Source organism: Ranitomeya variabilis, chromosome 4 (assembly GCF_051348905.1).
Source record: "Ranitomeya variabilis isolate aRanVar5 chromosome 4, aRanVar5.hap1, whole genome shotgun sequence".
Lineage (NCBI taxonomy): Eukaryota > Metazoa > Chordata > Amphibia > Anura > Dendrobatidae > Ranitomeya > Ranitomeya variabilis.
In genome coordinates, this window is record NC_135235.1 from 152,224,788 (window position 1) to 152,296,876 (window position 72,089).

Genomic DNA, 72,089 nt, shown 5'->3' on the forward strand with positions numbered 1-72,089 from the left:
AATTCGTGTCTAGATTTTGGCGAGCATTCTGTGCTAGGATGGGCATAGATTTGTCTTTCTCGTCTGCTTTCCATCCTCAGACTAATGGCCAGACCGAGCGGACGAATCAGACCTTGGAGACATATTTGAGGTGTTTTGTGTCTGCAGATCAGGATGATTGGGTTGCTTTTTTGCCTTTAGCGGAGTTTGCCCTCAATAATCGGGCCAGCTCTGCCACCTTGGTGTCTCCCTTTTTCTGTAATTCGGGGTTTCATCCTCGATTTTCTTCTGGTCAGGTGGAATCTTCGGATTGTCCTGGAGTGGATGCTGTGGTGGAGAGGTTGCATCAGATTTGGGGGCAGGTAGTGGACAATTTGAAGTTGTCCCAGGAGAAGACTCAGCTTTTTGCCAACCGCCGGCGTCGGGTTGGTCCTCGGCTTGGTGTTGGGGACTTGGTGTGGTTGTCTTCTCGTTTTGTCCCTATGAGGGTTTCTTCTCCCAAGTTTAAGCCTCGGTTCATCGGCCCGTACAAGATATTGGAGATTCTTAACCCTGTGTCCTTCCGTTTGGACCTCCCTGCATCTTTTTCTATTCATAATGTTTTTCATCGGTCATTATTGCGCAGGTATGAGGTACCGGTTGTGCCTTCCGTTGAGCCTCCTGCTCCGGTGTTGGTTGAGGGCGAGTTGGAGTACGTTGTGGAAAAAATCTTGGACTCCCGTGTTTCCAGACGGAAACTCCAGTATCTGGTCAAATGGAAGGGATACGGTCAGGAGGATAATTCTTGGGTGACTGCCTCTGATGTTCATGCCTCCGATTTGGTCCGTGCCTTTCATAGGGCTCATCCTGATCGCCCTGGTGGTTCTAGTGAGGGTTCGGTGCCCCCTCCTTGAGGGGGGGGTACTGTTGTGAAATTGGATTTTGGGCTCCCCCGGTGGCCACTGGTGGAATTGAACTGGTGTGCATCATCCTCTCTGTTCACCTGTTTCCATCAGGATGTGGGAGTCGCTATTTAGCCTTGCTCCTCTGTCACTTCCATGCCGGTCAACATTGTAATCAGAAGCCTTTCTGTGCATGTTCCTGCTGCTAGACAACTCCCAGCTAAGTTGGACTTTAGTCCTTGTTTGTTTTTGCATTTTGTTCCAGTTCACAGCTGTAGTTTCGTTTCTGTGTCTGGAAAGCTCTTGTGATCTGAAATTGCCACTCTGATGTTATGAGTTAATACTAGAGTCTTAAAGTAATTTCAGGATGGTGTTTTGATAGGGTTTTCAGCTGACCATGAAAGTGCCCTTTCTGTCTTCCTGCTATCTAGTAAGCGGACCTCAATTTTGCTAAACCTATTTTCATACTACGTTTGTCATTTCATCTAAAATCACCGCCAATATTTGTGGGGGCCTCTGTCTGCCTTTCGGGGAAATTTCTCTAGAGGTGAGCCAGGACTATATTTTCCTCTGCCAGGATTAGTTAGTCCTCCGGCCGGCGCTGGGCGTCTAGGGATAAAACGCAGGCTACGCTACCCGGCTACTGTTAGTTGTGCGGCAGGTTTAGTTCATGGTCAGTTTAGTTTCCATCCTTCCAAGAGCTAGTTCTTATGTTTGCTGGGCTATGTTCTCTTGCCATTGAGAACCATAACAAGGCACTGAGGCAGATTGCTGGAGACAATGGGGCAGATTGCTAGTCGGACACACTGGGGGCAATGCTGGAGACACTGGGGCAGATTGTTGGACACACTGGGGGCAATGCTGGAGACACTGGGGCAGAATGCTGGACACGCTGGGGCAGATTGCTGCACACACTGGGGCAGATTGCTGGTGGACACACTGTCTGGGGGCAATGCTGGAGACACTGGGGCAGACTGCTGGACACACTGTCTGGGGACAAAGCTTGACACACTGGGACAGATTGCTGGACACACTGGGGGCAATGCTGGAGACACTGGGGCAGATTGCTGGACACACTGGGGGCAATGATGGACACACTGGGGCAGATTGCTGGTGGACACACTGTCTGGGGGCAATGCTGGAGGCACTGGGGCAGATTGCTGGACACACTGTCTGGGGCAATGCTGGACACACTGGGGCAAATTGCTGGTGGACACACTGTCTGGGGGCAATGCTGGACACACTGGGGCAGATAGCTGGTTGACACACTGTCTAGGGGCAATTCTGGACACACTGGGGCAGATTGCTGGTGGACACACTGTCTGGGGGCAATGCTGGAGGCACTGGGGCAGATTGCTGGACACACTGTCTGGGGCAATGCTGGACACACTGGGGCAAATTGCTGGTGGACACACTGTCTGGGGGCAATGCTGGACACACTGGGGCAGATAGCTGGTTGACACACTGTCTAGGGGCAATGCTGGACACACTGGGGCAGATTGCTGGACACACTGGGGGCAATATGCTGGAGTCAGACACTGGGGCAGATTGCTGGACACAGTGGGGGTTATATCCTGGACACTCTGGGGCAGATTGCTGGACACACTGGGGCAATATGCTGGACACACTGGGGAAAATTGCTGGACACACTGGGGGTAATATGCTGGACACACTGGGGCAGATTGCTGGACACACTGGGGGCAGGACTGGAGGCATGGGCAGAATGTAGATATGGGGCATGATTGGAGACACGGGCAGAATGAAAGACATGGTGCAGGGTGGATACGATGGAGACTGATGGGGCAGGATGGGGAGATCATATGGGGCAGGATGGATAAGTGCAGCGCCCCAGAGTCCTGGTTGCTGCAGTAATATCATTCTTCCACCAGTAGGAGTGATATTACGTCTGATGGCACTAAAGAAGTTCATCTTTCCAGGTATCACAGCATCACACCACACTTCACACTCCAACCCACCAGGGGGAGTCATGCTCCTATCAAGTAGGGCACTCCTCACAGAAGGGTAAAACTGGTGGTTTGGATAGAAAGTTAGAGAGAAGCTGGCTGTGCTTTGCCCAGGCAACACCTGTCAGGCAGACAGGGGGAAAGGAGGAACATCTGAGCTGCAGACAGAGGGTCCCTGTCAGGGGTGGGATCCTGACAGAGGCCTAGCATGAGACAGAAAGACATGGAGCTGCACCTGCCCCACGTGCGGCAGCATCCTAAGAAAGGACACAAAGAGAAGTGTATTGTAGAGAGTGAGAAACGAAGTCACAGCACAAGGAGAAAACACTGGGAGGAGTTCTGCCCCGAGACAGGCAGCCTCCTTCTGAGGCACGTAGCCGGTGGCCGGAACACTGAGGGAGTAATTGACTCTACACATTGCTTCAGAGACCAGCAGGACAGTCAATTCCAAGTTGGCTGCCCGACCTTAATACCTAAGAAGACATGGCAAATTGTGGGGGTTGGGGCATTTCTAGGGTCCCTGTAAACAAGCCTCAGGCCATCCCAGTCAATCGGGTTTGTCCTATCCATACCATCTGGGGGGACAGAGAGGAAGAAATAACATCTAGAAGATCTACAAAGGTTGTGAGGACTACCCCGTGGTGCTCAGCAGGGAAGTACTACAACACACAGGCGCTAGTAGGAAGGCTACTGATTTCCACCTGGATATGAGAGCTCTGGATATGCCTTCAGACCGGCCGGACTCTGCCTGCCATGTGATCGGTGCTCTGGGCTTTGGATGCTGAAGTCTTCAGTAAAAGGTAAAGAGACTGCTCCCTTGTGTCCTTGTTATTCATTGCACCTTACATCGTCCACCATCACTATCTACACATCTGAGAAGCCCTGGGGACATATTTCACCTGTGGGAAGGTATACCATCTAGCTGCCACTACCCCATCACCCCAGCAGACCCCTAAGCAGCGTCGGTCACCCTGACCGAACACCACAGGTGGCATCACGAACACTAGACAAACTACACCTTTAATTGGATGCCCCTCAAAAGGGCCACGGACCGGGTCAGGCCACCATGACATTCCCAGAACCGAGAAGGACCCGGTGTCGAGTACCCCATTGCCCTACTCTGGGGGCGATCTAACTTTGGCGTCACGAACAGGATCTACTTAAGCCTGAAAATCGGGTTATGTGTGCCTAAGAACTGTGTCAGAATTGCGGTTGGAACTGTGATTTGCTTAAGGACTGTGTATTGCCATTTGCCACCAAAATTCCCACCAAAACCGCTGCCATTACCGCGCCACGAGGAGCGCAGGAGAAGAAGAAGGGCATGTCATGGGAGGAGACCACCACAGTGGCGCCAAGAGTGACGACCGCCCCCTCCGACTACTGCTACGAGATGACGACGTGCCCAGAAGTCAAGAAGGAGCCCCAACCCCAGAAAATGGAGGAGCAGTGTGCATGTGCGGCCGCCGACCTCGAGGCAGTAAGGGCGACCAGCGAGTACCTGAACGACGACAGAGTGACCCAGGACTGTTTCAGCCTACCGGAGGTGGACCTAAACCTGCCGCAGCTGGAAGATCCGGACTCCTTGGATCCGCCGGTGGAGGAGCCGAGTCCCCCACTCCAGGACATGGAGCCGACAGCAGCGAGGAAATGGAAGTCGGAACTGTGCAGGAAGACCATATTGGAAGAACCATGGTCTGAGCAGAAGCAGATTCCAGTGTCCTCATCAGCGGATCGGATCGACATCAATGGAACCACATCAGACGCAGGTACGGGAAACTCCCCTGCCCCACCTACCGATCCTGCTCCGGTGACTGCTCCCCGCTCCGACTGTGACCAACCACCTGCTGCCGAACTAGTCGTGACAGCTCTCAGCACGATGGAATGGATACTGCCCCCGTAACCGACATTTATGTGTAAACCACTAGACGTGAGCTCCGAGGGGGTGATTTTCAAATGGGATGCCCCAAAGACCAAACCGGACGGGTCCAAGCAGGAGGGGACCTATATTGCCGTGCTCACCTTTGAGCAATATAAACAATGCCTAATTTCACACTGGAAACATCGAAAGGAAACGGAACAAAATGACCAACCTAAAGTACAGAAGCCAAAGACCAAACGTAGTAATAAGAACTCGGCGAAACAAGGAACAGTATTAGCCTTTCACTCGAAAAGGGGTTGGGGCTTTATACAGGAGCCGGGATTACCAACTGAAGTCTTCGTTACAGCTTCAACGTGGAAGCCCAGTTGGACACCACAACCGAAACTTGAGCAGAGTAGATCATGTAACCTACACCCGCCATTGGAGTGAGCAAGGTTGGTACACTAAAAATGTTAAGCGATGTGAAGCTACAGTAGCACCACCTGCTGCCATGACTAAGACTAACTCTGCAAGTTACAAAAAAAGCAGTAAAGCCGCACCCTATAATTATATAGTCTCTATGGACATCAGGGCGCACGTCCTCACCAGGGGGTCCATCCCAGACAGAACATCCAAATTCAAACTGAAGAAAAGGACAGCGCCACACCGGATAGTGAAAAGCAGCTCACATATTTATTCTGCCTCCTGCGGCAACGTTTCGGTCCGAAGACATTTGTCAAGCCCAATACACAGCATTTCAACCACCATTATATACCCATAAACCCTCCCCTTTAATTAACCATCTACCAATAGAAATACAATAGAAAAACATACGTAGCACAGTTCACATATACACATATAAAAAACAATTGTACATGAGTAGTAATCATTGCACCACCCCTCCTAACATAGATCAACTAACCCTGATTCCTCTTTTGCATACATCTTATTATCTTATTGAAGAGGTTAATGACTCTTAGTATGCTGGTTAGAGACATGCTGCTCCATTTCACAGCTGCTCCTGACCTGCCCTTTTTCTTTCTGTACAAAACCTGGCAAGACCATTTCATCCCTGCCTGGGAAAGTTTTGCTCCCTGGCTTGCTGAAATTGGTGTGCTGAAGTTGGAGTTCGTAGTTGCTGGTGGAGATTATTATCTGCTGTTTTGGGGTGTATGCCTTCTCCACGATCCTATTCCCATTTAGTTTGTACCTTCCTATCCTTCCCTTTACTCCAAGTTTCTTTTTATTATCCCTGTTTGTCTTACATGTATATATACACTAACATATCTGTCCCAGGCCTCCTTGAGGAGGGGGAGGGGACAGCTTAGGACATTAACAGGAGCATATTAAGGTTGGAGACTTGGGTCTCTCTATCTTTGAAAGTACCCCCAGGACAGAGATAGTTAGGAGCCTCCCCTTCCTAAAGGTACCGTTACACTAAACAACTTACCAACGATCACGACCAGCGTTACGACCTGGCCGTGATCGTTGGTAAGTCGTTGTGTGGTCGCTGGGGAGCTGTCACACAGACAGCTCTCTCCAGTGACCAACGATCAGGGGAATGACTTCGGCATCATTGAAACTGTCTTCAACAATGCCGAAGTCCCCGGGTAATCAGGGTAAACATCGGGCTACTAAGTGCAGGGCCGCGCTTAATAACCCGATATTTACCCTGGTTACCATTGTAAAAGTTAAAAAAAAACAAACAGTACATACTCACATTCCGATGTCTGTCACGTCCCCCGCCGTCAGCTTCCCGCACTGACTGTGTCAGCGCCGGCGGTAAAGTAGAGCACAGCGGTGACGTCACTGCTGTGCTCTGCTTTATGGCCGGCACTGACAGTGCAGGGAAGCTGTCGGCGGGGGACGTGACAGACATCGGAATGTGAGTATGTACTTTTTTTTTTTTTTAACTTTTACAATGGTAACCATGGTAAATATCGGGTTACTAAGCGCATCCCTGCACTTAGTAACCCGATATTTACCCTGGTTACAAGTGAACACATCGCTGGATAGGCGTCACACACGCCGATCCAGCAATGACAGCAGGTAATCAGCGACCAAAAAAGGTCCTGATCATTCCCTATGACCAACGATCTTCCAGCAGGGGCCTGATCGTTGGTCGCTGTCACACAATAACAAGATCATTAGCGGCATCATTGCTACGTCACAAAAAGCGTGACGTTGCAACGATATCGTTAACGAAATCGCTACGTGTGAAGGTACCTTTAATGAAGACCATCACAGCATGACAAACACTGTACCATCCATGTGTACGCAGTAGTCGTGGGAGAGGGCCTCATCTTCCAATCTAATTCACAACCTTTTTAAAATTGTCCAAAAATGTTTTTGAGGTCAAGTTCTTGCTTTGTTCCATCTTGTTGTATTTCTCGTCAAATGTCAGTATCATCTGATGGAAATAAGTCGAGATGAGTGAACCTGAACTGTAAAGTTGTGCTTAATTTTTTATAGAAGTCTGTTGTATGGTTGGTGTCCAGATGCCAAATAAAGTTTGTTGAAAGGCCGCATCACAGCCAAACAACAAGCTTTCAGGCTGTGGGCACTTCAGGCACAATCACAGCCAAATATTGGCATGGCTGTGATTAGCCAGTGCACCACGTGACCCAGCCTGTGTAACCGGCGGATCAAGGGTGACACCGCCATTCTGCTCTGACTAGAGTAGGGATATTGCATACGTTGAGTGAGGGACACTGAAAGGTACTGTATGTGTACTCTTCCAAAAAATCTCTGTGTAGGCCAAAAAGCCTGTGTGTTTGTAGTCTGCAAAACATCATCTGTGGGGATACTCTGCTACTCTGCAAAATATCATCTTTTTTTTTTTATTTTTTATTTTAATTTGGGGAGGCCCCAGAACATTAGAAATGGCAAATAGAATGGACAAACTGCAGTGGAGTATAACAATTGGTCGGTGCCGCTGGTGTACATCTCTATTCAGCCAAATGGACAGTACACTTGCGGAAGAGCAGGTCAGCACCTCCAAGCTATAAAAGGCAAGCTCAGACCATGTTAGGACTGGCAGACCGCACCAAATAATAATTAGAGATGATATAAGGTGCGTTCGCAGTCCGGGGTTCTGTCATGATCTCCATGGCCAGAGAACTAGCATAAGCCTCAACAGGAACAAGCTCTTGGAAGATGTAACTATACTGACCATGAACTAAACCTACCGCATCATCTAGAAGTAGCCAGGTAGCATGTCCTACTTTTTATCCCTATATGCCCAGCGCCGGCCGGAGAACTAAATAATGCTAGCAGAGGGAAATATAAGACCTGACTCACCTCTAGAGAAATACCCCGAAAGGAGACAGAGGCCCCCCACATATATTGGCGGTGATATGAGATGAAACAACAAACGCAGCAGGAAAATAGTTTTAGCAAATTTGAGGTCCGCTTTCTAGATAGCAGAAGACAGAAAGCATACTTTCATGGTCAGTAGAAAACCCTAACAAAACACATCCAGAAATTACTTTAGGACTCTGGCATTAACTCATAATACCAGAGTGGCAATTCCTGATCAACAAGAGCTTTCCAGACACAGTAACGAAACTGCAGCTGTGAACTGGAACCAAAATACAAAAACAAAACATGGACGAATGTCCAACTTATCTAGTAGATGTCTGGGAGCAGGAACAAGCACAGAGAGGCTTCTGATAACATTGTTGACCGGCAAGCATCTAACAGAGAAGCCAGGTTATATAGCGACACCCAGATCTAATCAGAACAGGTGAACAGGGAAGATGATGTCACAAGTTCAATTCCACCAGTAGCCACCGGGGGAGCCCAGAATCCAAATTCACAACAGTACCCCCCCCTCAAGGAGGGGGCACCGAACCCTCACCAGAACCACCAGGGCGATCAGGATGGGCCCTATGAAAGGCACGAACCAGATCAGAGGCATGAACATCAGATGCATTCACCCAAGAATTATCCTCCTGGCCGTATCCCTTCCACTTGACCAGATACTGGAGTCTCCGTCTGGAAACACGGGAGTCTAGGATTTTTTCCACAACGTACTCCAACTCACCCTCAACCAACACCGGAGCAGGAGGCTCAACGGAAGGCACAACCGGTGCCTCATACCTGCGCAATAACGACCGATGAAAAACGTTATGAATAGAAAAGGATGCAGGGAGGTCCAAACGGAAGGAAACAGGGTTAAGAATCTCCAATATTTTATACGGACCGATGAACCGAGGCTTAAACTTAGGAGATGAGACCCTCATAGGGACAAAACGAGAAGACAACCACACCAAATCTCCAACACAAAGCCGAGGACCAACACGACGGTGACGGTTGGCAAAAAGCTGAGTCTTCTCCTGGGACAACTTTAAATTGTCCATCACCTGCCCCCAGATATGATGCAATCTCTCCACCACCGCATCCACTCCAGGACAATCCGAGGATTCCATCTGACCGGAGGAAAATCGAGGGTGGAACCCCGAATTACAGAAAAACGGGGACACCAAAGTGGCAGAGCTGGCCCGATTATTGAGGGCGAACTCCGCCAATGGCAAAAAAGCAACCCAATCATCCTGGTCAGCAGACACAAAACACCTCAGATATGTCTCCAGGGTCTGATTAGTCCGCTCGGTCTGGCCATTAGTCTGAGGGTGAAAAGCAGACGAAAAAGACAAATCTATGCCCATCCTAGCACAGAATGCCCGCCAAAATCTAGACACAAATTGGGTTCCTCTGTCAGAAACGATATTCTCAGGAATACCATGCAAACGAACAACATTTTGAAAAAACAGGGGCACCAACTCGGAAGAAGAAGGCAATTTGGGCAGGGGAACCAAATGGACCATCTTAAAAAAACGGTCACACACCACCCAGATGACAGACATCTTCTGAGAAACAGGCAGATCTGAAATAAAATCCATCGAGATGTGTGTCCAAGGCCTCTTAGGAATAGGCAAGGGCAACAATAATCCACTAGCCCGAGAACAACAAGGCTTGGCCCGAGCACAAACGTCACAAGACTGCACAAAGCCTCGCACATCTCGTGACAGGGAAGGCCACCAGAAGGATCTTGCCACCAAATCCCTGGTACCAAAAATTCCAGGATGACCTGCCAATGCAGAAGAATGTACCTCAGAGATGACTCTACTGGTCCAATCATCAGGAACAAACAACCTATCAGGCGGACAACGATCCGGTCTATCCGCCTGAAACTCCTGCAAGGCCCGCCGCAGGTCTGGAGAAACGGCTGACAAGATAACTCCCTCCTTAAGAATACCTGTGGGGTCAGAGTTGCCGGGTGAATCAGGCTCAAAACTCCTAGAAAGGGCATCCGCCTTAACATTCTTAGAACCCGGTAGGTACGATACCACAAAATTAAACCGAGAGAAAAATAATGACCAGCGCGCCTGTCTAGGATTCAGGCGCCTGGCGGTCTCAAGATAGATCAAATTTTTGTGGTCAGTCAATACCACCACCTGATGTCTGGCCCCCTCGAGCCAATGGCGCCACTCCTCAAACGCCCACTTCATGGCCAAAAGCTCCCGATTCCCAACATCATAATTCCGCTCAGCGGGCGAAAATTTACGGGAAAAGAAGGCACAAGGCCTCATCACGGCGCAGTCAGAACTTTTCTGCGACAACACTGCCCCAGCCCCGATCTCAGAAGCGTCGACCTCAACCTGAAAAGGAAGAGTCACATCAGGCTGACGCAACACAGGGGCAGAAGAAAAACGGCGCTTAAGCTCCTGAAAGGCCTCCACAGCATCAGGGGACCAATTAGCAACATCAGCACCCTGTCTAGTCAAATCGGTCAATGGCTTAACGACATCCGAAAAACCAGAAATAAATCGACGATAAAAGTTGGCAAAGCCCAAAAATTTCTGAAGACTTTTAAGAGAAGAGGGCTGCGTCCAATCACAAATAGCTTGAACCTTGACAGGATCCATCTCAATGGAAGAGGGAGAAAAAATATATCCCAAAAAGGAAATTCTCTGAACCCCAAAAACGCACTTAGAACCCTTGACACACAGAGAATTAGACCGCAAAACCTGAAAAACCCTCTTAACTTGCCGGACATGAGAGTCCCAATCATCCGAAAAAATCAGAATATCATCCAGATACACTATCATAAATTTATCCAAAAAATCGCGGAAAATATCATGCATAAAGGACTGGAAGACTGAAGGGGCATTAGAAAGACCAAAAGGCATCACCAAATACTCAAAGTGGCCCTCGGGCGTATTAAATGCGGTTTTCCACTCATCCCCCTGCCTGATCCGCACCAAATTATACGCCCCACGGAGATCAATCTTAGAGAACCACTTGGCCCCCTTTATGCGAGCAAACAAATCAGTCAGCAACGGCAATGGGTATTGATATTTAACCGTGATTTTATTCAAAAGCCGATAATCAATACATGGTCTCAAAGAGCCGTCTTTTTTTGACACAAAGAAAAAACCGGCTCCTAAGGGAGATGACGATGGACGAATATGTCCCTTTTCCAAGGACTCCTTTATATATTCTCGCATAGCAGTATGTTCAGGCACAGACAGATTAAATAAACGACCCTTTGGGTATTTACTACCCGGAATTAAATCTATAGCACAATCGCACTCACGGTGCGGAGGTAGTGAACCCAGCTTGGGTTCTTCAAAGACGTCACGATAATCAGACAGGAACTCAGGGATTTCAGAGGGAATAGATGATGAAATGGACACCAAAGGTACGTCCCCATGAGTCCCCTTACATCCCCAGCTCAACACAGACATAGCTCTCCAGTCAAGGACTGGGTTGTGAGACTGCAGCCATGGCAATCCCAGCACCAAATCATCATGTAGATTATACAGCACCAGAAAACGAATAGTCTCCTGGTGATCCGGATTAATACACATAGTCACTTGTGTCCAGTATTGTGGTTTATTATTAGCCAATGGGGTGGAGTCAATCCCCTTCAGAGGAATAAGAGTCTCCAAAGGCTCTAAATCATACCCACAACGATTGGCAAAGGACCAATCCATAAGACTCAAAGCGGCGCCAGAGTCGATATAGGCGTCCGTAGTAATAGATGACAAAGAGCAAATCAGGGTCACAGACAAAATAAATTTAGACTGTAAAGTGCCAATGGGAACGGATTTATCAAGCTTTTTAGTACGCTTAAAGCATGCTGATATAACATGAGTAGAATCCCCACAATAGAAACACAACCCATTTTTCCGTCTAAAATTCTGCCGCTCGCTTCTGGACAGAATTCTATCACACTGCATGTTTTCTGGCGTCTTCTCAGTGGACACCGCCAGATGGTGCACTGGTTTGCGCTCCCGCAGACGCCTATCGATCTGAATGGCCATTGTCATGGACTCATTCAGACTTGCAGGCACAGGGAACCCCACCATAACATCCTTAATGGCATCAGAAAGACCCTCTCTGAAAGTAGCCGCCAAGGCACACTCATTCCACTGAGTAAGCACAGACCATTTACGGAATTTTTGGCAGTAAATTTCAGCTTCATCTTGCCCCTGCGATAGGGACATCAAAGTTTTTTCTGCCTGAAGTTCCAAATGAGGTTCCTCATACAGCAAGCCCAAGGCCAGAAAAAACGCATCCACATTGCGCAACGCAGGATCCCCTGGTGCCAATGCAAAAGCCCAATCTTGAGGGTCGCCGCGGAGCAAGGAAATCACAATCCCAACCTGCTGTGCAGGGTCTCCAGCAGAACGAGATTTCAGGGACAAAAATAACTTACAATTATTTCTAAAATTCTGAAAGCTAGATCTATTCCCTGAGAAGAATTCCGGCAAAGGAATTCTCGGCTCTGATACCGGAGCATGAACAACAAAATCTTGCAAACTTTGTACTTTCGTGGCGAGATTATTCAAACCTGCAGTTACACTCTGTAGATCCATTATAGACAGGTGAACATAGAGCCATTCAAAGATTAGAAGGAGAGAGAAAAAAAAGAAAGACTGCAGCATAGACAGACTGGCAAGTGATCCAATTAAGAGCACACTAACTACTAGAGAAAAAAAAAAAAAAAAAAAAAATTTTCAGCAGACTTCTTTATTTCTCTCCTTTCTCAGCCAAGGATTTTAACCCTTTAGTGGGCCGGTCAAACTGTCATGATCTCCATGGCCAGAGAACTAGCATAAGCCTCAACAGGAACAAGCTCTTGGAAGATGTAACTATACTGACCATGAACTAAACCTACCGCATCATCTAGAAGTAGCCAGGTAGCATGTCCTACTTTTTATCCCTATATGCCCAGCGCCGGCCGGAGAACTAAATAATGCTAGCAGAGGGAAATATAAGACCTGACTCACCTCTAGAGAAATACCCCGAAAGGAGACAGAGGCCCCCCACATATATTGGCGGTGATATGAGATGAAACAACAAACGCAGCAGGAAAATAGTTTTAGCAAATTTGAGGTCCGCTTTCTAGATAGCAGAAGACAGAAAGCATACTTTCATGGTCAGTAGAAAACCCTAACAAAACACATCCAGAAATTACTTTAGGACTCTGGCATTAACTCATAATACCAGAGTGGCAATTCCTGATCAACAAGAGCTTTCCAGACACAGTAACGAAACTGCAGCTGTGAACTGGAACCAAAATACAAAAACAAAACATGGACGAATGTCCAACTTATCTAGTAGATGTCTGGGAGCAGGAACAAGCACAGAGAGGCTTCTGATAACATTGTTGACCGGCAAGCATCTAACAGAGAAGCCAGGTTATATAGCGACACCCAGATCTAATCAGAACAGGTGAACAGGGAAGATGATGTCACAAGTTCAATTCCACCAGTAGCCACCGGGGGAGCCCAGAATCCAAATTCACAACAGGGTTCACCGTGCAGCTAAGACACCTGCTGCTTGGTAATGATGGACTATATGGCGGTATAATGTGAGTACACACAAGAGTTAGCTTCACCCGTTAGCTTCACCCTGGTGCGTCACAGGGCCTCAATACCGCACAGAGAGCGCAAGCAAGGCGACACAGAACTCTGCCCCAAGTCTCAGGGTAGGAGTCCCTCTAGATCTCTTGCGCTCAACACCGCTACTGTGGTGCCAGGGAATCAATTATTAAATTAAATAAACATTTACCGCACCAGAGTGCATGCAGCACCGAAGAGGCGGATGCCACTAACCACCCCAACTAGGGCCAGGAAAGTGCAATATCTGCGCACGGCGCCACTCTGGCGGTTGCTGCTAACTAGATTAGTATCTTGTGCTAATGTGCAGGATAGGTAGCTCTACCATTCAAGAGCAGGCAACAACACTATGGATAGGAATGATTTGGAGCTGGAAATTGTATATAAGGCTTCCCCAGTCTGGTGTTTCACTGGTTGGGCCCAGTCCTTTTGTCTGCCCTTATTCACACTGAGGTCAACATTGACACATGGTAAGGTTTTATATATACAGTGTAGGACTGTTCCGATCAGAGTTACCTTGATGTGGTGGGATGTGTTGTGAACTCTGTTTTCGGACTCCCTCCTGTGGTCGTGAGTGGTACTGTGTGAGTTCTCTCTTTGGGCTCCCTCTGGTGGCTCTTTTGTTATTCTGCGGGTCTGTGGCTGGGATCAGCTGCCTCGTCACCTGCTATTCAGGTTTTCTATTTAACTCACCTGGACATTCATTTTTTGCCTGCTGTCGTTGTATTCAGTGCTGGTTTTGATCTCTCCTGACTTCTTTCGTGATCTGGCTCTCCAAGAGAAGCTAAGTTTTTGCTAGTTCATTTTTGCTCATCTTTGTTCAATATGTTTTCTCAGTTATATGATGAGTTCAGTCCAGCGTGCTAATATGTGACCTTTTCGCTTGCTGGTAGCTCTGGGGTGCTGAGGTTCTCCCCTCACATCGTTAGTTGGTGTGGGGGTTCTTGCATCCTCTGCGTGGATATTTTTGGATAGGGTTTTGTACTGACCGCATAGATTCTTTACTGTCTTCTTTGTATCTAGTGATTAGCGGGCCTCCTTTGCTGAACCTCTTTTCATTACTGCGTTTGTTTACTTTGCTCACCATTATTATTTGTGGGGGGCTGTTCTATACTTTGGGGTTATTTCTCTGAGGCAAGTGAGGCCTTTATTTCTCTCTAGGGGTAGTCAGTTTCTCAGGCTGTGAAGAGACGTCTAGGATTTTAGGAACGTTCCACGGCTGCCTATAGTGTGTGCGGTTAGGATCAGGTTTGCGGTCAGTCCAGTTACCACATCCCCAGAGCTCGTCCTATGTTCACTTACTTAGCTGGTCAGATTTGTGATCCTAAGCCACTAAGGATCATAACAGTACAGCAGGCCCGAAAGTGTTAAATGCATCGCAGAAGCGGGATAAGAGAAGTCCTGAGTGCATTTTTTTTTCTTTGCTGCAGTTTGTCTCTCCTCCCCTTAATCTCTGGGTGGCTCTGAATTCATCTGCAGACATGGATATTCAGAGTTTGACTTCTAATATGGATCAGCTTACTGCAAGGGTACAAAGCATTCAGGACTATGTCGTTCACAGTCCTATGTCAGAGCCTAAAATACCTATCCCTGAGTTGTTTTCTGGAGATAGATCTAGGTTTTTGAATTTTAAGAATAATTGCAAGTTGTTTCTTTTTTGAGACCTCGTTCCTCTGGTAATCCTGCTCAGCAAGTTAAAATTATTATTTCCTTGTTACTTGGTGACCCTCAGGATTGGGCATTCTCCCTGGCGCCAGGAAACCCCGCATTGCTGAATGTGGATGCGTTTTTTCTGGTGCTTGGTTTGATTTATGAGGAGCCTAATCTTGAGGACCAGGCAGAAAAGGCTTTGCTGACCCTTTCTCAGGGTCAGGATGAAGCAGAGATTTATTGTCAGAAATTCAGGAAATGGTCAGTGCTTACTCAATGGAATGAGTGTGCCCTGGCAGCAATTTTCAGAAAGGGTCTTTCCGAAGCCCTTAAGAATGTTATGGTGGGGTTCCCCACGCCTGCGGGTCTGAATGAGTCAATGGCCTTGGCCATTCAGATTGATCGGCGGTTGCGGGAGCGCAAACCTGTGCACCATCTGGCGGTGCTTTCTGAACAGAAACCTGAGTCTATGCAATGTGACAGGATTCTGACCAGAATTGAACGGCAAAATCATAGACGTCAGAATGGGTTGTCCTTCTACTGTGGTGATTCTGCTCATGTCATCTCAGATTGTTCTAAGCGCACAAAAAAGTTTGCTAAATCTGTCACCATTGGTACTGTACAGCCTAAATTCATTGTGTCTGTTACTTTGATTTGCTCTCTGTCATCCTACCCTGTGATGGCTTTTGTGGATTCAGGTGCTGCCCTGAATCTGATGGATTTGTCATTTGCCAGGCGCTGTGGTTTTGTCTTGGAGCCTTTGCAGTTCCCTATTCCATTGAAGGGAATTGATGCTACGCCATTGGCCAAGAATAAACCTCAATACTGGACTCAGGTGACCATGTGTATGACTCCTACACATCAGGAGGTGATTCGCTTTCTTGTGTTATATAATTTGCATGACGTTGTCATGTTGGGTCTGCCATGGCTGCAGGCTCATAATCCAGTCTTGGATTGGAAAGCAATGCCTGTGTTAAGTTGGGGTTGCCAGGGAATTCATGGTAATACTTCGTTGGTATCAATTGCTTCCTCTACTCCTTCTGAAGTCCCTGAGTTTTTGTTGGACTACCAGGATGTATTTCATGAGCCCAAATCTGGTGCCCTACCTCCTCATAGGGATTGTGATTGTGCTATAAATTTGATTCCTGGTAGTAAGTTCCCAAAGGGACGACTGTTTAACTTGTCTGTGCCAGAACATGCCGCTATGCGGAGTTATGTAAAGGAGTCTTTGGAGAAGGGACATATTCGCCCGTCCTCGTCCCCTCTTGGTGCAGGATTCTTTTTTGTGGCCAAGAAGGATGGTTCTTTAAGACCTTGTATAGATTATCGCCTTCTAAATAAAATCACGGTCAAATTTCAATACCCTTTGCCATTGTTGTCTGATCTGTTTGCTCGGATTAGGGGGTCTAGTTGGTTCACCAAGATAGATCTTCGTGGTGCGTATAATCTTGTGCGTATAAAGCAGGGCGATGAATGGAAAACAGCATTTAATACGCCCGAAGGCCATTTTGAGTACTTGGTGATGCCTTTTGGACTTTCTAATGCCCCTTCTGTGTTTCAGTCCTTCATGCACGACATCTTCCGAGAATATCTGGATAAATTTATGATTGTGTATCTTGATGATATTTTGGTCTTTTCTGATGATTGGGAGTCCCATGTGAGGCAGGTCAGGATGGTATTTCAGGTCCTGTGTGCCAATGCCTTGTTTGTGAAGGGCTCGAAATGTCTCTTCGGAGTCCAGAAGATTTCCTTTTTGGTCTTCATTTTTTCTCCTTCTACTATTGAGATGGACCCAGTCAAGGTCCAGGCTATTCATGATTGGACTCAACCTACATCGGTTAAGAGTCTTCAGAAGTTCTTGGGTTTTGCTAATTTTTACCGTCGCTTCATCGCTAATTTTTCTGGTGTGGTTAAGCCTTTGACGGACTTGACCAAGAAGGGTTCTGATGTGACTAACTGGTCTCCTGCGGCCGTGGAGGCCTTTCAGGAGTTGAAGCGCCGATTTTCTTCGGCTCCAGTCTTATGTCAACCAGATGTCTCTCTTCCCTTCCAGGTCGAGGTTGATGCTTCGGAGATTGGAGCAGGGGCTGTTTTGTCGCAGAGAAGCTCTGATGGCTCTGTGATGAAGCCATGTGCTTTCTTTTCAAGAAAATGTTCGCCTGCCGAGCGGAATTATGATGTTGGTAATCGGGAGTTGTTGGCAATGAAGTGGGCATTTGAGGAGTGGTGACATTGGCTAGAGGGAGCTAAGCATCGTGTGGTGGTCTTGACTGATCACAAAAATTTGATTTATCTCGAGTCTGCCAAGCGGTTAAATCCTAGACAGGCGCGATGGTCGCTGTGTTTCTCCCGTTTTGATTTCATGGTCTCGTACCTTCCTGGTTCGAAGAACGTGAAGGCGGATGCTCTTTCTTGGAGTTTTGTGCCTGACTCTCCTGGAGTTTCAGAACCGGCTGGTATCCTCAGAGAGGGGGTAATTTTGTCTGCCATTTCCCCAGATTTGTGACGGGTGTTACAGGAATTTCAGGCGGATAGACCTGACCGTTGTCCACTAGAGAGACTGTTTGTCCCAGATAGATGGACCAGCAGAGTTATATCCGAGGTTCATTCTTCGGTGTTGGCGGGTCATCCTGGGATTTTTGGTACCAGAGATTTGGTGGCTAGGTCCTTCTGGTGGCCTTCCTTTTCGCGGGATGTGCGTTCTTTTGTGCAGTCCTGTGGGATTTGTGCTCGGGCTAAGCCTTGCTGTTCTCGTGCCAGTGGATTGCTTTTGCCTTTGCCAGTTCCGAAGAGGCCTTGGACGCATATTTCTTTGGATTTTATTTCGTATCTTCCAGTTTCTCAGAGAATGTCTGTCATCTGGGTGGTTTGTGATCGTTTTTCTAAAATGGTCCATTTGTTGTCTTTGCCTAAGTTGCCTTCCTCCTCCGATTTGGTTCCGCTGTTTTTTCAGAATGTGGTTCGTTTGCACGGCATCCCTGAAAACATTGTGTCTGACAGAGGATCCCAGTTTGTGTCCAGATTTTGGCGTTCCTTTTGTGCTAAGATGGGCATTGATTTGTCTTTTTCGTCAGCCTTCCATCCTCAGACGAATGGCCAAACAGAGCGAACTAATCAGACCTTGGAATCTTATTTGAGATGTTTTGTTTCTGCTGATCAGGATGACTGGGTGACTTTTTTGCCATTGGCCGAGTTTGCCCTTAATAATCGGGCTAGCTCTGCTACTTTGGTTTCACCTTTTTTTTGTAATTCTGGTTTTCATCCTCATTTTTCCTTGGGTCAGGTTGAGCCTTCTGACTGTCCTGGGGTGGATTCTGTGGTGGATAGGTTGCAGCAGATTTGGAACCATGTGGTGGACAATTTGACGTTGTCACAAGAGAAGGCTCAGCGCTTTGCTAACCGCCGTCGCTGTGTAAGTCCCCGACTTCGTGTGGGGGATTTGGTGTGGTTGTCTTCTCGTTATGTTCCTATGAAGGTTTCTTCTCCTAAGTTTAAGCCACGTTTCATCGGTCCTTATAAAATTCTGGAAATCCTCAACCCTGTGTCATTTCGTTTGGATCTACCAGCATCGTTTGCCATTCATAATGTGTTCCATAGGTCTTTGTTGCGGAGGTATGTGGTGCCTGTGGTTCCTTCGGTTGATCCTCCTGCCCCGGTGCTGGTGGAGGGAGAATTGGAATACGTGGTGGAGAAGATCTTGGATTCTCGTATTTCTAGGTGGAGGCTTCAGTACTTGGTTAAGTGGAAGGGCTATGGTCAGGAGGATAATTCCTGGGTTGTCGCCTCTGATGTTCATGCGGCCGATTTGGTTCGTACCTTACATGTGGCTCATCCTGATCGCCCTGGGGGTTCTGGTGAGGGTTCGGTGACCCCTCCTCAAGGGAGGGGTACTGATGTGAACTCTGTTTTCGGACTCCCTCCTGTGGTCGTGAGTGGTACTGTGTGAGTTCTCTCTTTGGGCTCCCTCTGGTGGCTCTTTTGTTATTCTGCGGGTCTGTGGCTGGGATCAGCTGCCTCGTCACCTGCTATTCAGGTTTTCTATTTAACTCACCTGGACGTTCATTTTTTGCCTGCTGTCGTTGTATTCAGTGCTGGTTTTGATCTCTCCTGACTTCTTTCGTGATCTGGCTCTCCAAGAGAAGCTAAGTTTTTGCTAGTTCATTTTTGCTCATCTTTGTTCAATATGTTTTCTCAGTTATATGATGAGTTCAGTCCAGCGTGCTAATATGTGACCTTTTCGCTTGCTGGTAGCTCTGGGGTGCTGAGGTTCTCCCCTCACATCGTTAGTTGGTGTGGGGGTTCTTGCATCCTCTGCGTGGATATTTTTGGATAGGGTTTTGTACTGACCGCATAGATTCTTTACTGTCTTCTTTGTATCTAGTGATTAGCGGGCCTCCTTTGCTGAACCTGTTTTCATTACTGTGTTTGTGTTTTCTCCTTTGCTCACCGTTATTATTTGTGGGGGGCTGTTCTATACTTTGGGGTTATTTCTCTGAGGCAAGTGAGGCCTTTATTTCTCTCTAGGGGTAGTCAGTTTCTCAGGCTGTGAAGAGATGTCTAGGATTTTAGGAACGTTCCACGGCTGCCTATAGTGTGTGCGGTTAGGATCAGGTTTGCGGTCAGTCCAGTTACCACATCCCCAGAGCTCGTCCTATGTTCACTTACTTAGCTGGTCAGATTTGTGATCCTAAGCCACTAAGGATCATAACAGGGATGGCTTTTGTGTTATTTTTTGATCAGAAAACAGTATTACTAAAAACTCTGTGTTATTTAAATGCACTTTTGCTTCTTTACTTAGTTACAGCAAGGTTTTTTTGGTCACTTTTTCTCTTGTAGGTTTTATGTGTTTTGTGGCCAATGTTAACATGCGTTTGACTTCTGCATGTGTAACAACTCAAGCTCAATTTTTGTGTTTTTATCCACCTCAATAATGAAGGGCTTATCTACATCGGTATGATGCAGAATGGGAGTCCTAGCAAAATGGGACTTAACAGATTAGAAGGCCTTGGAGACCTCCTCCGACCACAATTTGGGATTTGCACCCTTCTTGGTAAGGGCTACCAAGGGAGCTACCAAAGTGGAGAAGTGGGGAATTAACTGGCTATAATAATTAATGAACCCCATAAAGTGCTGCACCGCTTTGAGAGAATGAGGTTCCTGCCAGTCCATCACTGCTTGTAGCTTGGCATGATCCATAGCTAATTCCGGGGCTGAGATGATATAGCACAGGAAAGGCAAGGACTCCTGCTCAAACACACACTTCTCCAACTTGGCATAGAGGGAGTTTTCCCGTAGGAGGTCGAAGACTCTGAAAACATCTCTCCGGTGGGAATCTATATCTGGAGAGTAGATGAAAATATCACCCAGATAGACTACCACCGAGGTGGAGAACATATCCCTGAAGATATCATTGACAAAGTCTTGGATGACTTCTGGGGCATTACAGAGCCCAAAGGGCATCACCAGATACTCATAATGCCCATGCCTGGTATTAAAAGCCGTCTTCCATTCGTACCCCTAACGGATGCGAATCATGTTGTAAGCACCCCACAGATCTAACTTAGTAAATACCCTCACCCCTCGAAGTCTATCGGAGAGCTCAGATATCAAAGCCAGAGGGTACTTATTCTTAATGGTGATGGCTTTAAGACCCCGGTATTTCAATACATGGATGCAATTCTCCGTTCTTCTTTTGCACAAAGAAGAACCCCGCCCCAAAGGTGACACTGACATCCTAATGAATCCTCTTGCCAGATTTTCCTGGATGTATAGTGACATTGCCTCTGTCTCTGGGAGAGAAGGGGATTGACTTGTCACCGGGGAGGCTCTGACCCAGGCAAGAGATCAATAGGACAGTGCTAGGGGCGGTGAGCCAGAAGAGTCTCTGCAGCTCTCTTGGAGAATACGTCCGCATAAGACCAATAGTGTTTGGGGAGAGAGGTAAGATCTGCGGGTATCTCTGTTGTGGCAATCTGAATGCACTTCCTCAGAAATCTGCCCTCACAAGATTTACTCCATCTCAGAATTCTCCCAGAGGACCACTCTATATGTGGAGAGTGGTAGCTCAACCAAGGTATCCCTAGCAGAATCTTGTCTATTCTCTCAGGAATGACAAGAAGGGAAATGATCTCCTGATGGGTTCATGGTCACTGGTTTGACTAGCATAAACACGGGTATTGCGTGCTGTTGGGTGAAGGCTGAGCACATGAAATTTCCCTCTGCCCTGGAATCCACACAAAGCTCGACTGTAAAACTGGAAGGGCCAATGGTAATTGGCCCCTTGAAGGACAATTTGGAGATACACCGCTGTATCTAGTGAACCTCCTCATACAGTTACTAGATGCGGTCGTTTCCTCTGCCGCTGTGGACATTTCGAGGTATAATGTCCTGACTGCTGGCAGACATTACAGACCATGGGTATTGGAGCTGCCCAAGTCTTAGGACCCGCTCGAGAAACCTTCAAAACCTTCATAGCCTCATAGGGCTCAGACGCCTGAACAGGGGACTCCAGAGACTTGGCAAAGGTAGGTGCCAGCCGAAACCTCTGCTTACACTGTGCTCTCTCCAACCCCCAAACGTGAAAATGGAGGTCAATGCGAGTGGATATAGCTGTCAGCTCCTCCAGTCTGGCGGGGATCTCCCTAGTGGCCAAGGTGTCCTTCACATGGTCAGCCAGTCCTTTTCAGAACTCAGGGATAAGGACTTTATCCGACCACTCCAGCTCAGATGCCAAAGTCCGGAAGTGGACGGAAAAATGAGTCAATGCCAGCAGTTGGAGCGCCAAATCATGGGTGACACAAGGTCCCAAAAAGACCTGTCTTAGAGAGTCCAGAAACCTTGGAGCACTCTGCACCACATGATCGTCACACTCCCACAGCAGCATTGTCCACTCCAGTGCCCTGCCCGACAACAGGGATACAATAAATCCCACCTTCACCCGCTCTGTGGGAAAACATGCAACCAGGAGCTCAAGGTGTATGTACACTGATTCACGAAGCCCCGACACAGCTAACTGTCACCATCAAACTTATCAGGTAGCCGGAGACAGGATAAGGTCAGAGTAGGGGTGGCAGTGGACAAACTGGCTGCAGCTACTTTAGCAGTCTGAACAGTGACCGTGGTAACATCCACAGCCGATGTTGTACGCTATAGAGCCGCCAACCTACACTCCAGCTGCTGGATGTACCAGTGTAGACGCTGTTCGTACTCCATTACAAGCCAGACCAGAGGCAAGGAAGGATAACTGGATCCAGGTATCACAAACATGCAACACATTCATATTCCAGGCCACCAGGGGGAGCTCCTGATCCTATTTATTAGGTGGCTCACCATATATATATAACTGGTAGTCTGTACGGAAAGTCAGTCCTTCAGGGAAGCTGTTCCTGGCAGGAGCGAATTCCTGTCAGAGGACAGAGGAGAGGGTCCACGGAGCTCTGCATGCCCTAAGAGCTGCAGCTCCCAGGAAGAGACATTTTGAAAGCAGAATTGTATTGCAGCGAGCGTGAAGGAAGGCAAAGCAAAGGAAAGGATACCAGGAGGGGACCATCCCCAAACAGGCTGCCTCCTTCTGAGGCGCAGAACACCGGTAGCTGGAACACCAAGGTAGTAAGGACCTCTATGCCTTACTACAGAGACCAGCAGGACAGCTAATTGCATGTTACCTGTCCGCACCTACACCCAGGAGGCACAGTGGCACCCCTCAGAGGCCGGGGCATGCTAGAGTCCCTATAAACAGCCTCAAGCCACCAGTCACACGGGTTTTGCCCTATCCGACTACGGGGGACAGAGAGAGAGAGACACTACATCTGGGAGGACCTTATTTGAAGCTTATGCTGTAAGGGACTACACAACTACAGCGCAAGGGAAGGCTATTGATTTCCACCTGGATAAGGGGACTCTGGACTTGCCTCCGAACCGCCAGACTCTGCCTGCCCTGTGGTCTGGTGCCCTGGGCTGTGGATGCTGAAGTCTTCAGTAAAGGTAACGAGACTGCAACCTTGTGTCCTCGTTCTTCACTGCGCCATTCACCATTCACCATCTACACACTAGGAAGCCCAGGGGATATACTTCACCTGTGGGAAAGTATACCATCTAGCTGCCATAACATGACCCCAGCAGACCCCTTAAAGCAGCGTCGGTCACCCTGACTGAATACCACAGGTGGCATCACAAACATAAACTTTATCCCTTTAAAGACCTTTCCCTTTTACACGGACATCCCAGGGCCACGGACTGGGTCAGCCACTGTGACATCCCCCCTCTGAACCGCAGGACCCGGTACCAAGTAACCCCTTGCCCTGACGGGGTGCTCCATATCTATGTACAGAGGCCCAATGATCAGTATTGTAGTATTCGGTCACTATGTGGTTTTAATATGTGATCTGGTCATTGTGTGGTGGTATTTGTTCCTTGTATGTTGTATTATTTGGTCACTATATGATGGTAATATGTGGTCTGGTCATGGTGTGTGGGTGTTTGTCCCTTGTATGTGGTATTATTCGGTCATTATGTGGTGGTAATATGTGGTTCGGCCATGATGTGGCAGTATTTGTCCCTTGCATGTCGTATTAAGGTAATTTTAAACAATGTATGTGACACTTTCCCTCAAAGAAAAATAAATAAAATAAAAAAATAAATAAAAATATACCTAAAAAGAGCATTTTATATTTTAAGAAATGTTTAATAGGTTAGAGTAGAGTACGACCCTGCCAAAAGAGTCTACCTTGTTGTGGTGGTGGCTTAAAAATCCTTTGGCCAAAGCAAAAGCTGCTGGCTATGCATGTGATATGATGTTCAATGGGAACTGTTAATGTGTGATTAGTGAGGACGTGGTGCAGAAGTTGACTTTTTCCAAGAGTGGGTCGTGGGACTGTGAAACGTTTCAGGGGTAGAGGTGGAGCTGGGGTGGAGACGTGTAGAAGTATGAAGTGGGCATGAAAATATTTACCAGTATGAGGCCCTTAGATTCCTGGTGGCAGCCCTGGATATCTATAACAGATGAGTTCTAGTAAAGTAAATTGAGTTGAGCTGTGATAACATGCACAACTGATGGACAGGTGTGTCACTGCTTGTGGAAGAAAGTAGCCATGTTTTTATAATCCTGTACAAGTTTTTACTGCTTACTTAGTAATCATTGACCTGGAAAGACATTTGCTTCAGTGTAAAAATAACTTGTACCTACTCCCAGTGGAGATGATGTAGATAACATTTATGATTATTCATAAATATTCAGATTGTTATCCTAGCACATGCTAACCTGGTTTATTTTTTCAATTATTAGTACAAGTGTTACTTGAGGGTATAACTGTACAGAGTATGGCTTTAGTTTCTTGTTTTGCCAAGTGCATGTTCTTACACTTTAAAAGAAAAAAGTTGAAAAGATGATAAAACATAACAAGCCCCTAAAAATCCAGAAAAACTTGTATGTCAAAGTAATTACACTTCTTATCATGAATATACAGAGGATTGCATTGTATTGTCGCTCAGCAGACCGCACCTGAATATAAATATATTGATTAGGCGTCTTCTAATGTTCCACCCATTCATAACAATCCATGATTTTCAGGACTCTTTCTAGAATAACAAGAAACTGAATGACAGGTGAATCATGAAATTCTTATTCAGGTACAGGGGATATAAGTAGTAACACCTAGGATTAGGGGTGGTGGGTGTAAATTAAAACAACCCTACTGATGAATAATAAATGTACACATTCTCTAGAGCTTAGAAAGGAATTCCATCCAACGTCATCAATCCACCAAATTCAGGTCACAGTATAAAAGAGCAAGTTATCTTAACAGCAAACATCACTTGGAAGAACATTTATCTTTGATACCTGTTGAAATACCTCATCCATCACAAATCATGTCTGGAGGAGTCAAAGGAAACCCTGGAAAGCTTAATGAACAGAAACCAGCCCAACCAACCTTTATACCAGGACCTTGTGAAGGTAAGCAATGCTTTTTCACAGTATGAAAATGGCACCAGCGCAAACACCTGTGTAAATAGTTTTATCAGTATTTTATATCTACATTTTAACAGTATTTTAGTAATACAGCGTTTATCAATGTTTTAAGGCAAATTAAACCTAGTCACATAAGTTATATTAAGTAAGCTCTAAAAAAAATGTAGCAATTAGGGGTCACCTTAAACTGAACAGTCAGCTTTTTATGATTAGTGTGAACTCAAACATAGCTGGACATTTAAAACATAACTTTTAATTAAGGAGGCTTTCTCAACTTAAACGGTTAAAATGAAAAGTAACTTTGTAATTTACCTCTTATTTAAATCATCTCTGTTTTCAAGATACAACCAACTTTGGTGATCCCCCACTATTCAATGGAATAGAGACCACAGCTGGGTAACGCAGATCCACTCCCTATTCCAATCAATAGAGGGGGGCAATATGTGGTTGATGGATCTGTGCTGTGCAGCTCCGCAACTCAGGACATCTAGCTAACGCCTGCACTTGGAACAAATCATCGGCGGTGGTCCTGGGTGTCATACCCACACTGCTGAGATATTGATGAAATTTTAGAGAATAATAATTAGTGAGTTTATAAACACAAAAATACTATCAGATGGATGGCCATATAGAACTATGCTCACAAATTAAGTATCTACAACAGTTACCAAATATTTGGACCAATGGTACCTGTTAGATTTTCTAAAGAATGGACAAAAATAACAGAGGTTTGTGGATTATACTAACTGGTACACAATGCAGTCAAGGTATAATATCAGAGGCAACACAACATTGTATGTAAAACAAACAAAAATGTCTTACCACTTCTGTTCACATATAGTAGTATAGCGGACCACATCAGTAGGCCAAATAGGTCCATTAGTAGGCTCCAATCCCTGGTATGGCCTAATATAGTGCTAGCATCCACTGTGGATGTGGCCTCAATTAAGCCCTGTCTGTAAATGGCATGTTTCTGTTCCACAAATGTTGGAGGATTCATGAACATAAGGCTTGAGTGTTTTTTAAAAATATGTTAGGGAAATGTTACCTGCCTTATCTTCTTAGCTGTAACTGCGGGGTGGTTAGCAGATAAGAAGCATGCCTCTACAGGTTTTAATTAAAAAACGCTCTTTTTTCATTTAGTTATCTTAGTTTATAAAAGCAATCAGTCAGGCAATCAGAAAAATACATTTCCAAGAATTTATAGTAATAACACTTGTAGAAAACTATAAAGTAGGTTTACAAAAACAAATGATGGAACAAAGCTCTATACTGATTTCTTAATATCATTTTTCTATTATTTTCCAGTGACTAACGTTTTGCCCACACCTGTGCCAACCTGTGTGAAACCAGGTAAAAGTCAACTAAAATAATTAAATAAAATGAACACTGCAAAGGATAACAAAATGTAAAACAACAACTGTAAAAGTATTGCAGTCAAAGAAGCATAAAAGTACCTCAGCTTTGCTTAAAGGCACATACAGCATAGGAAAAGCCCAATGTTGGTATGGTACAACTGGATAAAATCCAGTCCTGGTGAGATTTAGCATTTTTGCTTTTAGGCTGTGGAGAAAACGCTGGACTATGCTTCCCAAAGCATTACAGCACACAAAAGGTTTGTAAATGGGTTATGGCCTGGAGATGGAGAGGATAACAAACACCAACCTTTTCTGTCCAGCAGGGATAAAAAAACCAAACACCTGACACCATAATGGAGAGGGTGGGGGTAGTTTTATTTTGGCAGCAGGACTTTCCATTCTGTGTATATCACTGGTAAAAGCAGCAAGCCCATGATATACTGTATTTTGAAATGGGTATCCTCAGAAATATGTTAACAGTTAGATCAATGTGGATCCGCATTCATTTTAAGTCCTCCTTATTGCACTTTTGTGGCAAGATGAGAATGTGGGGCAGATGTTCCAAATTCAGGCAATAGTTTGGTTATTCAATGGAGATTTAAGTCACTTATAAGTGCAATGATCAGAAAGAACTCACAACACTTGGGTATATTACAGCACCTTCAGCAGTTTAAGACAAAGTGAATCCAATTAACAAGGGCTTTTCCAGCATAATGTATTAAGGGATGGTTAAGAACAGCATACAATTTGTCCATGTGCTGTCTGTTTGTGCCATGGACTGCACACAGGGAGCACCCAGACCAGTGCATATGACTGATTTTCGATGTGGACTGATGGTCTGCATGGAAAAAATTGTAGCATTCACTAATTTACAATTGTTTACATGAATGCAATGGAAGGCAGCAAAGCTACCCATCCACAATGAGAACAACCACACAGATCTGCACAGGAACTCAGTCATACCCTCAATTTGTGATTGTGACTGGCCCGATTTTGAATACGGTCATCTGAACCCAGTCTAACTCTCATTAATTGTACCAGTTGGCTATTATGGCTGGCAAAGGGCCCATGAGTTTTCAGTTTATAAAAGCAATCAGACAACCGCAAAATACATTTCTGAGAGTTTACACTAACGCCTCTGAGTCATTACACACTGATAGCATGGCATAAAATGGGTTATATCAAACAAATTATGGAGCGATGCTTAATATTGATTTCTTAACAGCATCATTTTTCCTATTGTTTTCCAGTGACTGATATTTTGCCCCCACCTGTGCAAACCTCTGTGAAACCAGGTAAAAATCAGATAATATAAAGAAACTGCATATACTGTATACTACCACAAAATGTAAAACAACTGTTATTGTAGTCAAATAAGTACCTATCCTTTGCTTAAATGCACATATATCATAGAAACAGCCCACCATTGACATGTGGGATGCAAGTCCCCCATTCTGGCGATAATTTGGATATTCAGTGGATATATAAATCACTTAAAGACAAAATGAATCCAAGGGCTCTTCCAGCATATTATATTTATGGCTGGTTCAGAACAGCAACAAAATTGGTCCATGTGCTGTCCATGTGCCACAGACCACATACAGAGAGCACCTGGACCCACTGTAGCCAGTGTACCAGTGCATATGGCTGATTTTCTAAGCAGACAGATATTCTGCATGGTAAAAAACATCTCAGCATGCACTAATTTGCATTATTTTAAATGCATGACAAGGAAGTCAGCTCCACCACCCATCCACAAAGGGGACAAGCACACCGACCTGCACGTGAGCCCAGTTACATCCTCAATTTGCAATTGTGACTGGCTCGATTTGGAATACAGTTATCTGAACCCGGTCTTAAGGCCCCGTCACACACAGCGACGCTGCAGCGATACAGACAACGATGCTGATCGCTGCAGCGTCGCTGTTTTGTCGCTGTGTGGTCGCTGGGGAGCTGTCACACAGACAGCTCTCTCCAGCGACCAACGATCAGGGGAACGACTTCGGCATCGTTGAAACTGTCTTCAACGATGCCGAAGTCCCCCTGCAGCACCCAGGTAACCAGGGTAAACATCGGGTTACTAAGCGCAGGGCCGCGCTTAGTAACCCGATGTTTACCCTGGTTACCAAAAAAAACAAACAGTACATACTCGCCTTTCGGTGTCCGTCAGGTCCCTTGCCGTCTGCTTCCCGCTCTCACTGAGTGCCGCCGTACAGTGAGAGCAGAGCGCAGCGGTGACGTCACTTCTGCGCTCTGCTCTCACTGTATGGCGGCACTCAGTCAGAGCGGGAAGCAGATGGCAAGGGACCTGACGGACATCAGATGGTGAGTATGTACTGTTTGTTTGTTTTTTTACATTTACGCTGGTAACCAGGGTAAACATCGGGTTACTAAGCGCGGCCCTGCGCTTAGTAACCCGATGTTTACCCTGGTTACCAGTGAAGACATCGCTGGATCGGTGTCACACACACCGATTCAGCGATGTCAGCGGGACCTCAACGACCAAAAAAAGGTCCAGGCCATTCCGACATGACCAGCGATCTCGCAGCAGGGGCCTGGTCGCTGGTACGTGTCACACATAGCGAGATCGCTACTGAGGTCGCTGTTGCGTCACAAAACTTGTGACTCAGCAGCGATCTCGCTAGCGATCTCGCTATGTGTGACGGGGCCTTAACTCTCATTAATTGTACCAATTGGCTATTATGGCTGGCAAGGGGCCCATGAGTTTCCAGTTTATAAAAGCCATCAGATAACCACAAAAATACATTTCCGAAAGTTTATCCTAATGACTCTGAGTCATTCTACACTGATCGTATGCTATAAAATAGGTTATATTAAACAAATTATGGAGCAAAGTTTAATACTGATTTTTTCTATTGTTTTCCAGTGACTGATATTTTGCCCACACCTGTGCAAACCTCTGTGACACCAGGTAAAAATCAGCTGATATAAAGAAATAAATAAAATTGCTTGCAAAGGAAGCCAGCTCCACCACCCATCCACCATGAAGGCAAGCTCAGAGATCTGCACATGAATCCAGTCATGCCCTCAATTTGCGATTGTCACTAGCTGGACTTTGAATACGGTCATTTGAACCCGGCCTAACTCACATAAAATGTAGTAGTTGGGTATTATGGTTGGCGAAAGTTCCATGAGTTTTCAGTTTATAGAAACAACCACAAAAATACATTTCTGAGAGTTTACACTAATGCCTCTGAGTCATTCTACACTGATAGCATGGTATAACAAAGGTTATATTAATTATTTATTATAATAAATTATGGAACAAAGCTTAATACTGATTTCTTAACACCAAGATTTTTTTCTATTGTTTTCCAGTGACTGATATTTTGCCCACACCTGTGCAAACCTCTGTGAATCCAGGTAAAAATCAGCTGATATAAAGAAATAACATACATACTACAGCAAAATGTAAAACAACTGTTTTTGTATGCAAAAAAGTACCTATCTTTTGATTAAATGCACATATATCATAGAAACAGCACACCATTGGTATGGTACAACTGGATGAGGTCCAGTCTTGGTAGGTTTTAGCTTCTTTGCTACTAGGTAGCGGGAAAAAATGCCGGACTGAGTTCTCCAGAGCATTACTAGTACACAACGGGTTCCTGAATGGGTCCAAAGATCATGCACAGGAGATCGAGGGGGAATCAAACACCAACAGTTTTTGTCCAAAATGGGGAAAAAAATAAGTGATACCATAATGGAGAGGGTGGGGGTGGTTTTATTGTAGTAGTAGGACTTTCCATTCTGCGTATATCACTGGTAAAGGCAGCAAGCCCATGATAAACTGTATTTGGATTGGGGTATCCTTGGAAACAAGTTAACTGTTAGATCAGTGTGGATCCCCATTCTTTTTAAGTCCATCTAGTTGCACTTTTGTGGCCAGATGAGAATATGAAGCAGATGTTCCTCAGTCTGGTGACTTTTATAAGTGCAATGATCAGACAGAACTCCCAACACTTGGGTATATTACAGCACCTTCAGCAGTTTAAGACAAAGTGAATCCAATTGGCAACGGCTCTCCCAGCATATTGTATTAAGGGATGGTTCAGAAGAGTAAGCACTTTGTCCATGTGCTGTCTGTGTGTACCATAGACTGCACACAGGGAGCACCCAGACCAGTGCATATGGCAGATTTTCTATGCGGACTGGTCGTCGGCATGGAAAAAATTGCAGCATTCACTAATTTAGTTTGTTTCACATGCATACAATGGAAGGCAGCTCAGACAGATATGCACCATGAGGATAAGCACACAGATCTGCACATAAACTCAGTCACGTCCTCAATTTGGGGTTCTGAATGGCCCAATTTTGAATACGGTCATCAGAACCTGGCCTAACTCTAGTTAATTGTACCAGTTGGCTATTATGGCTGGCAAAGGGCCCATGAGTTTTCTGTTTATAAAAGCAATCAGACAACCACAAAAATACATTTCTGAGAGTTTACACTAACGCCTCTGAGTCATTCTACACTGATAGCATGGCATACAATGGGCTATATGAAATAACTTTTGGAGTGAAGTTAAAATACTGATTTCTTAACAGCATAATTTTTTCGATTGCTTTCCAGTGACTGATATTTTGCCCCCACCTGTGCAAACCTCTGTTAAACCAGGTAAACATCAGCTAATATAATAAAATAACATATATACTACAACAGAATGCAAAACAACTGTTATTGTAGGCAAATAAAGTACCTATCCTTTGTTTAAATGCACATATATCATAGAAACAGCCCACCATTGGCATGGTACAACTGAATGAGGTTCAGTCCTGGTAGGTTTTGGCTTCTTTGCTATTACATAGCATGAAAAAAGCCAGACTGTGTTCTTCAGAGCATTACTAGTACACAACGGATTCCTGAATGGGTCCAAGGATCTGAGAGTTTACACTAATGTATCTGAGTCATTCTACACTTATAGCATGCTGAAAAGTAGGTTATATCAAACAAATTATGGAGCAAATCCTAATACTAATTTCTTAACACCATCATTTTCTATTGTTTTATAGTGACTGATGTTTTGCCCACACCTGTGCCAACTTGTGTGAAACCAGGTAAATGTCAACCAATATAATGAAATAAAATGAATATTACAATAGTTAACAAAATGTAAAACAATTGTAAAAATAGTGTAGTCAAAAAAGTACCTATCCTTTGCTTAACCCCTTCATGACCTTGGGATTTTCCATTTTTCCGTATTCGTTTTTCGCTCCCCTCCTTCCCAGAGCCATAACTTTTTTCTTTTTCTGTTAATATGGCCATGTAAGGGCTTATTTTTTGCGGAACGAGTTGTACTTTTGAAAGACATCATTGGTTTTACCATGTCGTGTACTAGAAAACAGGAAAAAAATTCCAAGTGCCGTGAAATTGCAAAAAAAGTGCAGTCCCACACTTGTTTTTTGTTTGGCTTTTTTTGCTATGTTCACTAAATGCTAAAACTGACCTGCCATTATGATTCTCCAGGTCAGTACGAATTCATGGACACCTAACATGACTAGGTTATTTTTTATCTAAGTGGTGAGAAAAAATTCCAAACTTTGCTAAACAAAAAAAAAAATTGCACCATTTTCCGATACTCGTAGCGTCTCCATTTTTCAAGATCTGGGGTCGGTTAGTGGCTTATTTTTTGCGTGCCGAGCTGGCGTTTTTAATTATACCATTTCGGTGCAGATACGTTCTTTTGATCTCCCGTTATTGCATTTTAATGCAATGTCACGGCGACCAAAGAAAAGTAATTCTGGCGTTTCTAATTTTTTTCTCGCTACGCTGTTTAGCGATCAGGTTTTTTTTTTATTGATAGATCGGGCGATTCTGAAGGCAGTGATGTCAAATATGTGTAGGTTTGATTTTTTTTATTGATTTATTTTGATTGCAGCGAAAGGGGGGTGATTTAAACTTTTATTTTTTTTGTATTTTTTTCACTTTTTTTTAAACTTTTTTTTACTTTTGCCATGCTTCAATAGCCTCCATGGGAAGCTAGAAGCAGGCACAACGCGATCGGCTCTGCTACATAGCAGCGATCATCAGATCTCTGCTGTGCAGCAGAAATGCAGGTGTGCTATGAGCGCCGACCACAGGGGGGCGCTCACAGCTGCTGGCGATCAGTAACCATAGAGGTCTCAAGGACCTCTATGGTTACAATGTAGAAGCATCGCTGACCCCCGATCATGTGACGGGTGTCGGCGATGCGCTCATTTCCGGCCGCCCGGCCGGAAGCGCCGGTTAAGTGCCGCTGTCTGCGTTTGACAGCGGCATTTAACTAGTTAATAGCGGCGGGTGAATCGCGATTTCACCCGCCGCTATTGCGGGCACATGTCAGCTGTTCAAAACAGCTGACATGTCCCGGCTTTGATGCGGGCTCACTGCCGGAGCCCTGCATCAAAGCGGGGTATCTGACCTCGGACGTACTATCCCGTCCGAGGTCAGAAAGGGGTTAAAGGCATAAACATCATAGAAACAGCCCACTAATGGTATGATACAACTGGATAATGTCCAGTCCTGGTAGGTTTTAGCTTCTTTGCTTTTAGGTAGTAAAAAAAAACAAAGCCAGACTCTGTTCTCCAGAACACTGTTAGTACACAACTGGCTCATGAATGGGTCCAAGGATTATGAACATAACATGGAGTGGGAAATAACGCCAAGTTCCTCTGTCCACCAATAGATAAAAAAATAAACATCATAATTGAAAGGGGGCTTTTTTTATTTGTAATGAGAATCCTCTATTCTGCATACATCACTGGAACCAACAGCAATTCCATAATATACTGTAATTTTAAAGGGGTATCCTCTTGAGACGAGTTAACTGTTAGATAAAAGTGGATCCCCACTCCTTTTAATTCCTCCAGTTTGCAGTGTTGTGGGCAGGGTATAATGTGGGAGGCTAGTTCCCCATTCTGGCGACAATTTGGATATTCAGTGGATATAAGTATCAATGGTCTGAAAGAACTCACAACGGTTTGGTATATTACAGCACTTCGAGTAATTAAAGACAAAATGAATCCAAGTGTCATGGTCATATTATATTTAGGGCTGGTTCAGAACAGCAACAAAATTGGTCCATGTGCTGTCCATGTGCCACATATCACATACAGAGAGCACGTGGACCCACTATATCCAGTGCACCAGTGCATATGGCTGATTTTCTAAGTAGACAGATGTTCTGCATGGCAAAGAAAAGATTGCACTAATTTGCATTATTTTAAATGTATGCCATGGAAGGCAGCTCCTCAACCCATCCACAAAGGGGACAAGCACACAGACCTGCACATGAACCCAGTCACGTTCTCAATTTGTGATTGTGACTGGCCCAATTTTGAATAGTTATCTGAACCCGGCCTGACTCTCATTAATTGTACCAATTGGCTATTATGGCTGGCAAAGGACCCATGAGTTTCCAGTTTATAAAAGCCATCATACAAACACAAAAATACAATCCAAAAGTTTATCCTAATGACTAATGTCATTCTACACTGATCGCATGCTATAAAATGGGTTATATCAAATAAACTATGGAGCGAAGCATAATACTGATTTCCTAAAGGCATCAGTTTCTTTCTATTGTTTTACAGTGACTGATATTTTGCCCACACCTGTGCAAACCTCTGTGACACCAGGTAAAAACCAGCTGATATAAAGAAATAACATATATACTACAACAAAATGTAAAACAACTGTAATTGTATGGAAAAAAGGACCTATCCTTTGCTTAAATGCACATATATCATAGAAACAGCCCACCATTGGTACGGTACAACTGGATGAGGTCCAGTCTTGGTAGGTTTTAGCCTCTTTGACGGACTGAGTTCTCCAGAGCATTACTAGTACACAACGGGTTCCTGAATGGGTCAAAAGATCATGGACAGGAGATCAAGTGGGAAACATCAGCCAACTGTATTTGTCCAGCTTGGGAAAAAAAAACAACTGGTACCATAATGGAGAGGGTGGGGGTGGTTGTATTTTGGTAGTAGGACTTTCCATTATGTGTATATCACTTGTAAAACAGCAAGCCCATGATATACTTTATTTTGAAATGGGTATCCTCGGAAGCATGTTAACTGTTAGATCGATGTGGATCCCCATTCCTTTTAAGTCCTCATAGTTGCACTTTTGTGGCCAGATGGGAATGTGGGGCAGATGTTCCTCATTCTGGCAATATTTTGGATATTAAATGGAGATTTAAGTCACATATAAGTGCAATGATCAGAAAGAACTCACAACACTTGGGTATATTACAGCACCTTCAGCAGTTTAAGAAAAAGGGAATCCAAGTGCCAAGGGCTTTTCCAGCATATTCTATTATGGGATGGATCAGAAGAGCATATCAATTGTCCATGTGCTGTCTGTGTGCCATGGACTGCACACAGAGAGCACCCAGAACAGTGCATAAGGCTGATTTTCGATGTGGACTGGTGGTCTGCATGGAAAAAAAATTGCAGCATTCACTAATTTAGTTTGCTTTACATGCTTGCAATGGAAGCCAGCTCCACCACCCATCCACCATGAAGGCAAGCACAGAGATCTGCACATGAATCCAGGCATGTCCTTAATTTGTGATTGTCACTAGCTGGACTTTGAATACGGTCATCTGAACCCGGCCTAACTAACATAAAATGTAGTAGTTGGGTATTATGGTTGGCGAAAGTTCCATGAGTTTTCAGTTTATAGAAACAACCGCAAAAATACATTTCTGAGAGTTTACACTAATGCCTCTGAGTCATTCTACACTGATAGCATGGTATAACAAAGGTTATATTAATTATTTATTATAATAAATTATGGAACAAAGCTTAATACTGATTTCTTAACACCAAGATTTTTTTCTATTGTTTTCCAGTGACTGATGTTTTGCCCCCACCTGTGCCAACCTGTGTGAAACCAGGTAAAAGTCAACCAGTATAATGAAATAAAATAAATACTACAGAGGATAGCAAAATTTAAAACAATTGTAAAAATATTGTAGTAAAAAAAGTACCTATCGTATGCTTAAAGGCATAAACATCATAGAAACAGCCTTCCGTTGGCATGATACAACTGGATGAGGTCCAGTCCTGGTAGGTTTTAGCTTCTTTGCTATTAGGCAGTGGAAAAAACAAAGCCGGACTCTGTTTTTCAAAACATTACTAGTGCACAACTTGCCCATGAATGGGTCTAAGGATCATGATCGGAAGATGGAGTTTATAAGTGTTAATGGTCTGACAGAATTCACAATGCTTTGATATATTACAGCACTTCAAGCAATATAAGACAAAGTGAATCTAAGCGTCAAGGATGCTTCCAGCATATTAAATTAAAGGCTGGTTCAGAACAGCAACAACATTGGTCCATTTGCTGTCCATGTGCCACAGACCACATACAGAGAGCACCTGGACCTACTATAGCCAGTGTACCAGTGCATATGGCTGATTTTTTAAGCAGGCAGATGGTCTGCATGGTAAAACAATCAAAGCATGCACTAATTTGCATTATTTTAAATGCATGCCATGGAAGGCAGCTCCGCCACCCATCCACAAACGGGACAAGCGCACAGATCTGCACATGAACCCAGTTACGTCCTCAATTTGCGATTGTGACAGGCCCGATCTTGACTACAGTTATCTGAACCCGGCCTAACTCTAATTAATTTTACCAGTTGGCTATTATGGCTGGCAAATGGCCCATGAGTTTCCAGTTTATAAAAGCCATCAGACAATCACAAAAATAAATTTCCGAAAGTTTATAACTATTGACGCAGAGTCATTCTACACTGATAGCATGCTATAAAATGGGTTATATTAAACAAATTATGGAGCAAAGCTTAATACTGATTTCTTAAGAGCATCATTTTTTCTATTATTTTACAGTGACTGATGCTTTGCCCACACCTGTGCCAACCTGTGTAAAACCAGGTAACAATCAGCTATTATAATGAAATTACATATATACTGCAAAAAAAGGTAAAAATACAATTATTGTAGACAATAAAAGGACCTATCCTTTGCTTAAAGGCACTTATAGCATAGAAACAGCCAACCATTGGTATGGTCCAACTGGATGAGGTCCAGTCCTGGTAGGATGTTGCTTCTTTGCTATTAGGTAGTGGAAAAAACAAACCGGACTCTATTCTCCAGAGCATTGTTAGTGCACAACGTTTCATGAAAGGGTCCAAGGATCATGAACAGAAGAAGGAGTAGGAAAACAAACACAAAGACATCCTGTCAAGCAATGAAAAAAACAACATCATAATTGAGGGGCGTCTTTATTTTTGCAGTGAGAACTCTCTCTTCTGTGTATAGCACTGGTAAAAACAGCAAGTCCATGATATACTGTATTTTTAAAAGGTTGTCCACTAGATACATAATAACTGATCAATGTTTATCCCCACTCATTTTCACTCCTCCTAATTGCAGTTTTACGGCCAGGGGAGAATGTGGGATAGAAGATCTTCATTCTGGCAATAAGGCCGGGGTCACACTAGCGATGAATGCGGACGAGTGCTATGCGATAAAACATCGCACAGCACTTGGACCAGTATTCATCTATGGGGCAGCTCTCATCATCATTTTTTATCTCGTCCGTTTACAACGTGCGAGTGAAATTGCAGCATGCTACGATTGTCCGACACTCGGGCAAGTCTCGGCTAGCTAGCACCCATATAAGCCTATGGGTGTGAGTGAGACAACACTCATCACTCAGATACCATCCAAGTGATGTGCAATATACACTGTCCCCGGCAATAGAGGAGATGCAGAAATTCATTTTTCTCCCTCCTCCATAGCTGTGCCCTGATTCTTTCTGTGCGAGAGGCTCGGAGCACAGACGCATAACACTCCGCTCCAAATAGCAGCAGAGCAGGAGCCGAGGGTCATTAGCATATCGCTATGGCATATCAGCATATCACAATATGCTAGTCTGACCCCGGCCTAAGGCTGAGCTCACACGTAGCAGAATTGCCGTGGAAATTTCCGCGGCAATTCTGCGCCTCCTGCCGCGGGTATATCGCATGCAGAATTTGCATGCATATACCCGCAGAAAACTAGCGTTTTGCAAGCATAATTAGCTTGCAGAGTGCTAGCATTTTCCAAGCGATCTGTAGCATCGCTTGGAAAACTGTTTGACAGGTTGGTCACACTTGTCAAACATAGTGTTTGACAAGTGTGACCAACTTTTTACTATAGATGCAGCCTATGCAGCATCTATAGTAAAAGATAGAATGTTAAAAATAATAAAAAACAAAAAAAAAAAAAAAGGTTATACTCACCTCAGCGGCTTCCGTTCCTAATGCTGTGTGTTCAGGACCTTCCATTGACGTAGCGGTCACGTGACCATCGCGGTCATGTGACCGCAACGTCATTGCAGGTCCCTCACACACACCTCGGAAGCCTCTGAGAAGGTCGGGCCGCCACAAGGTGAGTATATCGCTATTTTTTATTTTAATTCTTTTTTTTTTACCAGTTATATGGTGCCCAGTCCGTGGAGAAGAGTCTCCTCTCCTCCACCCTGGGTACCAACCGCACTTGATCAGCTTACTTCCCGCATGGTGTGCACAGCCCCGTGCGGGAAGTAAGCAGATCAATGCATTCCTATGTGTGCAGAATCGCCACGATTCCGCAATTTTAATGAACATGCTGCGTTTTTTTCTGGATTGCGATTCCGCTCAGGAAAAAAATGCAACATGTGCACAAAAAATGCGGAATGCATTCTGTTACATAGGATGCTTAATGGTAGCCTTTTTTTCGCAGTTTTATAGCGTTTTTATAGCGAAAAACCGCGAAGAAAACGCAAAAAATCTGCTACGTGTGCACACAGCCTTACTTGGATATTCAGTAGATATTTAAATCATTTGTAAGTTCCAGTGGTCTGAAAGAACATACAGCACTTTGGAATATTACAGCACCTCAAGCAATTTAAAACAAGGTGAATCCAAGTGACAAGGGCTCTTCCAGCATATTATATTAAGGGCGGGTTCTGAACAGCAAAACATTGGTCAATGTGCTGTCCATACATACAGAGAGCACCTTGACCCACTATAGCCAGTGTACCAGTGCATATGGCTGATTTTCTAAGCGCATTGATGGTCTGCATAGTAAAATATCTCAACATGCACTAGTTTGCATTGCTTTACATGCATGCAATGGAAGGCAGCTCCGCCACCCAACCACAAAGGAGACAAGCACACAGATCTGCACATGAACCTAGTCATGTCCTCAATTTGCGATTGTGACTAGCCCGATTTTGAATTTGGTTATCTGACCCTGGCCTAACTCTCATTAATTGTACCACTTGGCTATTATGGCTGGCAAAGGGCCCATGAGTTACAACCCCAAAAATAAATTTCATACATTTCCAAGAGTTGATACTAATGAAGTTGAGTCATTCTCCACTTATAGAATGCTATAAAATGGGTTATATAAAATAAATGGTGATGAAAAGCTCAATACTGATTTCTTAACACCACGTTTTTCTATTATTTTCCAGTGACTGATGTTTTGCCCACACCTGTGCCAACCTGTGTGAAACCAGGTAAATATCAACTAATATGATGAAATAACATATATACTACAAATGGTAACAAAAGTTAAAACAACTGTAAAAGTATTGTAGGCAATTAAGCTTTCAGTATTTACTTACAGTAATAATTTTTCATTACAGACATACAGCAAGTTACTCCACAGCCGCCTGCTCCCGTGCCTGTAAACCCACAACCTTGTGCACCTGTACCCACTGTTACCCAGGATAAGAAAGGATGCAAAAAGTAAATTGATTGTGTCTGTTGAAAATTTGGATTTCCTCTACAACTATGTTAGCAAACAAGTTGTTTTCTTGATTCATTTAAATTATGTCTCTCTTTATATGAGTTTAATAATATTAAATTAAATCCTTTAATGCAACATTTTTGTGTATTTATAACTAGTGATAAGCGAATTTGTTTGGAAATCAATCACCAAACATAAATTCGACACAGATATGGCACATTCGGATTTGTGATCAGAAACACGAGCAAAATGTTATGAAATTGGAAAAAATCGGTAACATTTGGTAAAAAGTGCAGGAAAATATTTGCATTGCCACAAAAGTATTTTCAGTACTTTAGCAATGATAATGGTAGTGTATCATGAGCTTTTGGCACGTGTTTGATAAGGGGAGGGGGTTTGCAGAGCTCAGAGGTGCGGCATTCTTGTAAACAGTAATTTTTTATTTCCTAACTTTATGTGTGCACATTGCGTCTAGCCAATCAGGGCACAGGAAACATCCACAATGTCCTGACACAACAGCTTGTGTCATTGGCTGCTGAAATCAAATGTCCCTCTCCATATAAAGAGCGGACATCTTGTTTTAACACCATTTTGACACTGTAACAGCGCAGAGAGGCTGCTCCTGATGCTAGCACTGTTAACAGCAAGATTTAAGCTAGTTAGCTAGGCAGTTGTTTATCAGTCAGATAGTTTAGCCTAGGTAGTGTCCTGTGTGGCTGTGAAATCAACCTTCAAGCATTTTTGTTGTTGTCATTACTAAGGGCCACAGACAAAGCCAGCAGGGCACATGTCATACAAGTGTGTTGTGCACTGCTTCTATTGTGCTCCATGGACGAGTATAACGTTCTAAATTTCATTATTTCACAAGCTAAATGTGAAACAGCCTGCTGTATCCCACTTTGTCATTTAGTGCGGTGGTGACATTGTTCTGTGATATGAGCTGTTGTGTATAAAGAAATATCTTTGGGGGCAGTTGCTAGTGTGATTCACAATACCATATCTGACCTTGTTATTTAGAGGCAGTGAAATTCAACAGTGTGCATAGCTCATGCACATTAAAAAATAAATATAATTTTTTTCTGTTGCTAAATGACATGCAGCTCGCCGTATTCCACATTGTCATTTTGTGGCGATGATATAAAGCTGTCTGCAGACCTAATGCACATTAAAAAAAATATAATTTTTCTGTTGCCAAACATGATACAGCCCGCCATTTCCTACATTGTAATTTTATGGTGGTAATAAGAAGCTGTCTGCAGACCTAATGCACATTAAAATAAATTATAATTTTTTCTGGTGCAAATAGAGATGAGCGAATATGTTTGGAAAATGATCACTAAACATAAATTCGGCACTAAAATTGTACTTTCGGATTTGTGATCGGTAACACAAGCATTTTTCTTAAGATCGGAAAAAGTCGGTAACATTCAGTAAAAGATATAGAATAAAAGTTGGCAATTCATGTGCCTCGTTCACTAAAATCACAGCGTGACAGGTTAGAATAGAATATATAGAACATATATATACACATAGAATAGATAGATAGATATATAGATGTCGGCGACACACATATACAGTTATATGAAAAAGTTTGGGCACCCCTATTAATCTTAAGCTTAATGTTTTATAAAAATTGTTTTTTTTTTGCAACAGCTATTTGTTTCATATATCTAATAACTGTTGGACACAGTAATGTTTCTGCCTTGAAATGAGGTTTATTGTACTAACAGAAAATGTGCAATCTGCATTCAAACAAAATTTGACAGGTGCATAAGTATGGGCACCTCACCAGAAAAGTGACATTAATATTTAGTCGATCCTCCTTTTGCAAAAATAACAGCCTCTAGTCGCTTCCTGTAGCTTTTAATGAGTTCCTGGATCCTGGATGAAGGTGTTTTTGACCATTCCTCTTTACAAAACAATTCCAGTTCAGTTAAGTTTCATGGTCGCCGAGCATGGACAGCCCTCTTCAAATGATCCCACAGATGTTCAATGATATTCAGGTCTGGGGACTGGGATGGCCATTCCAGAACAGTGTAATTGTTCCTCTGCATGAATGCCTGAGTAGATTTGGAGCGTTGTTTTGGATCATTGTCTTTCTGAAAGATCCATCCCCTGCGTAACTTCAACTTTGTCACTGATCCATGAACATTATTGTCAAGAATCTGCTGATACTGAGAGGAATCCATGCGTCCCTCAACTTTAACAAGATTCCCGATGCCGGCATTGGCCACACAGCCCCAAAGCATGATGGAACCTCCACCAAATTTTACTGTGGGTAGCAAGTGTTTTTCTTGGAATGCTGTGTTTTTTTGCCGCCATGCATAACGCCTTTTTGTATGACCAAACAACTCAATCTTAGTTTCATCAGTCCACAGGACCTTCTTCCAAAAAGAAATTGGCTTCTCCAAATGTGCTTTTGCATACCTCAGCCGACTCTGTTTGTGGCGTGCTTGCAGAAACGGCTTATTTTGCATCACTCTCCCATACAGCTTCTCCTTGTGCAAAGTGCGTTGTATAGTTGACCGATGCACAGTGACACCATCTGCAGCAAGTTGATGCTGCAGCTCTCTGGAGGTGGTCTGAGGATTGTCCTTGACTGATCTCCCCATTCTTCTTCTCTGCATTTCTGATGTTTTTCTTGGCCTGCCACTTCTGGCATTAACAAGAACTGTACCTGTGTTCTTCCATTTCCTTAATATGTTCCTCACAGTGGAAATTGACAGGTTAAATCTCCGAGACAGCTTTTTGTATCCTTCCCCTGAACAACTATGTTGAATAATCTTTGTTTTCAGATCATTTGACAGTTGTTTTGAGGAGCCCATGATGCCACTCTTCAGAGGAGGTTCAAACAGGAGAACAACTTGCAAGTGGCCACTTTAAGTAGCTTTTCTCATGATTGCATACACCTGGCTATGAAGTTCAAAGCTCAATGAGGTTACAAAACCAAAAAAAGTGCTTTAGTAAGTCAGTAAAAAGTAGGTAGGAGTATTTAAAACAAGAAAATGATAAGAGTGGCCATATTTACGCACTTGTCAAATTTTGTTTGAATGCAGATTGCACGTTTCTGTTAGTACAATAAACCTCATTTCAAGGCAGAAACATTACTGTGTCCAACAGTTATTAGTTATATGAAACTGAAATAGCTGTTGCAAAAAAAAACAATTTTCATAAAACATTAAGCTTAAGATTAATAGGGGTGCCCAAACTTTTTTATATAAATGTATATATATGTATATTTATATTACATACATAGATAGATAGAAAATTCGATAAGTCATGTGCCGCGTAATGTAAAATCACTTCAGCAGCCGACAGGATAGAAGAGATGGATTACATACAGTAAATACACATACAATAGATAGATATACAGATGTCTGTTACAAATACAATTAGTGAAGTGTGTGTGCAGCTTACTGTACATATATTTAAGATAATTTTTCTGAAAAAATGGCATGGGCCATTAAGTTCCCGCTTAATTTTTGTAACTGGCAAAGGCAAAGGCGACGGTCGGGGGATGATGTTTATAATGCAGGAAGGGGGTAATACCCATGGAGCTTTTTAGGCTATTAATATCAGCTCACAACTGTATACTTAGCCTTTACTGGCTATTAAAATGGGGGACCCTAAAAAAATGACGTAGGGTCCCCTATAAATAATAGCCAGCAAAGGCTATTCAGACAGCTGCGGGCTAATATTAATAGCCTAGGAAGGGGCCATGGATACTGCCCCCCCCAGGCTATCAGCCTCCCCAGAAAAGGCACATCTTTAAGATGTGTCAACTCTGGCACTCTGGCACCCTATAGTGGTGGCAAATGGGTTGATAGTTCGGAGGGTTGATGTCACCTTTGTATTGTCAGGTGATATCAAGCCCCGTGGCTAGTAATGGAGTGGCATCAAAAGATACCCCCATTACTAACCCCAGAGTCACATTGTAAGAAAACACAGACACCAAGAAAAAATTCCATTAATTGAAAGAAAGACACAGACTCCTTTAATAGTCTTAATTAAACCATACTTATGACCCCGCCCATTCCCCCAATGCCCTCGTCTTCTGCAAAAGAGGTAAAAAAATAAGAAAATTGATCACCTTTCCGCAGACATGATTTTAATCCATTTGTCCCACGACGGGCCTAGCTCTGCTACATCTAGATGGCAGGCTGTATGGATGCATGATGCGTCCATACAGCCTGTGGTCCAGCTGACCCTGAGCATCGTGTGCTCAGTGTCTGCTGTGAACTGCTATTCCCTGTCTGATGGCACCACGATCGTGAGAAAGTTGAAGTCTGACAGGTCCTGCGAATTCACAGCCAGTGAACTCATTTCACATTTCTGATGTCAGAGTGAGCCTATTCTATTTGTATTTACTGTATGTAATCTATCTCTTCGATCCTATTGGCTCCTGCAATTATTTTACTGTACACGGCAGATGAATTGCCGACTTTTCTTCCCTCCATCTATCTATGTAATATATATATATATATATATATATATATATATATATATATATATATATATTTATACACATATATATGTGTGTGTGTCACTGACATCTATATATCTATGTACTCTCTGTGTACTGTATATATCTATTCTATCTCTTCTATTGTAACCTGTCAGTGTGATTTTACTGTATGCGGCACATGAATTTGCGGCTTTTCAAAGGACACCAGTGTGTAAAAATAGGACAGCACTCGCATGGTCCGAGTACTCTGCGATTTTTTTCTTGCATCCATTGACTTGCATTGGAAAGTCTTGTCCGAGATATGCAGCAAATTGCAGCATGGCGGAGGAATTGCTGTACCATCAGGTCGAGGATGCAAGCTATGCAAGGCACGTGTGTAAGTTTGGCCCTGCGTAGGGTCGCCACCAGGTATGCACCGTTATCACACATGGCCTTTCCTGGCTCCAGGTTGAGTGTAGGCAGCCATTGCTCAAACTCAACATGGATAGCTGTCAACAACTGTTGATCTTTATGACTGTGATCTCCAAGGCATATTAATGTAAACACTGCCTAATTACGGTGAGCCCTGGATGTGCAGTATGGAGGTGGGGGGTTCTCTCTGCAGTATTGGAACTTGTGTTTAATTAAGACAGGGGTTGAAGGTGCAGGTAGAGGCTTTAGATAAAGTGGTGGAGGCAGAAACACTGGAGGAACTGTTACATACAGAGGTTTGTTCTGCAAGCCCTGGGGATTCCAAGATTTGGTGTCTACTGCTTTAGTTCTCCATCCCCTGATGTGTAATAGTTTAGTTCTCCAACCCAAGCTGTTTAGTAGCTTAGTTCTCCAACCCCTGCTGTCTATTAATTTAGTTCTCCATGTTTTGGTATGTATTTCTTTCCTTCTGCAATCATAGCTGTTTAATAGTTTACTCATCCCACCCATGTTGTCCATTACTTTAGTTATCCATGTTCTGGTGTTTATTTGCTTTGTTCTGCAATCATAGTGAGTCGCCCGCCAGGGCAGTGGGGATACTCGGTACCGGGTCCGGTCGCAATTAAAGGGGTGGTCACAGTGACAGGGACCCGGTCCGTGGCTCTGGGCACTCAAGTAAAAGTGGAAAGTCTTTTAAGGGAATTGTAGGAATAAAGTTTGCATTTGTGATGCCACCTGTGGTTCTCGGTCAGAGGGGACGGACGCTGCTTAAAGGGGTCCTCTGGGGTGATGTTACTGCAACATAGATGGTAACACTTCCCATAGGTGAAGTGGGATCCCCAGGGCTCCCAGTGTATTGAGCAAGGATGGTGGGTTGCCGGTAAATAAATGGAGGTCAATGGGTTGCAGTCTTTACCTGGTTTACTGCTGTTGTAGTCAGCCTCAGTCCAGGGTACCGTCAACAGGTGTAGATGGAGTCCAGGCAGCTTGAAGACAGGTGTAAACCCCTTTAACAGGTCAGGTTGGGAGCCTTCCACTTTGCGCTGACTATTAGTCCCTTGCTACCTGTCGTGTCCTAACAAGGTCCTCATTCTCTCCTGTCCTGGGACAGTACATGCAAGGTAGGCAACTTGAGGCATTTCTCTGGGGTTTCTTTATACGGTGACTTCGGGCTCTGGAATGCTGTTGTACCTCAGGTTTTATGTGGGCAGGTCACTTTCAGCTCTCTGCCCTCCGGTTCTGCTGTGGGACTTGCAGTTCCACACAGCCTCAGGCTCCCGGTGACCGGTTTCTGCACTCTAGCTTAGAGGAGGCCCAATCGCAGCCCTCCACTAGCTCCTGATCACTCCTCTGCTCTTTCCCTGTCTCTTGTCTGCACCAAACTGTCTAACTCCCCCTCCAGACCAGGATGTACATATCAGGGAAGCTTCCCTTAAACTGGGTTTTGAGCTCCCCCTTCTGGCCTGGAGTCAGAATGTGTTGAATGTAAGATTACCTGAAAAAGGGATCCCTCCTGTCTCCAGACATTGTACTGCCCTCCCTGAGAGGAAGGCAGCACCACTGTGGTAATCGAACTCCTGGAATGCCAAAATAGCTGTTTAGTAATTAATTTCTCCCATCCCTGTGGTCGATCAGTTTATTTACCCACCTTATGGTGTGTACTGGTTTAGTTATACAACTCTAGCTGTTTAGTAGTTCAGTTCTCCAACTCCTGTTGTCTAGTAGCTTAGTTATCCATCTTATGGTGTGTAGTGGTTTATTTCTCCATCCCCAAGTGCCCTGCAAGCCTTGAGGATTGCCAGACTTGTGGAGCAGCAACTTTCCCCAACTACCCCAGTGCCCAGTCATCGAGATGTAACTTCCCTCTCTATGCTTGCTCGTCCAAGTGTCATTGTTGAAATGCACCCTGGCAGACATAGAATTTTTCAAGGAAAAGGGGTGATGTTGTTTCCAACTTGTTGCTGTAGTGAAAGCACATCTTTCTTAGAGAACTAATGGTGGCTGGGCAACTGGTACTGGGGGACTGCGATGGTCATCAGCTTTCAGAAACCATCTGTATCCACAAACCGGAAAGGCTGCACTTCTGTGGCCAACAAATTGGAGTGGTCATGCAATAATCACAGAGAACACAGGCCATGAGTCATACAGAACTAAGAGCTGTGATCTTTGTAGCGAATAGCTCTCAGCTGGCCCTTATCATCCAGACATTGACACGAATGGGCGGGAATCATCCAAGGAGACCTCAGGCTGTTCATAAAAATTAGTTCTCAGAAAAGTAACAGTGAGTGTACAGCTTATCCACATCCAGATTAGAACACGTGGAATATGTGTATATCCTGCTGTACGATCACTGTTAACTCCATGATAACCCTACATTCCTCGCTGCCAACAAAAATCCTGTTTTAAACCAAATAAATAAGTAAAGGCCGATTAGACGCCATTCTTCTTTTGAGGTTCACACCATCAGGGTGTCCCATCCCCTCTCCCTCAGAGTAGCAGTAATATACTGGAACTCAGACTCACCCACCCACTTCCTTGACCACTTTTATGCGCAGCTGCCACACTTTATGTCCTCAGAATTGACAACCCTTATCCTGGGAGACTTCAACAGCCCAAACTCCCCAACTGCATCCCAGCTTCTATCTATAGACAATTTTTGCGGCCTCTCATAGTTTTCAAACTTTGAGACACACAAAGATGGTAACACCACTGATCTCAACTTTGTCCACCTCAGTTCAATCTCCTACCTAGATAATTCACCTCTTACCCTTTGTCCCTCATTAATTTAGGACTATAAACACAACTTAGACAATTTTAGGTGCTTCATAAAAGCATATCTATTAAGGGAAGCCTATCACGTTCCTTAATCAAAGTCCATTTTATGTATATAGCTTATTCTCTATTTCTCTGAAAATAATTGGTCATCAAACCCAACCTTACCCAAAAGGCTCCTGCAGCCTTGATCTACCCACCATTTCCTCAAGATGGTTTTATCATCATTGTAAATAAGCACCTGTAACTTGTCACCCCCATCTCATAGATTGTAAGCTCTGAAGAGCAGGGTCACTATTGTTTTTGCTTTAAATATTTTATAATCTTAAACTTGGTAACTTTTGATGGTTTTATATAAACTGGTGACTTGTAAAGCTATGCGGAATGTGTTTGTTATATATAAATAAAGGTTGTTATTATTAGTAGTAGATTGAAGATAGTTAAGTTCAAGCTGTTAGCTTTGCCATGTGTAGGAGGAAAGAATCTTTTATGTGAGCACTGTTGCACAAATGAGGCTTTGCTGCTGTGCTGACACAGGGTGGAGTAGGGTGAACACGACATGCTGCTGTACTGTGAGAGAGGTGAAGGCAGAGATGTTATGGTAGATTGAGAAAGATGGGGTGTGCTTGGTATGTAAGATCAGTCAAAAATAGCAGGCATGTCCCATTCCATATCAGCTGACAGGATCTCAGTCACCCCAACTGTAGGGGTTTTTCAAGCGGAGGTTCTTTGGCCAGAGACCTATGTGACAACGCTTGCCACAGTGAGGAAAAAGAAAGAATCAGAAGATGCGATTGATGGCATGGATGGTGGTTAGCGAGGCCCGCTAGTCTGCATTTTAGCACAGTGACATTCCCAGATTAACGCATGTTAATCACACATGTGCCAGCTCATGCATGTTGTACTGAAACTATTTCTTTTTTTTACTCTTCTAGGTCGTTGTTTAAAAAAGTTGACAGATAACGTGAACTTTTAGATTTTTAAAAAAGACCCAAGATAGGCAACTGCAGAACTGCAAATGCTGTTGTTCACTGCCAAAGTTGGGGCTCAGGATGCATTAGTTGTCGTGGTTGGATAACTCCTTGTTTACATAGCCTGTTTGACTTCCTCCTCCTCTTTTTGCTGTATCACTCAGCTGCATGTCTCTGGGTTACACCAAGTGTGATATTCTATATCATCGTTATTCTCTCTGTTCTCTCACTCCTTGCCCTGAGAGTCATTCTCCTCCTCTTCCTGCCTTGATAGCACAGTTCAGTCTGCAGGTGCCTCAAGTATCTGTGTCTCATCACAAATGGATCACCTTCACCCAACTGGGTTAACATCTGTTGACAGGTTGTATGCATATTAGACGTTAAACACACTAAGGTCACGCTCCGATATCACAGTACTTCAAACAAGCCCACCATAATAACAGAAGGAAAAGCAATGTATAAAATAATCAATATTTTTATTAATTTCCAAAGTTCAAACACTAATTCAAAAACAATAGTAAAGTATGCCTCATGTCTCATGAGAACAGGCATAAATCCATTACCCACTCATGGTTGGGAAGAAAGCCCAAATCTAAATGGTTCCATATATGTGCAAGTAGAGATAGAATGGCACCAGGTGTTTTCACCACAGATTAAATATCACGTGGAACTTGCCTTAATCTCAGATTCCAAACGTTGAAATGTGGACAAAAAAAGACTCAATTTAGAACCACTACGGCGTGCATTTAAGCAATAGCGTTGGGGCGGTGCTCAACATCAGCAGCAATGCAAATCCAAAATGTGAAGAAAGAGAAGTGGCACTCACCCAATGATGCTGTACAAAAAATGTCCTTTATTCAGAGCATACACTCACAGACATATAATGGAGAGGCGGCTGGTGAGGAGAGGAGTGCAAGGGGAGGCAAGAGGACGACGGCCGTTTCGCGCCTGCGCGCTTCCACGGGTCCAGGTGCGTGAATTAAGAACGTCATATCCTATATAGGAGACTAAACATCTTAATGTGAACAGGTGATATGGTTAAAAACACATTTGGATGCATGCACCAAATTACGCTGATAAGTAAAATGAACAAATTCATTAACATTATACATATAAAGAATACAAAAACTATAGCTTTTAGTGGCGATGAATCATTCCAGAAAGTGTGGGAGGATATTCACTTGCAGTGTTCCCGGAGCCTTTTGGCACTAGTAATTTCACAAAATGAAAAGGAATACGCTGCACTGTGTGAACAGTTGGATGGCGCTAAACAAGAGTTGAATTCACGTGTTACAGAAATCCAAAATAAGACATTTTTAAAGAAACTTAATAAAAAATTGGTTTTAATACAGATTGAAACAAAACAAAAGAAAAAAGATAAATTTTTGAGAGATAAAAATGATTTTGCCACAGGGCAGATTTTTTCCTGGAACAAGTATAACAACAAAAAAAGAAATTTTCAGAGAAATCAGTCTTTTAGAAGGTTTAATAAGCGTAAAATGCAAAGAGATGGATGGGTAACAGATTCTGACTCCAGTGGGGTTGAAGAAAGTCTAGAAAATATGGGTGTTACATCTGCTTCTCTGCAGGGAGACATCCCTTTAGGAACAAGACCCGACATGGTGGACGAAAAAAGAAACCCACAAAAGAAACGCAAACAAGTGTCCTGGAGAAAGTGACAACTGATAGTAATGAATTACAGATAATAAACCTCTCTAAAAGAGTGCTTACTCAGGAACAAAAACATGTACTATCGTTGGGTTTAAATTTTTGTGTTCCAGAGGAGTTTAATTTTACAGATTTTAAGATCGATTTGTTTAAAGCTACAAGAAAGCTGCATCTAAAAAAATTCTTTTCGAGCGTTAAAGAGAAAAAATCCTCTATTGATATTTCTACGGAAAGCCCAGCCCTTATCGGGAGCCTAGGCTTTATGGCTTTTCCACCTGCCGATCAGAAAGACATTGAAGATGCATGGCTTCTTGCTAATCTGGACGAGTCAACCACCCCAATACGTGACTTTAAAACTACTGCAGAAGTTACCCCTGACATAGAACCTTTTAAAGGAGGTACAAAATCTACGTTTATGCCACCCATTTCACCAGGGAACGTTGTGGACTTGTTCCAGGACATGGTCATAAAAGATGTGGAAGCCATCCTATATCGGCATCCCCAAAAAAATTTATCCAAGAAGGAAGAGAGTGCTATTTATGAAATGCAACAGTGGAATGATACAATCATAAGGAAAGCGGACAAGGGCGGTAATATAGTTATTCTAGACAGAAGTTATTACATCGAGGAAGCGATGTCCCAGTTGAATGATAAATCTACATACGCCCCTTTGGAATCTAACCCTACTTTGAAATTCAAAGAAAAATTGAGAAAATTATTGAATAAATATGTAACAAAAGGTGTATTACTAAAAAATAAAGCGGAAAAATTACTTCCTGAACATCCTACCATTCCTAACTGGTACAGTCTGCCAAAGATTCACAAACATGCCACTAGACCGCCCGGAAGACCAATAATATCTGGCATCGGCTCCTTAACGGAACCCTTGTCCAAATTCCTTGATTGGCTACTCAAACCCCTGTTGCATAAAATTCCCTCTTTCGTTAAAGACTCTGGGGACTTTTTATTAGCTTTACGTACTTTGGATTGGCAGCCCACTTTTTCATTAGTCTCAATTGATATTGTCAATTTGTATACACGTATCCCCCACGATAAAGGCATCGAGGCTATAAGTATGATCCTGCAGAATTGTAACAAAGACCAGGACTTCATTGATTTTATCACTGAAAGCCTGGACTTTGTCTTATCGCATAACGCATTTAGGTTTATTAATAAATGGTTCTTACAACAGACCGGAACCGCGATGGGTACGCCCGTCGCGTGTGTATTTGCAAACTTGTTTCTTGCAGTATTTGAAGAAAAATATATAACCTCAACCACTAATCCCTTTTTGCGGTTCATACGTGCCTATTATAGGTTTGCGGATGATGTCTTTATCGTGTGGGATAGCTCAAAACAGGACTTTGAGAATTTCGTTTCTTATTTGAATAATAATAATGAAGATAATATGCAATTCACTGCTTGTTTTGGGGGGTTATCACTAGAATTTCTTGATGTCAAAATTGAAATAGTAGAAGGTAAAATCAATACATGTGTATATAAAAAACCCACAGCGACAAACAGTCTATTGCATTTTAATAGCGCTCATCCTTTTCACACAAAAAATAGTATACCCTACAGCCAGATGGTCAGATATAGGAAAATTATCAATAATGAGGAAGCTTTTGATCAACAAATAACCGAGCTTAAAACCAATTTTCTGAAAAGAAATTATCCCCCTAAAATATTATCCAGAGCGGAAAATAGGGTCAGAAAATTAGAACAGAACGACTTGCTTAAAAGCCGCAACAAATCTAAATATCCTCATACTGATAGCGCCAATAATAAGTTTGTATTTACGTTCATGCATAGCCCAATGAATAAAGTAATTTATGCGGCTATACAGAAAAATTGGCATATTTTACAATCTGACAGGGAACTATCATCTTTGACAATGAACCAGCCAACTTTCGCCTATAAACGCACAAAGAATTTGGGTGATCTTTTAGTAAAAAATCGTTTGACAGCTAACGAAAATTCTAATTGGCTAAAGAAATTACAACCTACAGGTAACCACAAATGTGGAAACTGTAGTTACTGCCAGTTTAGATTGCTTGATAATCCCATTCGTATCGGCCCCATTTGTCATACAGTCCGTCAATTGATAACATGTAGATCACAATATGTAGTTTATTTAATTACATGTCCATGCCATTTCTTTTATATTGGCAAGACTATTCGCCCATTGTTCCATAGATTCAGAGAACATTATAATTCGGTCTCATCTGGAAAGGGCTGTCCTCGCCTCATAAAACACATACGTGAAGCTCATTGTGCAGACCCGAATATATTGCGATTTGCGGGTCTGGAAATTGTAAAAACTCCTCAAAATGGGGGCGATCGCGGAAAAATGCTGCTGCAATGTGAAGCGAGGTGGATCATTGAAACAAACGCTCAGGGCGCTATCGGACTGAATGACAAATTGGATATGGCTATTTTCCTTTAAAAGCTATAGTTTTTGTATTCTTTATATGTATAATGTTAATGAATTTGTTCATTTTACTTATCAGCGTAATTTGGTGCATGCATCCAAATGGGTTTTTAACCATATCACCTGTTCACATTAAGATGTTTAGTCTCCTATATAGGATATGACGTTCTTAATTCACACACCTGGACCCGTGGAAGCGCGCAGGCGCGAAACGGCCGTCGTCCTCTTGCCTCCCCTTGCACTCCTCTCCTCACCAGCCGCCTCTCCATTATATGTCTGTGAGTGTATGCTCTGAATAAAGGACATTTTTTGTACAGCATCATCGGGTGAGTGCCACTTCTCTTTCTTCACATTTTGTAAATGGTTCCATAGTTTGCTAGTATCAGGATCCTGTCAGCAGCGGCGCACTGCCACAGCTGAGCAGTGACCTACCGGTAGATTGGTTTACCTGGTTGTTGAAGGCGAATTCTGCTAATGATAAGGCATCAGACCAGTCGCTTTGCAAGGTAGAAGTCAGGCAAAGGAGAATTTGTTCAAGCGACTGGTTGGTGCGTTCAGTTTGTCCGTTGGTTTCTGGGTGATACACTGAGGAAAAAGACAAAGATATCCTCAATTTTTTGCAGGAGGCCCACCAGAATTTAGACACAAACTGAGTCCCTCTGTCTGACACAATATTAGTGGGGACCCCGTGTATGCGTACCACCTGGGAGAGGAAATATCTAGAGAGCGATCTCTGCTGAAGGTAAACTTGTCATGGGTACAAAGTGTGCCAACTTAGAAAACCTATCCACCACTACCCAAATAACCGTATTACCACGGGATGATGGAAGATTGGTGAAGAAGTCCATGGACAAGTGAGTCCATGGCCTTCCTGGGACTGGCAAAGGCTCCAATTCCCCGGCTGGCCGGCAACTCGAGCTCTTAGAAATGGCACATATCCCACATGCTGCAACATGTTTCTTGATATCTGAAGCCATTAAACGCCACCAAAAGACTCTTGCCACTGCTTCCCGTGTGGCGGCCATACCAGGGTGTGCACTCAACTTCGAATCATGGAACTCCCACAGGAGTTTGTTGCACAAATGCTGCGGGACAAAATTTGTCTACAGGTTTGGAGCTTGGAGCCAAAGATTGAGCCCCCACAATCTCTCGCTCCAATTCCGATGACACCTTGACAACCACAAGACTGGGTTGAAGAATGGGGGATGGCGGATCGGGGGTGGATAACGGCTCAAAACTGCATGATAAGGCATCAGCCTTTAAGTTTTTAGACCCTGGCCGAAAGGTAATGGAAAACTGTAATCTGGGAAAAAAAGTGACCAGCAAGCTTGCCTGGGAGTCTGTCTTTTAGCAGATTTGATGTACTCTAAATTTTTATGGTCAGTGATAACCATAATAGGATGAGCCGCCCCCTCCAAAAAGTGCCTCCATTCTTCGAACACCAATTTAATAGCCAGAAGCTCTCTGTTGCCTACGTCATAATTTTTCTCTGCCGGAGAAAATTTCTTAGAAAAATAGGCACAGGGCCTGAGATTAGTCATTGAAGCTGGACCTTGCGACAAAACTGCCCCCACCCCCACCTCGGAAGCATCCACCTCGACCACGAATGGTTTGGAAGGATTCGGTTGGACCAGGATAGGAGCAGATGAAAAACAGTTTTTTATCATTAGACAGGATTGTTTAGCTAACGAGGACCAGTTTTTGACATCTGCCCCTTTACAAGTGAGGTCCGTGAGAGACTTAGTCACCTGTGAAAAAACCTTAATAAACTTGCGATAATAATTTGCCAATCCCAAGAAGTACTAGAGTCCCCTAAGGTCCTGGGGCTGGACCCACTCCACAATAGCTTGCACGTTCTTGGGATCCATGCAAAACCCCTGAGGTGAAATGATCAGACCTAGAAATGACAATTCCTGAAAAAAAAATTAACATTTCTCGAGTTTAACGAACAATTGGTTTTCTCTGAGCATCTGAAGCACTGTTTTAACATGCAACAAATGGGAAACTCTGTCAACAGAATATATCAGGATATATAAGGAAAGCAGTTTTCAACTCGTCCCCTTCTCGTATTCTTATTAAGTTATAAGCCCCCCTCAGATCCAGTTTAGAAAACCATTTGGAGCCAAAGAGCTGGTTACAGAGATCGAGAATCAATGGTAATTTTATTTAATTCTCGAAAGTCAAGGCAGGGACGTAGGCCGCCATCTTTTTTCTTTACAAAGAAAAACCCCGCTGCTACCAGGGAAACTGAAGGTCTTATGTGCCCCTTACGGAGACTTTCAGAAATATACTGTTTCATAACTAGGCGCTCGGGGCCCGACAGATTGAACAGGCGAGCTTTGGGCAATTTGGCTCCAGGAATCAGATCGATGGCACAATCAAATGGCCTATGAGGGGGTAATGCCTCATCTTCACTCTCAGAAAACACATCCTCAAACTCTCTCAGGTACTCTGGAATACCATCCAGACTATTAGAAAACACAGAGACAGGTTTTGCGATTTTCACTCAACAAAAAGATTTATGGTAACAGTCAGCACACTTGGACCCCCACTTAACAAACTCCCCATATTCCCAGTCAATCACTGGGTTATGATAGCCCTGCTGGTAATTTGTCCATGACAAAGCATTGAATCTATCCTGTATGGGAAGAACCAATTTTCAACACAAACTTTTCAGAAACAGAAATGATCCCAGTTCGGGTAATAGGAGATGAGTCGATAGCCATTACTTTAAGTGGTGTAGGAAGTCTGACTGTCCATATCTGGCATTGGGAAATTAAATCAGAGCTGACCAGGTTGCGTGATGAACCACTGTCCACCAGTGCTGTAGAGAAAAAAATGGACATTGTCTACCAGCAGTTCAACACTTAGAAAAACTAGTGCAAGTCCGGGCAGCCTCCTCGACCACTACCCAGACCTAGTTGTTTCCTGCCGCTTTGGAGGATGAGGGGCACGAGAGGCAATCCTTTTTCCAGTGACCAGACTCCCCGCAATAAAAACATAGCTGCTTCTCTTGGCGGCGTCTCCTCTCCATCTCCTTGACCGAAGTGGCGCCAATCCCCATGTGTTCAGGAGCGACACCAGTCTCTTTGCTGTCAGAAAATAGGGATGTTTCAGACTGCATGACACCCCTAGCCCGAAGCCTGCGGTCCATGCACATGGCCTTAGTAATGGCATCCTCCAAGGTCTCAGGTGGTGGATGGAGGGCCAGAGCATCTTGGAGGCCTTCAGACAGGCCTCTACGGAATAAGCCCCAAAGGGCGGCATCATTTCAAGAGATCTCCACTGCCCAGCGTTGAAACTCCGCAAAAAAACACTAAGCCGAGCATTTACCCAGACGCACTCATGACCATATCTTCAGCCATATGTACTCTGTCAGGCTCATCATATATGCGGCCCAAGGCTTTAAAGAAGGCATCAACTGTCATTCTCTCGGGGCAGTGGGAGACAGAGAAAAAGCCCATGCTTGGGGGCACCCCTCACTAAAGAAATAATGACCCCCACCCTCTGGAACTCTTCCCCAGAAGAACGGGGCCATAAAGGAAAAAAAAAGCTTACATCCCTCCCTGAAGGACCTAAACTCCTTTTTATCCCCTGAAAAGGAGTCAGACAATTTGACCAGAGATTCAGGGGATACCACAGATACATCCCTACTCCCAGAACCAGGAGTCTCTGCCGCAACAGTCCCCTGCATGGTGTCCACCAACTGCTGTTGGGTATAGGCCATCGTGTGCTGTTCCATATTGAGCTTTTAGAACATTTGGTTTAGATGCTTGACCTGATCGGCCAAAGCCTGCAGGGGATCCAAGCTGCTAATTTGCACAGAAAAACACACAACGTTCCCCAACCTAAAAAAAATGTATGGTTGCTTATAAATTAGGATCCTGTCAGCACCGGCACACTGCCATGGCTGAGCCGGTTGACTCACCCACACTACGGGAGAGCCTGGGGTCAGATACCGCAGGGAAAGCTCAGGCAGATGGGACCTGAGCAGTGTGCTGAGGATGGCAGAAAACAGAAGGACCTGCAATCATGTGACCAAAGGGGGTAGGGGTTAGCGTCCTGCTGCTGGGGATGAGTGCAGGATTCTACAGGGACCCTGGAGCAGAGGATAGGGGAACTCAGGTCGGACAAAAGGGGGTCATACATGGAGAGGGAGGCATGGTACAGGAGGGGCGATCAGAGCATAGTCTGAACTGTTGTGAATTTGGTTTCTGGGCTCCCCCGGTGGTTTCTGGTGGTACTGCACTTGTGTGCTTCATCTCCTCTGTTCACCTGTTTCCATCAGGATGTGGGAGTTTTCTATTTAACCTTGCTCCTCAGTCATTTCTATGCCGGCCAACAATGTACCAGAAGCCTTTCTGTTGCATGTTCCTGCTCCTAGACTACTATCAGCTAAGTTGGACTTGTAGTCCTAAGTTTGTTTTGCATTTTTGTTCCAGTTCTCTGTGATTGATTATTTCTGAGGCTGGAAGCTCTTGTGAGCTGAAATTGCCACTCTGGTGTCATGAGTTGATATTAGAGTCTTAAAGTAATTTCAGTATGGTGTTTTGAAAGGGTTTTCAGCTGACTGTGAAGTTCCCTTTTCTGTCTTCCTACTATCTAGTAAGCGGACCTCAATTTGCTAAACCTATCTTCATACTTCGTATGTCAATTTCCTCTGAAATCACCGACAATATATGTGGGGGCTACTGTCTGCCTTTTGGGGAAAATTTCTCTAGAGGTAAGCCAGGTCTGTATTTTCCTCTGCTAGGGTCAGTCAGTTCTCCGGCTGGTGCTGGGCGTCTAGGGATAAAACGTAGGCACGCTACCCGGCCACTGTTAGTTGTGCGGTAGGTTTAGCTCACAGTCAGCTCGAGTTCCCATCTTCCAAGAGCTAGTCCTTTTTGTATGCTTTACTATGTTCTCTTGCCATTGAGAACCATGACAGTTTGGCCGGCGAAGGGTTAAAATAATTGGCAGAAGAAAGGAGAGAAAAGAACCCTGCAGAGAATTTTTATTTTTTTTTTCCTGAGTTTGCTCATTAGTTGATTCACTTGCATCTCTGCTTACTGCAGCCTTCGTCTCTCTCTCCTTCTAATCCTTGAATGGTTCTGATTTCACCTGATTAATATGGATCCTCAGAGTTTAGCTACAGGTTTGGATAATCTCGCTGTGAAGGTTCAAAGTTTACAGGATTTTGTTATTCATGCTCCTATATCTGAACCTAGAATTCCTTTACCTGAATTTTTCTCCGGGGATAGATCTCGCTTCCAGAATTTCAAACATAATTGTAAATTATTTTTGTCTCTGAGATCTCGCTCCGCTGGAGATCCTGCACAGCAGGTCAGGATTGTAATTTCCTTGCTCCGGGGCGACCCTCAGGACTGGGCATTTGCTTTGGCACCAGGGGATCCTGCGTTGCTCAATGTGGATGCGTTTTTCCTGGCTTTGGGGTTGCTTTATGAGGAACCTCATTTGGAGATTCAGGCTGAAAAAGCCTTAATGGCCCTGTCTCAAGGGCAGGATGAGGCTGAGATATACTGCCAAAAATTTCGTAAGTGGTCTGTGCTTACTCAGTGGAATGAGTGCGCCCTGGCGGCGAATTTCAGAGAGGGTCTCTCTGATGCCATTAAGGATGTTATGGTGGGGTTCCCTGTGCCTACAGGTCTGAATGAGTCCATGACAATGGCTATTCAGATTGATCGGCGTTTGCGGGAGCGCAAACCTGTGCACCATTTGGCAGTGTCTACTGAGAAGGCGCCAGAGATTATGCAATGTGATAGAATTCTGTCCAGAAGCGAACGACAGAATTTTAGGCGAAAAAATGGGTTATGCTTCTATTGTGGTGATTCAACTCATGTTATATCAGCATGCTCTAAACGTACTAAGAAGGTTGATAAGTCTGTTTCAATTGGCACTTTACAGTCTAAGTTTATTCTATCTGTGACCCTGATTTGCTCTTTATCGTCTATTACCGCGGACGCCTATGTCGACTCTGGCGCCGCTTTGAGTCTTATGGATTGGTCCTTTGCCAAACGCTGTGGGTTTGATTTAGAGCCTCTGGAAGTTCCTATACCTCTGAAGGGTATTGACTCCACGCCATTGGCTAGTAATAAACCACAATACTGGACACAAGTAAATATGCGTATTAATCCGGATCACCAGGAGATTATTCGCTTCCTTGTGTTGTATAATCTACATGATGTGTTGGTGCTTGGATTGCCATGGCTGCAATCTCATAACCCAGTCCTCGACTGGAAAGCAATGTCTGTGTTAAGCTGGGGATGTCAGGGGACTCATGGGGGCGTACCTTTGGTTTCCATTTCGTCATCTATTCCCTCTGAGATTCCGGAATTTTTATCTGATTATCGTGACGTTTTTGAGGAGCCTAAAATTGGTTCACTACCTCCGCACAGAGAGTGCGATTGTACTATAGATCTGATTCCGGGCAGTAAGTTTCCAAAGGGTCGTTTATCTAATCTATCTGTGCCTGAACATGCTGCTATGCGGGAATATATTAAGGAGTCCTTGGAAAAGGGACATATTCGTCCTTCGTCATTTCCCTTAGGAGCCGGTTTTTTCTTTGTATCTAAAAAAGATGGCTCTTTGAGGCCGTGTATTGATTATCGGCTTTTGAATAAAATCACGGTTAAATATCAGTATCCTTTGCCACTGCTTACTGATTTGTTTGCTCGAATAAAGGGGGCCAAGTGGTTCTCTAAGATTGATCTTCGTGGGGCGTATAATTTAGTGCGAATTAAGCAGGGGGATGAGTGGAAAACCGCATTTAATACGCCTGAGGGCCATTTTGAGTATTTAGTTATGCCTTTTGGTCTTTCAAATGCCCCTTCAGTCTTTCAGTCCTTTATGCATGACATTTTCCGTGAATATTTGGATAAATTTTTGATTGTGTATCTGGATGATATTTTGATTTTTTCGGATGACTGGGACTCTCATGTCCAACAGGTCAGGAGGGTTTTTCAGGTTTTGCGCTCTAATTCCTTGTGTGTAAAGGGTTCTAAGTGCGTTTTTGGGGTTCAAAAGATTTCGTTTTTGGGGTACATTTTTTCCCCCTCTTCCATTGAGATGGACCCTGTCAAGGTTCAGGCTATTTGTGATTGGACGCAACCCTCTTCTCTTAAGAGCCTTCAGAAGTTTTTAGGCTTTGCTAATTTTTATCGTCGATTTATAACTGGTTTTTCTGATGTCGCTAAACCGTTGACTGATTTGACTAAGAAGGGTGCTGATGTTGCTGAGTGGTCCCCTGCTGCTGTGGAGGCCTTTCGGGAGCTTAAGCGCTGCTTTTCTTCCGCCCCTGTATTGCGTCAGCCTGATGTTACTCTTCCTTTTCAGGTTGAGGTCGACGCTTCAGAAATCTGAGCTGGGACGGTTTTGTCGCAGAAAAGTTCCGACTGCTCCGTGATGAGACCTTGTGCGTTCTTTTCTCGTAAGTTTTCGCCCGCTGAGTGAAATTATGATATTGGTAATCGGGAGCTCTTGGCTATGAAGTGGGCTTTTGAGGAGTGGCGTCATTGGCTTGAGGGGGCTAGACATCAGGTGGTGGTATTGACCGACCACAAGAATTTGATTTATCTTGAGTCCGCCAGGCGCCTGAATCCTAGACAGGCGCGCTGGTCGTTATTTTTCTCTCGGTTTAATTTTGTTGTTTCTTACCTACTGGGTTCTAAAAATGTGAAGGCGGATGCCCTTTCTAGGAGTTTTGAGCCTGATTCCCCTGGTAATTCTGAACCTACAGGTATCCTTAAGGATGGAGTGATATTATCTGCTGTTTCCCCAGATTTGCGACGGGTCTTGCAGGAGTTTCAGGCGGATAGACCTGATCGTTGCCCGCCTGGTAGATTGTTTGTTCCTGATGATTGGACCAGTAGAGTCATCTCGGAGGTCCATTCTTCTGTGTTAGCAGGTCATCCTGGAATCTTTGGTACCAGGGATTTGGTGGCTAGGTCCTTCTGGTGGCCTTCCCTGTCGCGAGATGTGCGAGGTTTTGTGCAGTCTTGTGATGTTTGTGCTCGGGCCAAGCCTTGTTGTTCTCGGGCTAGTGGATTGTTGTTATCCTTGCCTATTCCGAAGAGGCCTTGGACTCACATCTCCATGGATTTTATTTCTGATCTCCCTGTTTCTCAGAAGATGTCTGTCATCTGGGTGGTGTGTGACCGTTTCTCTAAGATGGTCCATTTGGTTCCCTTGCCTAAATTGCCTTCTTCATCCGAGCTGGTTCCTCTGTTTTTTCAAAATGTGGTGCGCTTGCATGGTATTCCGGAGAATATCGTTTCTGACAGGGGAACCCAATTCGTGTCTAGATTTTGGCGAGCGTTCTGTGCTAGGATGGGCATTGATTTGTCTTTTTCATCTGCTTTCCACCCTCAGACTAATGGCCAGACCGAGCGAACTAATCAGACCTTGGAGACTTATTTGAGGTGTTTTGTGTCTGCGGATCAGGATGATTGGGTTGCCTTTTTGCCCTTGGCGGAGTTTGCCCTCAATAATCGGGCTAGTTCTGCCACCTTGGTTTCTCCTTTCTTCTGTAATTCGGGGTTTCATCCTCGTTTCTCTTCCGGTCAGGTGGAGTCTTCGGATTGTCCTGGAGTGGATGCTGTGGTGGAGAGGTTGCATCAGATTTGGGGGCATGTGGTGGACAATTTGAAGTTGTCCCAGGAGAAGACTCAGCATTTTGCCAACCGCCGTCGTCGTGTTGGTCCTCGTCTTTGTGTTGGGGACTTGGTGTGGTTATCTTCTCGTTTTGTCCCTATGAAGGTTTCTTCTCCTAAGTTTAAGCCTCGGTTCATCGGCCCGTACAAGATATTGGAGATTCTTAACCCTGTGTCCTTTTGTTTGGACCTCCCTGCATCTTTTTCTATTCATAATGTCTTCCATCGGTCATTGTTGCGCAGGTATGAGGTACCGGTTGTGCCTTCCGTTGAGCCTCCTGCTCCGGTGTTGGTTGAGGGTGAGTTGGAGTACGTTGTCGAGAAGATCTTGGACTCCCGTGTTTCCAGACGGAGACTTCAGTATCTGGTCAAGTGGAAGGGCTATGGTCAGGAGGATAACTCTTGGGTGACAGCCTCTGATGTTCATGCCTCCGATTTGGTCCGTGCCTTTCATAGGGCTCATCCTGATCGCCCTGGTGGTTCTGGTGAGTGTCATGATTCTCAATGGCGAGAGAACATAGCCCAGCATATATGAGAACTAGCTCTTGGAAGATGGAAACTATACTGACCATGAACTAAACCTGCCGCACAACTAGAAGTGGCCGGGTAGCATGCCTACGTTTTTTAACCCTAGATGCCCAGCGCCAGCCGGAGAACTACCTAATCCTAGCAGAGGAAAAGACAGTCCTGGCTCACCTCTAGAGAAATTTTCCCAAAAGGCAGACAGAGGCCCCCACATATATTGGCGGTGATTTAAGATGAAATGACAAACGTAGTATGAAAATAGGTTTAGCAAAATCGAGGTCCGCTTTCTAGATAGCAGGAAAACAGAAAGGACACTTTCATGGTCAGCAGAAAACCCTATCAAAACACCATCCAGAAATTCCTTTAAGACTCTAGCATTAACTCATAACACCAGAGTGGCAATTTCCGATCACAAGAGCTTTCCAGACACAGTAACGAAACAGCAGCTGTGAACAGGAACAAAATGCAAAAACACACAAGGACAAAAGTCCAACTTAGCTGGGAGTTGTCTAGTAGCAGGAACAAGCACAGAAGGCTTCTGATTACATTGTTGACCGGCAAGAAACTGACAGAGGAGCAAGGTTATATAGCGACTCCCACATACTGATAGGAGCAGGTGAACAGAGGGGATGATGCACACAAGATCAATTCCACAAGTGGCCACCGGGGGAGCCCAGAATCCAATTTCACAACAGTACCCCCCCCTCAAGGAGGGGGCACCGAACCCTCACCAGAACCACCAGGGCGATCAGGTTGAGCCCTATGAAAGGCACGGACAAGATCGGAGGCATGAACATCAGAGGCAGTGACCCAAGAATTATCCTCCTGACCGTATCCCTTCCATTTGACCAGATACTGGAGTCTCCGTCTGGAAACACGAGAGTCTAAGATCTTTTCCACAACGTACTCCAACTCACCCTCAACCAACACCGGAGCAGGAGGCTCAACGGAAGGCACAACCGGTACCTCATACCTGCGCAACAATGACCGATGAAAAACATTATGAATCGAAAAGGATGCAGGGAGGTCCAAACGGAAGGACACAGGGTTAAGAATCTCCAATATCTTGTACGGGCCGATGAACCGAGGCTTAAACTTGGGAGAAGAAACCCTCATAGGGACAAAACGAGAAGACAACCACACCAAGTCCCCAACACAAAGCCGAGGACCAACACGACGACGGCGGTTGGCAAAAAGCTGAGTCTTCTCCTGGGACAACTTCAAATTGTCCACCACCTGCCCCCAAATCTGATGCAACCTCTCCACCACAGCATCCACTCCAGGACAATCCAAAGATTCCACTTGACCGGAGGAAAATCGAGGATGAAACCCCAAATTACAGAAAAACGGGGACACCAAGGTGGCAGAGCTGGCCCGATTATTGAGGGCGAACTCCGCCAAAGGCAAAAAAGCAACCCAATCATCCTGATCCGCAGACACAAAACACCTCAAATATGTCTCCAAGGTCTGATTAGTCCGCTCGGTCTGGCCATTAGTCTGAGGATGGAAAGCAGACGAAAAAGACAAATCTATGCCCATCCTAGCACAGAATGCCCGCCAAAATCTAGACACGAATTGGGTCCCTCTGTCAGAAACGATATTCTCAGGAATACCATGCAAACGAACAACATTTTGAAAAAACAGAGGAACCAACTCGGAAGAAGAAGGCAACTTAGGCAAGGGAACCAGATGGACCATCTTAGAGAAACGGTCACACACCACCCAGATGACAGACATCTTCTGAGAAACAGGCAGATCCGAAATAAAATCCATCGAGATGTGCGTCCAAGGCCTCTTCGGGATAGGCAAGGGCAACAACAATCCACTAGCCCGAGAACAACAAGGCTTGGCCCGAGCACAAACGTCACAAGACTGCACAAAGCCTCGCACATCTCGTGACAGGGAAGGCCACCAGAAGGACCTTGCCACCAAATCCCTGGTACCAAAGATTCCAGGATGACCTGCCAACGCAGAAGAATGAACCTCAGAGATGACTCTACTGGTCCAATCATCAGGAACAAACAGTCTACCAGGTGGGCAACGATCAGGTCTATCCGCCTGAAACTCCTGCAAGGCCCGCCGCAGGTCTGGAGAAACGGCAGACAATATCACTCCATCTTTAAGGATACCTGTGGGCTCAGAATTACCAGGGGAGTCAGGCTCAAAACTCCTAGAAAGGGCATCCGCCTTAACATTCTTAGAACCCGGTAGGTACGACACCACAAAATTAAACCGAGAGAAAAACAACGACCAGCGCGCCTGTCTAGGATTCAGGCGCCTGGCAGACTCAAGGTAAATTAAATTTTTGTGGTCAGTCAATACCACCACCTGATGTCTGGCCCCCTCAAGCCAGTGACGCCACTCCTCAAAAGCCCACTTCATGGCCAAAAGCTCCCGATTCCCAATATCATAATTCCGCTCGGCGGGCGAAAATTTACGGGAAAAAAAAGCACAAGGTCTCATCACGGAGCAGTCAGAACTTCTCTGCGACAACACCGCCCCAGCTCCGATTTCAGAAGCGTCGACCTCAACCTGAAAAGGAAGAGCAACATCAGGCTGACGCAACACTGGGGCGGAAGAAAAGCGGCGCTTGAGCTCCCGAAAGGCCTCCACAGCATCAGGGGACCAATCAGCAACATCAGCACCCTTCTTAGTCAATCAGTCAATGGTTTTACAACATCAGAAAAACCAGCAATAAATCGACGATAAAAGTTAGCAAAGCCCAAAAATTTCTGAAGACTCTTAAGAGAAGAGGGTTGCGTCCAATCACCAATAGCCTGAACCTTGACAGGATCCATCTCGATGGAAGAGGGGGAAAAAATATATCCCAAGAAAGAAATCTTTTGAACCCCAAAAACACACTTAGAACCCTTCACACACAAGGAATTAGACCGCAAAACCTGAAAAACCCTCCTGACCTGCTGGACATGAGAGTCCCAGTCATCCGAAAAAATCAGAATATCATCCAGATACACAATCATAAATTTATCCAAATAATCGCGGAAAATGTCATGCATAAAGGACTGGAAGACTGAAGGGGCATTTGAAAGACCAAAAGGCATCACCAAATACTCAAAATGGCCCTCGGGCGTATTAAATGCGGTTTTCCACTCATCCCCCTGCTTGATTCGCACCAAATTATACGCCCCACGGAGATCAATCTTAGAGAACCACTTGGCCCCCTTTATACGAGCAAACAAATCAGTAAGCAGTGGTAACGGATATTGATATTTAACCGTGATTTTATTCAAAAGTCGATAATCAATACACGGCCTCAAAGAGCCGTCTTTCTTAGACACAAAGAAAAAACCGGCTCCTAAGGGAGATGACGAAGGACGAATATGTCCCTTTTCCAAGGACTCCTTTATATATTCTCGCATAGCAGCGTGTTCAGGCACAGACAGATTAAATAAACGACCCTTAGGGTATTTACTACCCGGAATCAAGTCTATGGCACAATCGCACTCCCGGTGCGGAGGTAGTGAACCAACCTTGGGTTCTTCAAAAACGTAACGAAAGTCAGACAAGAATTCAGGAATCTCAGAGGGAATAGGTGATGAAATGGAAACCAAAGGTACGTCCCCATGAGTTCCTTTACATCCCCAGCTTAACACAGACATAGCTCTCCAGTCGAGGACTGGGTTATGAGATTGCAGCCATGGCAATCCCAGCACCAAAACATCATGTAGATTATACAGCACCAGAAAGCGAATAACCTCCTGGTGATCCGGATTAACACGCATAGTCACTTGTGTCCAGTATTGTGGTTTATTACTAGCCAATGGGGTGGAGTCAATCCCTTTCAGAGGTATCGGAGCCTCCAGTGGCTCCAAATCATACCCACAGCGTTTGGCAAAGGACCAATCCATAAGACTCAAAGCAGTGCCAGAGTCGACATAGGCGTCCGCGGTAATAGATGACAAAGAACAAATCAGGGTCACAGATAGAATAAACTTAGACTGTAAAGTGCTAATTGAAACAGACTTGTCAGGCTTCTTAGTACGCTTAAAGCATGCTGATATAACATGAGTTGAATCACCACAATAGAAGCACAACCCATTTTTTCGTCTAAAATTCTGCCGCTCGCTTCTGGACAGAATTCTATCACATTGCATATTTTCTGGCGTTTTCTCAGTAGACACCGCCAAATGGTGCACAGGTTTGCGCTCCCGCAGACGCCTATCGATCTGAATAGCCATCGTCATGGACTCATTCAGACTCGCAGGCACAGGGAACCCCACCATAACATCCTTAATGGCATCAGAGAGACCTTCTCTGAAAATCGCCGCCAGGGCGCACTCATTCCACTGAGTAAGCACAGACCATTTGCGGAATTTTTGGCAGTATATTTCAGCTTCATCTTGCCCCTGAGACAAGGACATCAAGGCCTTTTCCGCCTGAAGCTCTAAATGAGGTTCCTCATAAAGCAACCCCAAGGCCAGAAAAAACGCATCCACATTGAGCAACGCAGGATCCCCTGGTGCCAATGCAAAAGCCCAGTCTTGAGGGTCGCCCCGGAGCAAGGAGATTACAATCCTGACCTGCTGTGCAGGGTCTCCGGCAGAGCGAGACTTCAGGGACAAAAACAATTTGCAATTATTTTTAAAATTTTGAAAGTTAGATCTATTCCCCGAGAAGAATTCAGGCAAAGGAATTCTAGGCTCAGACATAGGTGCATGAACAACAAAATCTTGCAAATTTTGTACCTTTGTGGCGAGATTATTCAAACCTGTAGCTACACTCTGAAGATCCATTTGAAACAGGTGAACACAGAGCCATTCAAGGATTAGAAGGAGAGAAAGAGAGGAAGGCTGCAGTATAGGCAGACTAGCAAGTGATTCAATTAAGAGCACACTCAGAACTAGAGGAAAAAAAAAAAAAAAAAAAATTGTAGCAGACTTCTTTTTTCTCTCCTTTCTCAGCCAGTAATTTAACCCTTTTTTGGGCCGGTCAAACTGTCATGATTCTCAATGGCGAGAGAACATAGTCCAGCATATATGAGAACTAGCTCTTGGAAGATGGAAACTATACTGACCATGAACTAAACCTGCCGCACAACTAGAAGTGGCCGGGTAGCATGCCTACGTTTTTTAACCCTAGATGCCCAGCGCCAGCCGGAGAACTACCTAATCCTAGCAGAGGAAAAGACAGTCCTGGCTCACCTCTAGAGAAATTTTCCCAAAAGGCAGACAGAGGCCCCCACATATATTGGCGGTGATTTAAGATGAAATGACAAACGTAGTATGAAAATAGGTTTAGCAAAATCGAGGTCCGCTTTCTAGATAGCAGGAAAACAGAAAGGACACTTTCATGGTCAGCAGAAAACCCTATCAAAACACCATCCAGAAATTCCTTTAAGACTCTAGCATTAACTCATAACACCAGAGTGGCAATTTCCGATCACAAGAGCTTTCCAGACACAGTAACGAAACAGCAGCTGTGAACAGGAACAAAATGCAAAAACACACAAGGACAAAAGTCCAACTTAGCTGGGAGTTGTCTAGTAGCAGGAACAAGCACAGAAGGCTTCTGATTACATTGTTGACCGGCAAGAAACTGACAGAGGAGCAAGGTTATATAGCGACTCCCACATACTGATAGGAGCAGGTGAACAGAGGGGATGATGCACACAAGATCAATTCCACAAGTGGCCACCGGGGGAGCCCAGAATCCAATTTCACAACAGGTGAGGGTTCGGTGCCCCCTCCTTGAGGGGGGGGTACTGTTGTGAATTTGGTTTCTGGGCTCCCCCGGTGGTTTCTGGTGGTACTGCACTTGTGTGCTTCATCTCCTCTGTTCACCTGTTTCCATCAGGATGTGGGAGTTTTCTATTTAACCTTGCTCCTCAGTCATTTCTATGCCGGCCAACAATGTACCAGAAGCCTTTCTGTTGCATGTTCCTGCTCCTAGACTACTATCAGCTAAGTTGGACTTGTAGTCCTAAGTTTGTTTTGCATTTTTGTTCCAGTTCTCTGTGATTGATTATTTCTGAGGCTGGAAGCTCTTGTGAGCTGAAATTGCCACTCTGGTGTCATGAGTTGATATTAGAGTCTTAAAGTAATTTCAGGATGGTGTTTTGAAAGGGTTTTCAGCTGACTGTGAAGTTCCCTTTTCTGTCTTCCTACTATCTAGTAAGCGGACCTCAATTTGCTAAACCTATCTTCATACTTCGTATGTCAATTTCCTCTGAAATCACCGACAATATATGTGGGGGCTACTGTCTGCCTTTTGGGGAAAATTTCTCTAGAGGTAAGCCAGGTCTGTATTTTCCTCTGCTAGGGTCAGTCAGTTCTCCGGCTGGCGCTGGGCGTCTAGCGATAAAACGTAGGCACGCTACCCGGCCACTGTTAGTTGTGCGGTAGGTTTAGCTCACAGTCAGCTCGAGTTCCCATCTTCCAAGAGCTAGTCCTTTTTGTATGCTTTACTATGTTCTCTTGCCATTGAGAACCATGACACTGAACATAAGCAAGGAGTCATACACGGAGATAGCAGTGCAGTACAGGAGGGACAGGCATAACTCTTAATAGGGACAGAACCAGATCAGAACCAGACAAGCGTAAAGTAGCACAGGCACAAAGCACAGACACAGGCACAAGAGGGTCACACACACTCAGCCAAGGGTCAGAGTATAAGCAACGAGGAATGACCCCACAATGAGGCTATAAGAAGCCTCCCAGAATCCCATAGTGAGGCCGTCCAGATTAACCTCTGAACTACCTAATCCCACAAACTAAGCAGATCATGACAGCTAGATCTTATTGGATAATAAAACCATTTCAATAAATATTTATTCACAACACTGCCTAAATACACTGTCATGATCCTATGGTAGTTTTCGGACTGACGTACCAGGGGTTAATTATTTGTGTCCTCTTTCTGGTTCTGGGAGAGCTTTTTATAGCCTTGGTTTGCTTGAGTCCTTGTCAGTTATACTCCTGCCCTCGGCTCAGTTAAGTTGACCCTGGTGTTTTGCGTGTTTGTGCCTTGTGAATATTTCCTATTGCTGATCCGGTCTGTCCCCCAGTTTGCTATTGCCTGGTGATTCTGTACTATGTTGTTCGGTTCTATGGTTAATTGTCTCCGGCTTGACACCTTACTATGTTTTTGTCTCACTCCTTTTGTCCTGCGCTGTCCTCCTGTTACTGACTTTGGCTTGTCTGACCCCACTCCCGGCTTTGCAGGTTCTTATTTTTAGCCTTGTGCCCCCCAGTATGCCCTGGTGCTAGCTTTTGGCTTTAGGACCTTCCTGCTCTGGTCACGTGACCCACCAGGTCCTTGTCCTTGTCTCTTCACAACGCACCTTCAGTCTGCAACTCTCTCCCCTCCCCCTCTGGAGTTTGCGCATGGTAAGCACAATCTTCTTTGGTACCGTCCTCTCCCTCTCTAGTGTGTATGCACTGCACACACTGTCTGTTTCCTCACATATACCTTGCTGACCATATGTGAATATCTCAAATCCTTATTAAAGTGCCCTAGTGCAAAAAGTAGGTATACATAAAGTGAGAACTAGACAGATGTATACAATGACCACTAGAAAAATTCCTAGAAAGTGCCTCAGTGCATGCAAACAATATTACAGGTTTAAGTAAGCATGAAACCAAATGAGAAGAAGGTTCATGTAGTTTTCATTACCTTGGTGGGAAGCCAAAATGCCCTGTCTCCCACCCCAATGCACGTTTCAACATTTTCTTCTTCCGGGGGATCTCTTAAAAAATAGAAGCCCAATACAGGTTTTCCTAACCTGACTTTGCCAAATAACTTGACCCAGTCCACATTTACTTTAATTTTGCATGGTAACCACTGCCGTGGCAGTGAGTACAATGTAATCCAGCAGTTCAGTAATCAGATTCAGGGAGGTAAATAACGGCCCTCACATATGGTTCCCTTCACTATATCACACAGTAAATTTAGGTTAATGTTAGTGTTGAGCATTCCGATACCGCAAATATCGGGTATCGGCCAATACTTGCGGTATCGGAATTCCGATACCGAGATCCGATACTTTTGTGGTATCGGGAATCGGAATCGGAAGTTCCCAGTGTATGGTTCCCAGGGTCTGAAGGAGAGGAAACTCTCCTTCAGGCCCTGGGATCCATATCCATGTAAAAAATAAAGAATTAAAATAAAAAATAGGGATATACTCACCCTCTGACGCGCCCTGGTAGTAACTGGCAGCCTGCTTTGCTTAAAATGAGCACCTTCCATGACGTCACGGCTTCTGATTGGTCGCGTGCCGCTCATGTGACCGCCACGCGACCAATCACAAGCCGTGACGTCATTCTCAGGTCCTAAATTCCTAGAATTAGGAATTTAGGACCTGAGAATGACGTCACGGCTTGTGATTGGTCGCCTGGCGGTCACATGAGCGGCACGCGACCAATCAGAAGCCGTGACGTCATGGAAGGCCCTAAACGCGCTCAGTTTAAGCAAAGAATGCTGCCGGTTAACAGCGGTGAGGTGCAGGGGCCTCCGGAGAGGTGAGTATATCAATATTTTTTATTTTAATTCTTTATTTTACACATTAATATGGATCCCAGGGCCTGAAGTTGAGTTTCCTCTCTTTCAGACCCTGGGAACCATCAGGATACCTTCCGATACTTGGTGTCCCATTGACTTGTATTGGTATCGGGTATCGGTATCGGCGATATCCGATACTTTTCAGGTATCGGCCGATACTATCCGATACTGATACTTTCAAGTATTGGATGGTATCGCTCAACACTAGTTAATGTGTTATTCTGTTGTATTATTATTTTAAAAAAATCTGCCCTTAAAAGCACATTGACATTTTTTCATATATTTTGCAGATTTCTTTTTCTCTATCAATGTGGGCTGAAACACAGAAATGCAATATTTATTACCCTGATTATTTAGTTTTTAGAAATGTCTATGACTGAAGTGTACAAGTTGATAAGTTGATTCAAATTCATGCCTAAAGAATCCATAAGAAACTTCATGGGGTTTTTGGAGGTCTCCTTTTTACTTCAGCATTTTCCAAGCATCTATGTAGTTTTGTAGAGAACTTGTGTTGCCAAAACATTTTAAACACCTCCAAAAAGACCCTTATTAGAAAGTGAGTAACATAACCCACTGGTGTTCCACAAAATTCACAAATAATGGGCCAGCAAAAAAGAAAAATTTTATTTTTTAAAAATTGTCTTTTATTAGTCACAATTTTTTCATTCTTGCAACAAATAATAAAGGAAAAACATCTCAAAGTCTCTTTCACAGACTCTCCCAAGTACATCAATACCTGAAATGTGTTCAGAAACTACTGTTTGGGCAGATGACAAGGCTCAGAAGGGAAGGAGCACTACATGACTTTTGGAGCACAGATTTTATAAAAAAAACTCAAGCACTATATTTCAGAACAATAGAAAGGATTTGTAGAAGCATTACCTATAAAGAGATTAATAATATGTGGGGGTAACCACTCAAAGAATCATTTCAGACTAATACCATCACTTTGTTATAGTAGAACAAAATATAGAAATATTTAAATAGTTAAGCCAATAATCTTTATTACATAAATCACACAGTGAAAGACAATAGTTCAAAAAGCCCCTTAAAAACCCTTAAAAACGGCAGCGTGATTCATACGCATATTATAAAGCAGACATGTATTACATAAATTGAATATTTATGACAGGCTGTGTCTCATATTTATACGTGACCAAGTTAATCTATTACAAAGCAAATAGCATATGCAAAAAGACACCATAGCACTGTCAGCTATAAGCCTGTGCCTGTATTGTTAGCCGTAACCCCCTTGCACGAATGAGCAGCAAGGAAAGTATACATATATACAAAGATCAGAAATACAGACCATATGCCATTGTAAGTAGAACCACACTGCCCAGCATCCCAACGCGCGTTTCTCGTATAGCTTCGTCAGGGGGTATTGAAGCAGTGTTGTTGTCTGTATATAAAGGTATCCACCTTAGTAATTCACATGTGTTTTATCAAGCTAGTGCAGTGCCTCGCCCATCCAGATCCTCCACAGCCGGCGCCAACAGGTCCATACAGCATGTGTGAATGCTGCATGACCTGATAGGCGTCAGGGAATCCATAATCAGTGGCGCTGCTATCATGAGGCAAGTTGAATACTTTGTCTCAAGCAGCAGAGCATTCCTAAAGACAGGGGGTGGCAGAACGGCAGTCAGAAGTTAGAACATGTGATGCCTACTCTCCCTGCAATCCCTGCTCTGACACTTGCTGACAGTGCAGACAGTGTCACAAGCAAGCTAACGTGCCGTGTGCCCGGCAGGTGACTGTTACCACCCAGCCCAGGCTGAGGTGCAGAGGCGGTGCCCAGTTTCCTGACCTGCTGGCTGCTGTGCTGGGAGTCGGACACACACATTGCTGGGACTCAGAGCAGTAACCGGCAGCAGTAAGTAACTATGAAAAAAATCATTCGCCACCCGCCCCCCGGCCCCCCCATCCCCCACATGCTGCTCCTGCACAGCTCTGTCACAGTTCACAGCCTCCCTCCATCAGATTGTCAGACTCAGAAGTAGATAGGCTATGCTATGTGAACCAGCGGGGCTGTGTGTGGGGGTCTATATGTAGGCAGGCATCGTCGGATGAGACTACTAGTCCCATCAGGCCATGCCTGCTACAGTGACAGACAGGTAGCCGGATGATGGTACAGTATAGTCCCTTCATCCGGCTACTGTGTTCAAGTGTATAAAAAAACCCACATACACACATATAGACAAAGTACATACAACATGCAACATACATATAGAAAGATCGATGTTTCAAATACATGCACTTTTAAATAGGAATATATTTTACATGTGCGTAAGGTTATTCGAGTAAAGAGTAAACCAGATTTATTTGTACTGATTTTACTACGTGGGGAGGGGCGCCA

The 72,089-nt window shown here is 44.3% G+C and overlaps 1 protein-coding gene across 1 annotated transcript; it reads left to right on the plus strand.

Moving 5' to 3' along the window:
• Nucleotides 1-25,015: 25,015 nt before the first annotated feature.
• LOC143770078 (uncharacterized) lies at nt 25,016-39,457 on the plus strand. The gene is made up of 12 exons (XM_077259328.1): nt 25,016-25,193; nt 26,517-26,561; nt 27,817-27,861; nt 29,454-29,498; nt 29,906-29,950; nt 31,161-31,205; nt 31,601-31,645; nt 34,160-34,204; nt 35,425-35,469; nt 36,431-36,475; nt 39,045-39,089; nt 39,219-39,457. The coding sequence occupies exons 1-12, from the start codon at nt 25,109-25,111 to the stop codon at nt 39,323-39,325; spliced, it is 642 nt and encodes a 213-aa protein (XP_077115443.1). The 5' UTR covers nt 25,016-25,108; the 3' UTR covers nt 39,326-39,457.
• Nucleotides 39,458-72,089: the final 32,632 nt, after the last annotated feature.

What these genes read in the sequence shown, in the direction of transcription:
- LOC143770078 (XM_077259328.1), top strand. Translation starts at nt 25,109, where the DNA reads ATGTCTGGAGGAGTCAAAGGAAACCCTGGAAAGCTTAATGAACAGAAA. An exon ending in TATACCAGGACCTTGTGAAG is followed by an intron (nt 25,194 to 26,516) that starts GTAAGCAATGCT and finishes ATTATTTTCCAG; the next exon opens with TGACTAACGTTTTGCCCACA. An exon ending in GCAAACCTCTGTGACACCAG is followed by an intron (nt 29,499 to 29,905) that starts GTAAAAATCAGC and finishes ATTGTTTTCCAG; the next exon opens with TGACTGATATTTTGCCCACA.